This window comes from Glycine soja, chromosome 15, assembly GCF_004193775.1.
Source record: "Glycine soja cultivar W05 chromosome 15, ASM419377v2, whole genome shotgun sequence".
Lineage (NCBI taxonomy): Eukaryota > Viridiplantae > Streptophyta > Magnoliopsida > Fabales > Fabaceae > Glycine > Glycine soja.
The window spans coordinates 10,149,366-10,221,259 of record NC_041016.1 but is presented as its reverse complement, the minus strand read 5'-3'; the positions used below and the strand labels follow the sequence as shown (position 1 = coordinate 10,221,259).

Genomic DNA, 71,894 nt, shown 5'->3' with positions numbered 1-71,894 from the left:
GATATGATTTTTGCATAGGAACGTAAATATGATAGGATATAATTTTTGTATAAGAACGTAATTGGATATGATAAGATATGATTTGTATAGGAACGTAATATGATAATAGGATATGATAGGATATGATTTTTATTTGCTCTAGAATACACCTTGTAATTAAAGTTTTACTTAATTATAGGAATGAAATCTGCTAGTTTAAAAAAAAATATTAATTATACCCAAAAAATAATATATATATATATATATATAGGCCGGCCTATCAGGCTTATAAGGCTTTTTAATAAGCCTAAGTCTGACCTATTTAATTAAATAGGCTTTTAAAAAAGCCTGAGCCTAGCCTTTTAATTAAATAAGTCAATCCAAGTCAGGCTTTATGTAGGCCAGGTCGTAGACCCCTGTAAGCCGACCTGACCTATTCCCACCCCTACTTCCAATCCTCAACATAGCGTTGCAGAACTACTTAAATCAAGTTTTTATTTATTTATGTTTAGGTCGCCATCTATTACTGACTACTTTTCTTAAGGAACTAATAAACATGCATAATCATGAACAGAAAGCGACCAAAGCAAATACCTCCCTTTAAGTATGTCAGCATTGAATTTTAAAAATTATCAATCACAAAGTAGTTTACGTGTAAGAAAAATTAGTTTTCATAATAGTGGAATAAAAAAAGGACTTATTTTGGGTCTAAAGTATATTCCTATAAATTAAAGTACTTTAATTATGAAAATTCTATTTAATTTAATTTGTATCTACACCGAAATCAATCTCTACTCTCAACTCCTTGATGAGTGAAACTCTAAAGAGTAAACTCTTTACTTTAAATAAATTATTTTCTTTTGCAAAGATTAAAATACTTATTTGTGTGTGATCTCGTAAGTTTAATATTAAATCAGTAGTAAATTAATCATGATTAATTTACTAATTAAGGTAGGTGTCTAGTAATATTCCTTAATATCCGGATAGTATGAAGTAACATCTTTTACCTTCAAGAACGTAATAAGAACATAATGTAATATTTCTTTACATCATTTACAACTTAAGATTAACTCTATGTTATAGTATTATGGTCAAACTTTAATAAGCTAACACATTTAATCAATGAATGACTTAAGAAACTCTTTTCTTCTTTCATTCAATATTGCCCTGGCCAAGACCTTAATTATCATAGAGCTCAAAATCATTACCAAGAGTTAATAAATTTCTTCTTAATTAATCATTAATTCTACAAGTATTTAATCATATCCAATATTCATTCAATTAGTACCCTAAGGCATTAGATGTTTGAAATTAAAACATAATAAATAACTTGTTAATTACTATGATAATCTGAAGTCAAAGAAAATTATTATATTTCTTCTTGCGAATTTTCTATTGACATATCAAAGTAATATCAACGGTTAAAAATTCTCAATTGAATCAGTTCAATGATGACACTCACATGTACATTATCTATATATGTAATTTGATAAATGAAATTTACTAATCTTTATCCAATAAAGACCATTACATATATATTGATTTATCCGGATTATCAATATCCTATTCACAATAATCCTACAATTAAAAATAATTAAAATTATAAAAGACTTATTTCTCATTTTCATAATCACTATTATGATAATAAATTTTTAATTTTAATCAAAGACCTTATCCAGTTAACTATTTTATCAAACAATATAAAAATGATAAAAAAATAACAATACTTTATTATTAGAATTAGAATTGATTACGTACATAATCTATTTATTGAATCTTAACCATACATTATTATTCTCAACATCACGTGAAAGCTGAAGAAACAAGTAATACTCGAATATTTTGCTTCAAAATTATGTTCTAGAGGAACACACAACCTACGCTAATGGAGGTGCAACAGACAAGATTCATATATAAACAAATATGTGTGTGTTTTATGTGGGATAAAAAGCCAGGTTAAATATGGTTTAAATAGTCTCACATGTCGGATGGTTCAGCATAAGATGCAAAAATGGGAATACTATATATAATTCATCATAACCATACCCATGGCATTATTGCGTTGCACCGATCTTATCTTGCACACATCTTTTACGGAACAAAATGTATTGAATATTAAATGACATTGTACACACAAATATCTTCTAGCTAGATATGAATAAAAAATTACACGTGTGAAGAGGAGAAAGGGAAAAAAAGACATGATTCCCAGAAAGACCAAAATAGGGAAGGTGACATTCTTGGACTCAAGAACCTTTCACAACCAGTACACAACATGTATACATAAAATATAAAATAAGGTTCGGTTATTTTTAATTTATTTTTCAATTTTAGATATTTTGATATTAGTGCATAGTATCTATCAATTAATATAAATTTTGCGTATCAAAAAAATTAACATTTACATGACTTGAACTTAAATATTATTTAAAGAATTAGAATCTAGTTTCACTCAAACAAAACCACAACATCCTACATTTATAATTTAAAAAAGTTGTTGTCATTTTCTATTGCTGTGTAGTTTGGTTGGGGGCCAACAAAAATGTAAGGCTGAGATGCATGTACCACAGGTATAGGGTATAGAATGCGGGCCACCAGAAAGGCAAGGGTCTGGTGGGAGATTCCTTACCGACACTTTCACTAATGGGGCTGGCATGGGATGGGAGAGATACCATGGTAATGCAAATATTGCTAGCTATGTGGTGGGCTGGTGAATCTTGCTGCAGATTACGTTGCATTGAAGGGGAAACTTCAACGAAATCTGATAGTGAATTTTTAAAAAGGAAAGGACTAGGATCTGTTTCTTTTCCTTTTTCTCCCCAAGTTGACATATATAATAATTTGGGATGTGTTGTCTGCTTATAAACAGTGGATAATATTTTCATAACTGTACATGATCATGACAAGTGTTGCCATTATATAAAATGAATCATAATTCATCATAAAAACATATTTGTATGAGTTATATAAGATAATATATAGTTATCCTTTTTTATTTTAATTTATTTTGATTCGTGCACATAAATTATGTGGAAACTTTTGTTTAATAGTTAAATTAAGTATAAAAAAAACTAATTAACTTTCCTATCCATATATAATGCTATTTAATTTCAGTAGAATTGTCTTCTTATATAGTCTTGTAAAAGGAAAGTAAAATTCCTAAAAAAAAATGGAAAGTAATAGTTTAATCATAACAACAATTTCATAACAAAAATGGAAAGTAAAATTTTGATCAGTACATGGTGTGCAATGATAATATAAATTCAATTACAAATTGTTACGTGTATGATAAATTAATTTCTTTTTACAATAATTATTCTAAAATATTTTTTAAAAATCTAACTAGTTATTATAAAATGACATTGCATATGTAAAAATTAAACTCAATGAATTTTAATTAATAGTTACCGGTAAAATAAAGTTTTAGTAGTATTTATTTATTGTTTGGGGACGAGTGGGAGGAGGATTTGATCATTGAGCTGATAATATCCTTCAACACAGAAAAGCCTGTATAAGAAACGTACTTGATTGTGAATTTGTGATCAGAAACAATCATATATATTTGTAAGTTTCAGCCAAAACTTTTTTTCTTCCCCACATTTTATCATTTGTAGCTAGAAACCTTGAACCCCAAAATAAATTTAACAGCTCTGCATGTTTGGTTGGGCATTTACACCGTGAACGTGCATTCAATCTGATCCTAGAAATGCTTCTCCTTCGTCAATTTGAAGATTTAGATGTGGATTTGCATGAAAGCGTGCATCCTAAATGCAGATTCAAACACACTAGTAGCTACAACTGACATAGTGTGTGTTTGGAATCAATTTTTTATAACAAAAGTCACTGTTCTTTCTTCTCGTACGTTGAATTACTAAAATACGTTAAAATTATTATTTGTTACTTCTGATGAATACAGATCTTATTAAATCCAAGGCAAAATCAAACACAGACATATATATATATATATATATATATATATATATATATATATATATATATATATATATATACTTCGTCTAACAATAGCCTTTTCCACACACATAATCAAGAATTAAATCCCTAAAAATATACTTAAGAAATTTAGCTATTTACTAACTTGTGTTGAACCTTAATAATTAATAGCAAAGTCTAAGAAAAAAATGCAAGATTTAACCTATATAACTGATTAAAAAATAAATAAAATCAAGATGCCAAAGTCAGAGAACACATTCCCAATTAAACATCTAAGGACTGCTTATTGACATACTTATATGGATTAAGAGTTAGAGGTAATATCAAAGTGAATCAATCAAGGTAAGTGTCTAATAACACTTTAACGCCAACATAACATGAAATAACATTTTTTATCTTTAAGAACTAATAGAAGAGTATGTAATATTTCTTTCTATCATTTACAATTCAAGATTTACTGTTAAACTCTAATAAGTTAATATATTCTATTTAATTAATGAATGACTTAAGAAATTTTTTTCTTCTTTCCTCCAATCATTCTGACTAAGGTCTTAATTTTATCATTGAACTCAAACTCATTATCTAGAGTTGATGAATTTCTTCTTTATTAATTATTAATTTTACAAGTATTTAATCATATCTAATATTGATTCAATTAGTGTCCTAAAGTATTAGGTGTCCGAAATTAAAATATAACAAACAACTTGTTAATTATTATGATAATCTCAAGTCAAAGAAAACTAATATATTTTTTCTTAAGAACTTCTTATTGACATATTAAGGTAATATTAACTATTAGGAATTCTCAATTAAGTCATTTCAGTGATGACACCCATATATACATAGTTTATATATATAATTTAATAAATGAAATCTATTAATCTTTATCCAATAAAAATTATTATATATACATTGATCTATTCAGATTATTGATGTTCTATTCACAATAATCTTACGATGATGAACACTTTAGATTAAAAGTATAAAAAACTTGTTTTTCATTATCATAATCTCTATCATGATAATAAGTCTCTAATTTTAATTAAGGACTTGTCAAATTAACAATTTAATAAAATAATAAATATAATAATAAAATAAAAAATAATTCTTTACTAAAATTGATAACATAAAGGATTTGATCTTGAGTATACACATTTATCCCCAACAATCTCCCACTTGCACTAGAGCCAATCACTCATGTATTCCATTAGTAATTTCAACTTATGCTCATCAAACTACTTTAGTTTTTAATTTTGAGTCTTCATAAATGAGGTGCAATCTTTAGTTCTTCTTAAGTATTTAAGAATGGTCTTACCTACTTTCAATATTCCCCCAAAACTTTCTTGATATCAACTTGTTACACCTAGTGCATAAATGATATTAGAACATGCAAAAATCATGTTATATACAATGTATACAATCGCTCCCACTATGCTAGCATATGATACTCTAATTATGTATTCTCTCTCTTTATAAGTTTTAGGACAATCCTTCTTACTAAGAGTAACTCCAATTCCTATTGACAAATAATCACTTTTGAAGTTTTCATGTCATACTTCTTTAAGATGTTATCAATGTACTTAGATAGAAAGAGTCAAAGCAACCTTTTAGATCTATCTCTATAAACCATTATTCGTAGAATATAGGTTACACAAAATATTTATAATGAGACAAATATTAAGTAGTCAAAATGAATATATAAAACATACAAAAGGTTATATAATAAAGAAAATATTTATAATTTGGGTAAAGATAATAACTTTTCACAATAAGGTTAATATTTACTTTCTCAGTAGAATATATAAATTGACAAAACTATTTAAGAAAAAAAAGTAATCTATCAATTTATTAGCAATAAAAAAATCTTTTATATGAAAAAGTAATAATAAAGTCAAATGATAGATGCACAATTCTTACAAAAGGCTGAAACACTACACTGCCCAAATTGTCATTTAGCAAAAAAAAAATCACAATTAGAGTTAAAAAATATAAAAAGGTAGTATCACCAAAGAAACTAACACAGATGGAAATTGTTTCTCTAATATTCTCTAGTACTTTTCGGAATATTCAAGTTTGCTTCTCACTCTAACAAAGATGATCGACGCAATTAAGGTTTCATTTGGATTTTCAATAACAAGCTGTAGAAAATGAAACCTGATCCTTCTAAAATTGCAAAGATGAAAAGAAAGATCATTCTCCTACAAAATTTCAGAAAAAAAGACTACTCATATTGCATACAGTGTTTCGATTTTTTTATTATTTCATTGCGGTTTAATACCAGTATTACCATGTTCTTAATCTAAGACTGTTATAATACAGATGAGAATGAAAATATTGAATAATTTCAAATGGTTCACTACACTTACCAAATGGGAAACCATTAGCAAATTTGTGTTCGGGGTAAGGCTAGCTATAACTCTATAAATTTGATGAACCTTTCTATTTTAATTTTGTATATAATGCTGTATATTAATAATTTCCTTTAAAGCATCAAACATTTCATCAAAACAAAATTTAACCAAAATAAATTCTAAGATCCACGAATTCATAAAAAAGAAGTTCACTCAAAATGTCGAACATCAAAACGACGAAAATCCAATGAAGAAATCATGTGAGAGATAATGCAAGAGAATAAGAGGCGTTATCTAGAAGAGCCTTGGTATAAGCATTTGGTAGGAAGTAGTCTCACCTCTAATGATGGGAGAAATTTCAACCTTCATATCCCAAAATTTAATCATTTCTTTTTCTTTGGTGTAATTTTGTTGGAACGAACTGATTCTTTTTTCATAACTATTGAAAGTTATAATTTTATTTTGTTATGTTGTGTCATATGATTTGTTATTTATTCTTAAATTTAAATTTTTAATTAAATAAAAAATTAAATGCATAAAACATAAAAGAATTATATTATCACAAGAAAAAAAAACAAAATAATTAAAATTGAGAAAGTGCTTGTCCGTGCATTATGTGATTTTTTGACTTTTCAGCACACAATCAAACACGGGCTTAATTTCCGGACTCTTGACGTAGCCATGCGAGTTATACACCAAAATATGTGGAAAGCAAATCTAGAAAAGAATCAAATTCCCATGCATATTGCAGATACTGGGTGTGAAAGTCAAATACAGATCCCTACATAACTAAAACCCGTTCAAAATCTATCCCAAAAATGAAGCTACACCCCAAACCCTCTATTCTCAGTATATTTCAGTCTAGAAGGCCGATTTCCATGCACAAACCCCTCTCACTTCAAATACCCCCCAAACCTCTCTCATTCCAACCCAGCGCCTCTCTCTCTATCTTTTTCTTTTCCTTCTCCTAGCCCTCTTCCCTATAGGAGAAGGAATAACAAAAACAAAAATACACAATGGCTTTCACTTTCACCAGAATCCTAATTCTCTTTGTCTCCCTCTCCTCTCTCATCCTCGACACCCACGCAGCCCGTGCGCCCCGCACCATCCAGACCCGCCTCTACAGCCTCTGCAAGCCCACCACCAACATGGACCTGTGCTACAAGACCATCCTTCCGGAGGTGGTGGGCCTGTCCCGCTTCAGCAACTACAAGGCCCTCGAGGTGGAGATCCTTGCCACCCAGAAACAGGTCGTAATTTTGTGTATTTGAATCCGTGCTCATAAGAAACAGGTCGACAGTGGTGGATCTACACTTATTTCAAGGGTGCACTTGCACCAGCTTACTTTTAACGGAACTTCCGAACTCATGGGAAAAAGATAGATTATATTTGATGACGTGTTAGATTGATTTAATCACATAAAACATAAAATAAAATTTTCAACTAATATAATTATCTCATAATAATATTAGTTGAAATATAAAATTCTAACAATTACAACTATCTTTAATATGTATATTTTGCTCTCCTAATTTAATTTTATATATTTGAACCGTTCTCATAATTTTTCAGTCCTTTTAGGGTTATAATTATTAAGTAAATAAATTGAACAGCGAAACTTAGGATCCTAGATTGGTGAATGCAGGTGGAGACAACCTCGAAGCTCATAACCTCGCTCCTGGCGAAGCCTGGCAACTCGAAAGACCTGACAGAATCGCTCCAGATTTGCAAAGAGCAGTACGGCAACATCCTGGACTCGATCGAGGAGTCAAAAAATCAAGTGGCTCAGCGCAACGTGATAGAGGCGCGCTTCAAGTTCAGCGCCGCGATTTCGCTCCAGGTAAGTTGCAATGACTCGTTCACCGCCGGGACATCGCCGATAGTGAAGGAGGCCCAGGACGTGTTCGACCTCGCCGGCAACTGCTTGGACATCATGAAAGCCATTGAAGATAGAGAGAGTCGTCGCCGTCGAGGTGGGAGCCCGGTTACAAGCCCATCAGTACCTAGCCCCTGCCAGGGACAAGTTGGGCTTTGCAGTTAGTTAGGCCCAATAATATATTCAAGGCCCGTGATCTTGTTTATCAAGACGGAACTTTTTTTTTCCTTCTCTAATATTTGTTGTATCCGTCGTCTCGGTGCTTAGGTGTGGGTTTGGAGATGCAATGTTATATGTGAATAATGTGATACTAATCCTCATGGAGAAACAAGGAAACAAAGAGATTTGATTTATTTCTTTCTTTATTATTCCGTGGATTTTTTTGTTCTTATGGTTTCACATAATCACGTATGTGTTGATTACAAAAACATTATAGTTATAACTTTTTGGCAATGCATAATTATTTTTTTTTACTGAGAAATAACATAATTATTAATATATTAGAACAACAAACATGAAGGGTTATATTAAATAACGATACAATAATTAATTTCATTTAGGAATAATCTAAGTAATAGCAAGAATTGCATAAAAAAAAGTAGTAGCAAGAACAAATTATAGACTAGCTAGCTAGATAGAGATGAATACAACAATAATTATAATGTTATTATTGGGAGATACTATCTTCATTTTTAAATGTAAGACTCTTTTAACAAATTCACATTCTTTAAGAAAATTGATCAATATAATTAATATTAATAAATTGATTAATCATATGTATTATTTTTCCAAAATTACCCTTAAAAGTATTGTGACTTGTCATTTATTTTTCCACTTAATTATTCTCTACTACTTAATTAATTAATGTGTACTGATCTTCTCCAATCATTATAAGAGAAAAAAAATATATTTATCCTTTTAATTATTAAAGTAATTAAAGATATTTTAATTTTAAAGAATAATCTTAAAAAAGACTTATAAAAAGAGAACATACAGTTTTTTTTAAACTTATATTTAAGAATAGAGGTGGGACAAGAATAAAAAAAAAAGTTTCATCACTACTCACTAATAACAATATTATAGAAAGCAATTTACACGATGGACCTGTTTTCTTAAGTCACTATCCAAAATTTTCAATGAATTTAAGAAAAAAAAGAATTAGCAGAGTGCAATAAAATTATTTGTTGTAGAATGATGAAGTAGATGATATATATCGAGTAATTCAAATAATTTATAGAATTTACTATAAAGCAACTAAGATAATTATAACTATAAAACTTCTATAAATTAAAATTAGAATATAATATATTTTTTGTCCTTAAAAATATTTTACATTCATTTTTATGAAATTTTCAATACATTTGTTCTCATAAAATTAAAATGTATAATTATTATTTTTTGTTCGAAACATTTGATTTACATGCATTATTATTTTTTATATCTATTACATATATAACTACTGATATAAAATATGTTACATTTTATATCATTTATACAAATAAATTTTGAACATTTATATATATATATATATATATATATATATATATATATATATATATATATATATATATATATTTGAGGATGAAAAAACATATTAAAAATTTAGATGAATACCTAAGTAAGCCTCTTCCTCGTCTTAAACTCTAAAAATTAATATACCAATGGAACTAAATCGATAAAATGATGGCAAATCTAATAAAATGAAAGTATTCATGATAGACAGTATATATACAATGATCTGAAACGTATTTTCAAACCGTAATCCCTGGTATATTTGAAATAATATACATTAATTCTCATAATATACAATTAAATAATTTAAATCCTCATAATAATAATAGTCAAATAGTAATTAATTAAAATTCACGATTTATTAAAAAATAATTCACCAAAGACAGTAACATTTTAGAGGGGAGGAGGAATTAATCTCCATTATTCTCCTCTACACCAAAACTTTCATTTTACTAAAAATAAAAATCACACAATACTGCACTTACAATTCCATCATCGACGATCATTCACGGTCGGTTAAACCAACACGTAAAAGAAATGATCCGTCACCAATTAATCTCTATATATTTATCAATTTATGGTTCCGATGACGTTGCTAAATGCAGAAGGAGTTTGTTGCACTGGTGGCATTTTCTGAGGACCCGCAGCTTTCTCCATGTCAGCGATAATATCCAAGCAATTCCCTCCGAGGTTGTAAACCGCGTCAGAGTCTTCAGAGAACGGGATTTTCCCACTCTCAAACGCGTCCTTGCACGCCCCTTGGTACGACAACACAGCACTAAACTTGAACTTAGCGGTGATGATGTCTTTCTTAGCAATCGCGGCTTTTGTTTCCTTGATGGCGTCGAGCATGCTGCCGTACTGGTCCTTGCACGTGTCGAACGAGTCCTTGATTGATTTGGTGATGCCCTTTTTGGATTCTAGGGTTTGGATGTCGATTAGGGTTTTTTTGGCAGAGGCCAGTGTGGCATCAACTTCGACGTCGAGTGCCTTTAAGGGGTCGAGGTTGTTTTTGAGGAAGTGGGGTTGGATGGTCTGGGCGCAGACGGCGGGGTTGGTGGTTTTCTTGCAGAATTCGGTGATGTCGGAGTGGATGTCGGGACGGCCGATGTGGATGTTGCGCGTGGCGGTTGCGAGGAAGAGGAGGGAGGAGAGGGATATGAAAAGAATGAGAGAGGTTTTGGAAGTGGAATGATGATCCATTTTGTCTCTTCTCTGGAGAAGGTGTTGGAAGATCAGAGACAAATGGAGAGAGAGAAAGGTGACGTACGTAGCCTTGTGTTGGAATGAGGGGAGGGAGGTGGGGTTTTATTTGAAGTGCATGGCTAGCTTAGGGCATGGAAACCGGGTTTCCATCCAAAATTTAGAAACAGAGGCTAGTTATAGGGTTTGATCAATATTTGATATATAGTGACGTAGGCTATAATTTGTGTGGTTCTATTTTGAACGGTTGGTGTGTACCTAAAAATTTGGTGTTTGCTATGACACTGGTGGAATGAGGACAGGAAGCATGCATCAAGAGACTTGAAAAGGAAATGGACGACAATGAATTGAAATGCTAACTAAGAATAACGAGAGAGAATGATGGGTTATTAATCAATTGCATTCCCCCCATGTAGATATATATATTCCACAACATTAACAAATTGAAAGGTTAAAAATCTTGGAAGTACTACCAAAAGCATATTTTAGTAAAGAAAATAAGGAGATAAATGAAAAAGGGAAACTATTTGACTTATTTTACATATTCATTGTTATATATGTATTTATGTATTTATTTTACACAACATTTATTGGTAAATGTGGTATATTCTTCAAAAATATGAAAAAAAAGAAAACAAGTTATGCACAAATAATGAAAAATATTTTTTCAATGTCATTTATTTACAATCTATCTTATACAATAATTTTATGAATTTTTATTATAATAACTTTAAAAATCATATTAATTGTGATTTTATGATTAAATAATAATGTAAAATTATTTCTACATGATTATTAAATTCTAGAAAAAAAATACTATAAACTTTATAATGATTTATGAATAAGAGTGAATATAGTTTTGTAATTACTCAATTTTCCAACATCTCCCTTAAATTTGATTTTTCTTACTTGCTGACTTTAATCCATGTAATGTTTCAAAAATTTCAGATTTGAGTGGCTTAATGAAAATATTAGGAACTTAGTTTTGAGTTTATCGTCAATAATAACTAATTTTAGTTCTAAAAACAAAATATTCTCACCCTGTTCTTTTCTGGAAGCACAACAGATCCAGGACTTAGGAACAATCCCTAGCTTCACTTGAAGAAAAATTTTAGATGGGAGAAGGGTATTAGTATACCAATCAATATTCAGATGAAGAAGATGAAATTTTTAATTTGTTAGTATCACTGTCACCAGAAGGTGTTTTCTATGTGAAAACAGTGTATTAAATTACAAATGGAGTGGAGATTTCATCACCGAACAGAAGTGTCTACTTCGGCAAGTGCCACACAGAGGTATGTGGAAGTACCTGGGGAAGCTGAAGATTCCATAAAAATAAAAACATTTTGGTGGAAAGTTCTTCATAACTTTCTACCTACCAAAGGAAATTTGTTGCATAAGAAGGTAATTAATATCTATCCTTTTTCTTATGGAGAAATTATAAGGTGATTCGGAACTTTACACAGTTCCCACTAATTGGTGTATTTGCCATTTGGTATACATGGTAGGAACTGTACGTTTTCTCAAAATAGGCTTAATGAGATTGAGCTAGTTGTAGCAATGAAAGAATTAATTGGGGTCATAGCTGGAAATGAATTTGGTGAAGTATTGAATTATAGCTTTATACGCTGTCCTCTTTCGCAACCCCCTTTCACATGCAGGAAGCAAATTCAATTATTGTAGGGATATAAAATTGGCTTGAGCTAAAGCATGGTGACATGCTGTAAAGTTATTATTGAGAGCGATTGCAGAGCCTTCTCGTCTTCATTTCATATGCTATTCAGTTTTAAACTTCAATGAAACTTCAGTTTTAAGGCTCTTCAAAAATTGATAATTCAGTTTTGAGTTAAATAAATAAAGAAAAACCACAAACTTTCCTAGTTAATTAGTTTTGGGCTCCTTTTGTACAATTTCGGTCCAGAAAAATTTTTGGTCCCTAATTTATCAACTTAATTTATACTATTGTTTATAAATTTTTAAATGATAAAAATTATAAAACTAAAACATACAAACCCGTATACGGGACTGCTGTCTGCATCTAGTTTATTAAATCAATTGTTAAATGTCCAAGTATGTCACTGTGAACATAATGGTCCCAATTATTAAATGTAGGATAGCTAAAGCAGAAATGTACCTACTGATTATATGAAATTATTCATATTTTATTTTTAAAATATTTGTTTATATGAAATTATAAAACTATTCATATTTTACTTTTACGTACTTAATTAGAAGCATTTTATATCATGAAGTCACTAATTTGAGTGAAATTGGGTTATGATTCTTTAAGTAAGTGTCAAATTAATCATAAATAAAACTGGTATAATATGTCTTACAAAATTTTATTAGTTAATAAGACATATTATACTCTTTAATTAATAATTTTATTAGTTAGTAAGATACTATAGAAAATATTTTATTTTATTTTTTACAGTCAACAACTTTGAAACAAGAAAAAGTCATTAAAATTGAATTCAAAATGAAAATGAATATACCACTCAATATTTACCAAGCAATGCCACCTCTGCGAGGGGTCTAGTGGTTGAGAAGAGGTGTTCACCACCTCTAAAGTTAGAAATGCGTTTCTATCAATCATCACTCTGTTTTTATCATTAGACATTTAGTGATCTTGAACATAATTTCTTCTATTTAACACTTAGAAAGAAAAAGGAAGAAAAGAAAGAAAAGTGTAGGTATAATAAATAATATATAACCTAATAAAAGAAAAATAATAATAATAAAAAGTATTAGGTACAGATGGAATATATGGGAATAATATCAATTTAAATGACCAGATGGACTGCGAATGGAGATGTCACTCTTCAAGCATAATTTAGAATAAGTCGATTGGCAGATAAATGTAACATGTGTATTATGGCTTTGCAATATGAAAACATATAATTTGACATTTAGTTAGAAACTTGATATGAAGGAAAACAATAACAATAAACAAGTGCAATTAATCTGCAAGATAAAAACAATAGACAAAGAATATTTGCGCTCAACTGACCAAGAAAACACTTTGAAAGCAAATTTAATTTTCCAACCACTGTATTAAACAATAAAAGACAGAGAATACTAATGCTGATCAACTGACCATGAAAACACTTTGAAAACAAATTTAATTTTGCAACCACGGTAACCAATACAGTTTCTGAACAATTGGACTCTACTGATAAAAAAAATAAAAAGATAAAGAAAAACTCATTTTTTTCTGTCAAATTCAGATTTAACTTAATGATTTAGAATTGCATCTGCATGTTCCTGAACCACCTTCCAGGCCATGATTACATGCGTTTTCTCAGTTAAAGTTGCTCCTATGGCACACCTAATCACGAAAACCCCTCCAACATTTGCATGAGTCATGTACACTAATCCTGAACCATTGATGGAATCCAGCAATTTGCGGTTGATTTCATTTGCAACACCCTCAGTTGTAACATCTCCATTTTGGACCCTGCCATTACCAATCCTTGCAACTGCAGAAGGTAAAAGCCTGAAGCAAACCACAGCAAGATTCCTAGGCACAAAAATCTCAAACCTCTTGTCCTTTCTCACCAACTCTTCAAAACTCTTGGCCATTTCAACGTGGCTTCTGAGGAAGTTTCTTAGATTAGCAACACCATAGCTTCTCAGAACAAGCCAAACTTTGAGTGCACGAAATCTTCTGCTCAAGGTTATCTGCCAGTCCTTGTAGTCCACCACTTGATTTGAATCAGAAGCACTGTTGTCTAAGTACACTGAATTTGTTGATAGGGACTCAATCACAGAAGCTGGATCCTTCAGCCAAAGACAGCAACAATCTAAGTTAGTGAGAAACCACTTGTGAGCATTGAGGCTAAAAGAGTTTGCACCCTCAACTCCATCAATCAAGTGTCTGAACTCAGGACAAATGCATGCACTTCCAGCATAAGCAGCATCAACATGGACCCACATGCCATATTCTTTTGCCACCTTGCACAGTGGTCCTAATGGATCAACTGCAGTGGTTGAAGTTGTACCCACAGTGGCACAAAGATAGCAAGGAACCAACCCGTTTTGAACATCTGTGTGAATGGCAGATAACAGTGACTCTGGCAGCAAAGTGAATGAAGTTGACTTCATAGTCTTGACAGCCCTAATATTTTTGTGGTGAATTCCTATTATGTGAGCTGCTTTCTGAACAGCACAATGTGTTTGATCAGAGACATAAACAACCAGCTTGCAAATATTTTCTCTACCAATTTGGCCAAGTACTTTATCCCTAGCAGCAACTAGTGTGACCAAAATGGCCTCACAAGTTGTACCTAACAACACACCTCCACCACTACCTGAAAAGAGAAAAGCCTTTGGGAGCTTCAGAACCTGACCTAGCCAGTCCATGACAGTGCTTTCTAGCTCAGTTGCAGCTGGTGAAGACACCCAATTGAACCCTACCAAGTTGAACCCTGTGCTCAGCATCTCACCTAGAAACCCTGCTGTGCTACCACTGGAGGGAAAGTATGCAAAGTAATTAGGGCTTTGCCAGTGAGTAATGCCAGGGACTATGTGTTGCTGCAAATCTTGAAGGATGGTTTCAATTGGTTCAGGGTTGAGAGGGGCAAAATATGGCATGAGTTCTCTAAGATAACCAGGTTCTACTTGACTCAACACTGGATAGTTGGCTATATTCTGGTAATAATCAGCAAGGAAGTCAATGATCATGTGCCCTTGCCTCCTAAATTCTTGGGGATCCAAAGGGTTCATGATGAAATAAGTGAGATTGGCTTGCAGCTTGAAAATAATATTGAAAGAGATATAGATGTAGAATATATAGAGAAACAGGAGTGCACTATGTACTATGTAGTCAATCTTTTTATTTTTGGTTTCAGACTATAATACTTTAATTTTGTCCATACAACCTTTTTTGTATAGAAGAATAAAATTATCTTTTATATATTTCTACACTCATTATTAATTTAATTTCAAGTCTTTTTAGCGTCATACATTAACTTTTCTGTTCATACTGATATCAATATGCAATTTGTTTTCACTGGATTTTCATGCAATTTATAAGCACTAAGCACATATACATATCAAAATAAACATGTTCCTCATATTTTCTACTTTCAAATTAAAAATCATGCAAGAAGACAACAATACTTCAGTAAGTTCTATCCTGGTATATATATGTTGATCATGTAGCTTGAGTTAAAATTCTAAGCAGCTGAGCTTCCTAACGTTGTTTTGCTTTCAGTGTGTCACAGTCAGAGACCTACTCAAGTAACTTCACGCATTACGCGTGGATGAAAATATCTTACACCACGTAATAATTAGACGTCATGATTTTTCCAACCAATTAGATCACTTTCGAGACGTCAATTAAATCGTGTAGTTGGGTGGAAGAATTAAATGATGCTATAGAATCGTTCGGGTCACGGTATGTTGAAAACTTCTATAGCTATTTGTAAAGCTCTAGCAATGCATTTAAATTTATGCTTACCAAGACTTTAAATCGTACCTATACCAATTAAATCTTTCCTGCAAGGATGATTTTGTAATACTCAGTCTATAAAAATAACCGTAAGGGGTTAAAAATAAAAAGGGTTGTTAGAGTTTAAGTGGGTCCCATTACTATCACTTGTATAAATAGCATTATCCTATTGTAATATGATTGATTCAGAAAAATTAATAACACTCAATCCCTTGAGAATGTTCTTCCTCGTGTGAGTTCCACGAGTGAGTTTTCCTTCTTCTTCTGTATTCTGAGGTCTTGTGTGAGGTCTTGGTTCTATGCTCTGAGAGTTAGTAAGGAATCATAGGTTAATAATCTTCAACCTAACAATTGGTATCAGTTGACGGGTAACGATAGGAGGCAATACAACCAATAAGGATTTGGAGCATCGGATTGAAGGTCTGGAAAAGATCTTGGAGAATTCACAGCGAGACAACTACAAGATTCATCAAGAAACTCAAGCAGTCATTGTAGAATCAGAAAAAAAAAACCATCAGTTGGCGAAGGATTCTATGAATTCCATGATGGAGAAACTCTTCAAACAAGTTTAGTTGATGGGTGCCAAATCAAATTCAGAAGAAGAAGAAGAAGAGGTGGGCAGCGAGGCAGGTTCCGACAAGATTTTGGACAGAGCATAGATTCGTTCCCTACTTTTGATGGCATGAATTATCGCGAATGGAGAGTCAAAGCTGAATAGTTCTTTGAATTGGAGAATACGCCACAAGCTTAACGAGGAAAGCTTTTGTTATTGTCAATGGAAGGGAAAGCATTTGTTTGGAAAAGGCATTACATGGCTCATAACAACAATAAGATGAAATCTTGATAGTAGATTCTTCAGGATATGGCTTCAAGATTTGACATGGGGAATTATGATGATCCTATATCAGAATTATCTAAACTACTCCAAGAAGGTACCTTGCTTGATTATTTTGAAAAGTTTGATCAATTATTAGCTGGAGTAGATGTTACTGAAGAAATGGCTATCAACTTTTTCTTGGGAGGATTACATGCTTCATTAGAAAAATTAGTTTGTATTCATAACCATAGGTCTCTACAAGATGCAATGTGATTAGCTAGATTGCAAGATGAGGGTCCTACAAGAATTAGAAAGAAAATTGGCAGGTACAACAGTCAACTCAAGACCATCACCAATCACCAATGCACAAAGTCCATTAGCTCAGTCTTCTACAAATCCATCTACAAAGAAAATGTCTACAACAAAACCTTCTTCAAACAGCAGAAGAGAAATGAGTGCAAGGATAACAAAAGGTCTTTGCAGGTTTTGTGGTGAGCTATGGGATAAGAATCACAGAGAAAAATGTGTCGTTTGGGGGAAATTAAGTGCCATATTTGTTGCTCAAGGTGAGACATCAGAAGAATCTAAAGAGGAGGAAGAACAAGAAAACATTATAGCCTTATGAACTATTAGCCACTGGTGCAGTTCAAATTTCACTAAATGCCTTTAAAGGGATAGCTAGTGGCCAGACCTTATAGTTGATAGGAATTATTAATAATACAGAGTTACCATTCTTAATGGACATTGGAAGTACACATAATTTTGTGAGTGATAGATGGATGAAGAAATTGGGATTAACAATTCAGTGTATCAAAGAATTTCCTGTGGTGGTAGCCAGTGATAAACCAATAATTATAGACAAGAAGTGTGAGCAATTGAGTTGGAAATTTAAAGACCATGAATTTGTGGGGGATTTTTTGGTGTTACCTGGATCTCACTTTGGGGTAATTCTTGGAATGCAGTGGCTGAAAACACTTGGAGAAATAAGGTGAAACTGCAAATCTCTTACTATGGAATTTGAACATGCTGGGAAAACAGTGAAGCTCGTGGGAGAACAACAATGTCGATAGCACCAAGGAGCGTCTACAACTATGAATTGCATTTTACCCGAAGCTATGTTGTTATCTATTTCGATTCTCGAGACCCAACAAGAGACTTCACATCAGGAAACAACGCTAATAGAACAACAACAGCAAGACTTAACTGAAATATTATTGCAATTTGAAGATCTGTTCAGAATTCCTACTCAGTTGCCTCCTCAGAGGAAATATGATCATCAGATTCATTTGACAACCAATACCCCTTTATCTTCTAAATCATATAGATATCCACATGCCCAAAATACATAAATTGAAAAGATGGTGCAAGAGCTGCTACAAACAGGATTTATCAGAGAAAGTGGGGGTGCATTTGCATCACTAGTGGTGCTCATCAAGAAGAAGGATGGAGGGTGGAGACTTTGCATTGACTACAGGAAGTTAAATTCAATCACAATTAAAAATAAATTTCATATTCCATTGATTGAAGACTTGCTGGATGAGTTGGAAGGTGCCACTTATTTTTCTAGGTTGGATTTGAGGAGTGGTTATAATCAAATTCGAATGTGGGAGCCTGACATTCCTAAAACTGCATTTAGGACTCATAGTGGACATTATGAGTGGGTGGTTCTTCCATTTGGATTAACCAATGCACCAGCTACCTTCCAGAATTTGATGAATGATGTTTTTCGGCCTCATTTAAGGAATTTCATCTTAGTCTTCTTTGATGATATTTTGATTTATTCAAAAACTTGGAGGGAGCACATGGAGCATCTTTGCTTGGCCTTGAAACTCTTAAGAGATAACACATTGGTTCTGAACAAAAAAAAATGTAGCTTCGCTAAACGTCAAGTTGAATACTTGGGCCATGTAATTTCCAAGTTAGGAGTAGCTCCTCATGCAGATGTTAGTCGTTATTTATGACTAACTTTTGTATTGAATAATTACATAAAATTAGCATCCTTCCTCCAATTTATGGTTCTTTGTACATATTTTCATGTTTAGTTTGATTTTATAGAGTAGATACTCCCATTTTGTGAATTAATGTTGAAACCACTTCAATTTCAGGTTAAAAGAGAGAAGGTTTAAGCAGCTGATGTCTCGCTAAGTGAGGCATATGCGCTTAGCGAGTGACATCCGCTAAGTGAGACATGCAGCTCGCTTAGCGTGTTGGGAAATCCTAGAAGAGGATCAGTCAGAGATGTGCTCGCCCAACGCGTCACAAGCTCGCCTAGCGAATCGTTTGTCTCTTCTCACGCTCAGCGCACCCAGCTCGCTAAGCCAAATTTCACTTACTCTCGCTTAATGAGTCAATCTCGCTAAGCGAGCCTTCAGAAGTTGAAACATCCAAGTAGCCTTTAAAACACTGAAATTGGCGAAAACAAAAAAAGAGAGGAGTCGAAAAACAAAGCCAAGGGAAAAGCTAAAGCGACAGAATTGAGCCACCAAGAGAGTTTAGGTTAGAGGAGTGAGATTAGGGTTCTAGAGGTTGAAGGAGACATCCTCAACCCTTCTTAGCCATTTTCCTTCACTCAAAATTTGTTCTTCTCTGTATTGAAAGCTCATTACTTGTAATGGAAGGCTAAACTTCTTGGTTGGGAAGTTCTGTTGAACCCTTGATGTAACATTCTTTCACTATCTATTTAATGTTGTTTTTATGTATTCATTGCTTGTGGCTTGATCACCCATTTGTATGTATAGTTAGGATTTTTAGCATTGGGAAGTGCTTTAAAGCCTTAGAACTTGGTAGAGCAAGCTAGAAAACTGTATGTATAGGAATGGAATGCAGTGATCTAGTCCATATTATGCTGTAGACTCAATGACACTCTTTTAGACTGAGTTTGTTGAGGAATCAAGGACGAGGTTTGAAGAGAGTTAGGCCCATTCACTAGAGGGATCTTGGTTTGAGTAATTTCTCAGCATAAGAACACTAGGATAACATTAAATAGAGAAAAATACATAACAACATCAAGGAAAATTCAGTAGAATGACCCAACACTTTTTACTTGACAGTTTTTACTTCTCAATCTTTAGATATTTAGTTTGTATTTAACTAGATTTTAGAACAAAAACTCAACTTAATATTTACCTTGCCTTTAGTTGTATACAAATGTTTGCATACTGAATGTACGATGTCTTAGTGAAACAAATTCTCTGAGGATACGATACTCGGTCTTACTATTTTATATTACTTGTGCGAATCGGTACACTTGTCGAACTAGCAGCTCGAACAACAGACAAGATAGAAGCAGTCCAGAAGTGGCCAAGACCGACAACAATCAAACAGCTAGGAGGATTTTCTGGTCTATTGGAATATTATAGAAGGTTTATCATGAATTATGGTAAGCTGACACAACCTCTAACATCACTTCTTAAGAAGGAAGCAGCATTTCAGTGGAATGAAGCAGTTGAGGAAGCATTTACTACATTAAAGATGGCATTAACAAGGGCTCCAGTGCTAGCTCTACCTAATTTTGCAGAACAGTTTGTAATTGAAACTAATGCTTCAGGTTCAGGTATAGGGGTAGTTTTGATACAAAGAGGTCATCCTATCGCGTATATAAGCAAGGCAATGGGGAGGAAATATCAGATGTTATCCGCTTATGAAAAGGATTTTTATGCTATTTTATTTGCAGTATGGAAGTGGCAGCACTATTTTCTAGGCAATCATTTTATCATCAAGACATATTAGAAGGCTGTAAAGCATATATTGAAACAACCACCAACATCCTTGATGCAAAATTGGGGCTTAGAAAAACATATGGGGCTGCAATTCACAACTGAATATAAGAAAGGCAGAGAGAACACAGTTGCAGATGTGTTGTCAAGGAAGTGTACAGATGGAAGTGTTGCTGCAATTTACCAGATAGGATCAGATTTACTGCAAACAGTGAAAAACACTTACAGTAAAGATACTAAAATACAAAAAATAATTGATAAGATCTGACTGTTACAACAACCCTATAAGCAGTATGAGTGGCAAGGAGAGGTGTTGAAGAGGAAAGAAAGAATAGTAGTAGGGCAACAACAAGAGGTGAAAAACAAGTTGCTTGCTTATTTCCATGAATTTGTCCTTGGTGGTCACTCAGGAGCATCACATACATATAAGAGGTTGAAGAAAATTTTCTATTGGAAAAGGATGCAACAAGAGGTTATGGATTAGGTGCACAAGTGTACAATTTGCCAAAGGAATAAACCTTTTTTTTGACTAAGCTAGCTGGTTTGTTACAACCACTTCCTATCCCTACTCAGGCTTGGCAGTGCTTAGCCATAGATTTTATTATGGGCTTGCCAAAATCTAATGGGAAGACAATCATTTTGGTGGTAATTGATAGGTACACCAAATATGCTTATTTTGTAGCATTACGACATCCAATCAATGCTGCTAAGATCGCTTAGGTGTTCATTGATACAATAGTGAAGTTGCATGGATGGCCTAGTGAGATAGTGTCAAATAAGGACCCAATTTTTATGAGTAAATTCTAGTCAAAACTCTTCAAGTTGCATGGAGTCAAATTGCTAAAGTCCACTGCATTCCATCCACAAACTGATGGGTAGTCAGAGGCTTTAAACAAAGTATTAAAAGGATATCTTAGGTGTGCAACAGGAGAGATGCCCTCTAAGTGGAGTGAATTCTTAAGTTATGCTGAATTTTGGTACAACACTAAGTTTCATTCAGCAACTGAAATGACCCCGTTTGAAGCTTTATATGGTTACAAATCAATCAGCAACAATCCCTTGATGGTAGGTGATACAACAATTGAAGTAGTAGACTACACCATCAGGACTCGAGAGGAAATTGCAACAATTTTACACAAGAATCTCAGGAAAGCACAGGAGAGGATGCAGTTGTATGCTAACAAGAATATGATAGACAAAGAATTTGTAGTGGGAGATTGGGTATATTTGAAGTTACAACCATTTAAACAACAATCAATACCTAACTTAGTGTTTCACAAATTAGCCAATTGACATTTTAGCTAGAAGAATAAAGAAAAGAGGCAACGGGCTGGTTACAGAAGTGCTAATACATTGGCAACATACCACACCAGAAGAAGCTACATGGCATAAGGTGCACAAGCTGAAGCAACAGTTTCCTCAAGTGGATTGGGACTCTTTATTAACAAGCCCAGTGGATGAAAGGGCCTTGGGGGCAAGGCCTTCAGATGGCAGGGAACTTGTAATACTCATTTTATAAAAATAATCGTAAGGGGTTAAAAATAAAAAGGATTGTTAGAGTTTAAGCGGGTTCCGTTGCTTTCACTTGTATAAATAGTAGTATATTATTGTAATATGATTGATTCAGAAAAATTAATAACACTCAGTCCCTTGAGATTGCTCTTCCTCGTGTGAGTTCCACAAGTGAGTGTCCCTACTTCCTCTGTATTCCGAGTTCTTGTGTGAGATCTTGGTTCTATGCTCTGAGAGTTAGTAAGGAATTATAAATTGATAATCTTCAACCTAATAGATTTATTTTTATTTTTTTATACTCATTGGTACATCACATGCACTTTAATATTTACAATTTAAACTTGTGATTGTGAACTTATGATCACACGTAAAGTCGGAAATAATAAACGGACACCCAAGATGGGGTGGTTGAAAAAGGAAAAAATTATGAAAAAAAAGTATTAGACTTAATAAGTGATACAATAAAAAAGAATAGAGAAGAATAAATACAATAGAAGAAAAAATAAATTTGTTTATAATTAATTACTCAATAAAGTATTTGTCCACAAGAGCATATCAAGTGATGAGCATTTGCATAAAGAGTGAGATGAGAAAATCTACACCACACTCATACATAAATAGTTAAAATTAAATCATAAAATCAATCACATGAATTTTTTAAGTACATGTAATAATTATAAACATTTCCCTCACATAATGCACCCCACCCGTACGTAGATAAATGTGACAGTTTTACATAGGAACCGGTTGTTGCAAATTAAAGTCTAAAATTATGTGCAGACCCACTATCACCCTCTATAAATATTCTCCAAAAAAAATGTCCACCCTATGTAGAACGCTTTATATAGATGTTATTATGTATGTAATATCAAGTTACTTATTGGTATGTGGAACTTCATACTTAGTACGTATGGAATATAACAATTTGAGAAATTCTTAAAAATTCAACATACGATTCAGCAGTGGTATTTAAATTCATGTAAGATTTAAAAATGTTCTGACACAATGAGATATAAACACACTCAACAGCAGCCTAGATGCTATTTGACTTAAGAAAAAGCCTAATACACAAAGAATTCAAAAGATTCCGGAAGGGGAAACCTAACAGTGCACCTCTCCCATTACCTTGGACGAGGAAAGTCTTGGAGTTGCGAAGCTTAAGCATCTGGCCAAGAAGCCAAACCAAAACATGAATTAAGAATTGGTTTGTACACATGCAAAAAAAATTAAACACTTTTGTAAACACATTCTTATGCAATTCAACTATTACGCACACTTAATAAAATGTTCACGTTTGTAGGATTTTCGACTGTCGAAATAAAAAGTTTAGGTACACACCACAGTCTACACAGTAGTAGTACAAAATTTTTCTTTGTGCTTATGATGAATTAGATTCTGCACCTGCTGACCTTCTTGGTGTTAATTTGCTTTGAATGTCACAGTTGTTACAGGCCTACTAAATTTAGAACTTCAGCTAAAAACAGTACGTACATATATACGAATTAAACGAGTATTTAAGTTGGTCAACATTTTTAATTAATATTGGCAAGAAAGGTGATAAATATCTCAATATATCATAATAATTAGAGGTCACATTTTTGCCAACAATATAACTACAAACAGCCAATGTTCCAACGCTAATTTCTAAGCCTCATTAAACTCAGACAGTACTAGTATTAGATGAAAGAATTTACGATGCTATTTATGGACAGCTCCAACCACGATGTGTAGTTCTCGTAGCTGCGAGTAACGTTCTAGAAAAACGACTTTGAAAAGAAAATAGCAATAGGACATATGTATCATATCCATTAGATAGCAGGTAAATTATCAAAGGAAAGTGTTTTTTTCTACTGCACCAAAGAAAAGTGTTAAACCACCTAAAGCACATTTTTGTTATCCATGTCCTTATATCATATCTAAAGGCTTTGATGTTTTCTCTAAATTTTTAGATCTTCCACACTTTAGTATTTGATATGCTCACTGGGGTCAAGAATATCTTGTGCTATTGAAGATAACCAACCAAATCTTTTGTACTTTGCATTATTGGTATATCATTTTCAATGAGTGATATGTCATCCACATATAACACTAAAAAAATAATTACACTTCCATTAACCTTTTGGTACAGGCAGATCTAGGTTTGTGGGGTTGAGGCTGGCGACGCACAGTTGTGGTGGTGGTTCCATGGGTCTAAATTGTGGGGTCAAGGGTAGTGACGCTTGGTTGTGGTGGTGTTTGGGTGGTGGGTGGTTGCGTAGGTCTGATTCATGGTGTCACGACGGGTGGTGACACATGGCATGTGGTGGTGTTTGGTTGTATGGTGGTTGTGAGGTGGAAGATGATGAAAAAAGAAGATGAGTAAAATAAAAATAATGACAGCTTTTAATTGTTATTATTTTAAATTAATTATTTTTAAATTTAAAAATCAGTAAAAATATTAACGTTGCTAAAAAATACTAAAAAAATGAGTAATATAAAACTTTTTGACATATATATTTTGTTATATTAAATTTTAAAAATCTTATTTTGAATCTTTATGTTGTCAAAAAGTTTTATATTACTCATTTTTTTTGGTGTATATATATATATATATATATATATATATATATATATATATATATATATATATATATAACCTTAAGGAACAAAGACATTTATCCTAAACAAAACTATTCATTTTCTGTTCGGCGGGATTTCCATAAACAACTTATAAAATACAAGAATTAATTTTCTTGAGAAACAACGATACACTGTGGTACTCTGCTTTAGCCCATGCTGCAATATTAATTTCCAAGTAGTACAAACTAAACCGCCTTCGAATAAGATCACTGCTATTTGGTACGAATTGTTTGGTACAAAAGTACATAGTAACGAAAATGCAAGAGTGAAAACATGATGACCATGGCATAAATGAAAGTTTAAAAATAAATAATGATTGGAAAGATAAGTCACTTCATTCAATTCTTTTTTATACAAACATTTGTATCCCTGGGATATGACAGTGTATTGAGGAACTTTTGGTGGTGATTTATTTGTCTTGGTCATGGCATATTAATGGCTCCATTATTAATATTGAGTAACCTTGTTCCATTAGCCATCCTTGTATATGATTTGGCAGCCATCGTGCCATTATATATGAATATATTTTGCTGACTTAAAAGAGAAAAAAAAAACACTGAATATATGAGAGAAAATTTGAATTTAATTAATTCTTTTACAATAACACATCTTTAAGGAAAAACCATGAGCTATAAATGTGTCATGAAGCTTGAGAGTTGATCTCATGCATACTTAAGAATCATGAAGGAATCATATTCTCGCATGAAAAAAATTATTTGTTACCAAACACTTTCTATACCTAAACATTGGTCTTTATTTTTTTTTATTGACAAATGCTGGCATTAATCTCCACTTGTAGTCATAAAAGAATAAGATAAAAAATGTGTAAGCAAAACCAAATTAAGATCACACAAGACGATAATCGCACCACATGAGAGTTCTCACTCTGATCCGGCGAAGAGTACAAGTCCTTTATGCTTGCAACATCATCCACAGTAAGTTTCCTCTTATTCACTCCAGCATGCACATACGCATCGGGCTATGACCAAGCCCAAGAAGGTGACCAATCTCATGCATCGCCACCCACACCAAATCATAATACCCCCTCTGTATCGAAACTTCATTATTCCGCGGCTTATCCGCATCAACATGCAACCTTCCATCAGGTGGTTGAAAAGCATGCGCCGAAACGGGTCCAAACATGTCAAACGGAAACCCATCTCCGCTCGGTGGTCTCCACTGAAGAACCCAATCTGAGATAAAAAAAGAGTTATAAAGTTAACTTGATGGTTAAAAAAAAAGTGGGAGGAAGAGGTTAAGGGGTTTGAATCCCTTGTAGCATTTTAACAAAATTAAACTAATATAAAAAGAAAAAGAGATCCAAACTTGAAAGACTTTTAAAATTGAGTTATTGGTTAAAGGGAGAAAGAAAAAATTATTGGATTTGAATGTTCCTCATTAACATTTTAACAAAAATTAACAATTAACATTTGTGAATAAAAAAGAAAAAGAAATCTAAACCTGAAAGACTTATAAGATTGAGTTATTGGTTAAAGGGAAAAAGAAAAGATTATTGGATTCCAAATTTCCATCCTTAGCATTTTAATAAAAACTCAGAAGTAACATTTGTCAATCAAAAAAGAAAAAGAAATCAAAACCTGAAAGAGTTATAAGATTAACTCTTAGTTAAAAAGAGAAAAAAAGAAGGAAGAGGATATTGAATTTGAATCTCTCCCACTAATGTTTTAACAAAAATTAACAGTTAATATTTGTCATAAAAAAAGGAAAAAGAACTCCGAACCTGTGATTCCGCTCCGAGCCTCCTCGAACGTGAACGAAGACGTGCACGACCATTGCCGAAATGCCTCTCTGAAAACCCTCCGGAGAAGCCCTAACGGTGCACCCCCCTCCACACCTGATTCGAACACGTACGTGAGGTGTCGCTTGGAGCTTGGCCATTGAGGTTTCCCTTGGATGAATGCAAACCTCGTACTCGCGGTGAGTTTTGGGCTGCCAACGACATTAGTTTCATGGTCTCTGAATCCAGTTTTCCCGACACGTTTAGGTTGTAATATTCCTGGAACTTTTTTATATATTGAGGTTTTCAAATCTTCTTAGATTTTTAAATCACGTGTGTTGCTAGTGTCGGTGTTGTTGAGATTGGGTTTTTTGTCTTCTTGGTATCCGAATGCCTTGAGATATTTTCTGGCACTTGTGATTTGACCCTTTTGAGTGTTCTCGGGGTTTAATTTTGAAGGTAGTGTGTAGCTGATATAAGGGTTCTGGAGTGAACACTCAAAGGTTGCGCCACGAGAAAGAGAAGGAAAATACTGAAGAAAGTTTTGAACATATATGGCTTCCAAGAAAAGTAACGCGGGAACAATATAATACGTGATTTTAGTAGAGTAATGTCATGGTGTAACAAACTTATATATAAAATGATTTCTACATTCATTTTTTTATTTCTTTTCTCTCATGCATGTCGCTTAATTATCTTAACTTACATTTTTCCTCCTCTTCTTATTTTTTCTATCCTATTTTATCTTATATTATCTCACGTAGGCAATAAATACGGTCAATATAATAACAGTGGTGATATCCATTCATTCATCCGATTTTAGGATAGATTAAGGTGAAAATAAGAAGAAAAAAATAGAAAGGAAAAGAAAAAAGATAGAAATTAAGAGAAAATAATTAAGGGAAAGAATTTTCTACAGTCACTTTATCACTGTATGAAATCTTGGTCATTAAAAAATTCATAGCATGCATAATATATTTTTATTTTAAAACTGAGTTTTAAAAGAACAAATGATGAGATTATATCACTCGAGAGGATTCAAATTCTTTTTCTACATAAGAAGATATGTTCCCAATGATAAAAGTAATAAAAGTGACTGGTAATATGATAAAAAAATGGATAAAAATAAGATAGAGCAGAAAAATGAATGTATAATGAGTAGTATTTTAATAAAGATAATCAACATCATCAAATTAAATTTAAATTTAATAAATATATATTTGAAAGAGAAAAAAAAACTCAATGTTAAATACATCGAATAGGATGAGTCATAATGAGAATGAAAATAAAAACTCTCAATTAAAGATAAATATTCAGATTAAAAAAAAACAAATCGGAGGAGAGAACATATAGCCATAATATATAGTACTTAAGTTATCCACTGCAATACTGAATATTCCAACAATAGAAAGAAGCATCCTTGCCTATCAAAATCCATGTAAAAGCCACTTGGTTCATCCATGATGTTGGAAAAGGCCAAGTCATAATACTCCTAATAAACACAACAACAGAATATCCATGGCTCCCTTTCACATTTGCCATAAAGAGTCCAAATACTATCACGCCATAAACTTGTCCTTCATACAAAGTAACAATAACATTTACATCTAACCTTCAATGAGAAACTCTTTCCCAAAAACCAAAATTAAATTAATTAAGCGGGCGAACGCCTCCACCACAGCTCCTCCACCACCACAGTACCCCGGCCACTGCCGGCAGCACCGCTCCAACACTCACCAAGTGGAAGTGTAGGCCAAATTGCTTTTTTTTTTTCTTCCTATGCTCCACTAATAGATATACTAACTAGAGTACAAATAATTGTATTAGCATATAAGTCATGACATTAATAAAAAAAAAAAGTAATAAAAAAAACAAAGAGTCATGACCACATTGAAGCACCATAGCGAACCTGGTCCACCATGTCTATGTCAAAAATAGGCTTAGCATGTGAGTCCAAGGTCTTGGATGATGGAAAACCACTAGTGGTTGGGCTAGTTGGCCTAAGCCCATGATGGGAAAAGCATCTGTTTTGTCTCGCCCGAAGATGGGCCACCTCAGCCTGGGCCAGGGCCAATTGCGTCTGTAGCACATCAATCTGTTGCTGAAGTGAAGAGATGGCCCCAACGCACCCGTAAACAGGGTCTCGGACTCTGGCATTGGCCTCATACACCATGCTACTCACTGCATCCCCTCGTTGATGCATTGGTAGGTCCTGACAAATTCATGGTTTTTACGCTTTCATCAAAATAAAAATACAAGGAAATTAGGGCTTTTATTATGACTAAATAGATTATGCATTTACCGTATCAAGTAATTTATAATATCATTTCATTCCAAATCTTCATACATATAAGTTATATTAATGATAATTTTTAACTAATTAACATTATAATTTTTCTTTTAAATTAATAGTGGATTGTCATTAAATCATTTTTATTCATCTTAAAATTAGTATGAAATTGTTTTGGTTGAAAACAATAATAAATGTTCGTATGAAATTGTAAATGTACACTAAGTGAATTTTTAATACGATCCATTTCATATTCAATCATGAATCAAAATTCAAACCCTTAATCAATTAGCTAAGATACATAAATTACTATTACTTGACCCTTAATCAATTAACTAAGATACATAAATTACTATTACTTGGTTGTTTCTGTTGTATTTTTAAACCATTTTATTAGTCACTTATTACTGTTCACTTCATCTGATTAAAATAAATTAATTTCAAAAGACAGGTTCACGTGGTTCGGAAGCATAACGTTAACATAAATATATTTTTATTCTGATGTGGAAATTGAAGGTCGTGTGCAACGGGTTTGCAATATCCTATTCTAAAGTGTGGTTTACCAAAAAGTTATATTATTTATATAATTTTTTTGTTATTTCTTTATCATCAATCATGTTACTAAAACATTTTTTTATATTTCCTTTTTTATTGTATGAAATATATATTTAAGTAGTAAAACTATAATTTCTGTTTTACAAATGCGCGTTGCTGGTTATATAGCATGTCAACGCTACTACAATTTGTGCTTGGCCTTGACTTTTGGGTGCCAACATCACGTTTCCAAGCTCCCATTGGCTCCCCCGAATAGCCAAAGGTTAATTTTTAAAATAATTAAACAAGATAATCTGCTTTAAAATTTAAAAACTAAGCAGTCACTAACTCACTATACACCTTTACACGTATGACTCTACTTCAGTTTTTAAAAATAAAGAAAGAAAAATGAAAGAGTACTCAAGCAAATAAAACTGTTAATCATTCACCACAAAATAATCAATATAATAATAAATTTGTTTCAAAGATTAACTTGGATTAAATGTTAATATATAAATATATTTTAGATTATTATTGTTGATGAAGAATTTGGAAGACATATTATATTTACTTTATGAATATGTTAGATTTATTTATACTTATCTTTTAATATACTTATAAAACATTTTACAATCGAATGATGCAATATTCTACAACATTATTAATATTGGAAAATAAAAACACTTATACGGTGGGGTTTTTGCGTGTAGGACTTTTTGCTAAAGATGTGGTGGTGGGGGTTTAACTTTAAACTTTAAAGCACTTATGATACTTTTATTTTTTGATTAATTGAAAATTACAATTTACACACATGTGAACTTTGAGCGGCAGAGCGCATTGTCATTATTGAGATATGAAAAATAAATACAAGACAAAGAGATGATGATGAAAGATAATGCATCCAATCTTCTTGGTCTTTTCCTAAACTTTCAAAGGGTTGCTAAGAAAAAGCCACGTTGCTGTGGAAGTGATTAACTTGAAAAATATTTGCTTAGTTTTTATAATGAAAATATCGATATTATGATCCATCCTTCTTTTGTTTAGATAAATTAATATATTGATTTCTTTAAGAGATATTTAAATTGCAGTATTTTTATTTTTGTTTTTAAGAATTATAGCTCTTTGAAGAAATAACAAATATGATGCATTTTAATTATTTTAATATAAACAAAAGAATTGATAATAAATAATAATTATGAAAAGGTCTTTTAATCATATTTTTGTCTCTACTATTCTTCAAAACTAACTGTCAACTTGATTTGAGATCATACACAAATAATCCTAAAAGGCTCCCTAATGTTAAAATAAGTTAACTATAAAATATTTTATTTTTAAAAATTATATAAAATATTTTATTATTTTATTTTTTAAAAATATATAAAAAATTTAAAATAAATGAAAAGACAATGTAATTTAAACATTTGTTGAGATAAAAGTTTAAATTAACTTTATTATATGTATCAATGAAATTACCTTTTCTTTATCTTACAGACTATTTTAATATTTAAAATTACTTATTAAAAGCCTCATAAAAGAAATAGCACCATTCCTTCTTATATGTATAGTATATGGTTCAAAATTATTAGCACTCACTTAACAAAAAAAAAAAATTAGCATCCAATTCCATTTCTTAATTGATGAAAAAATGAATATCTGTCTTGATCGAACATTTATCTTAAAAACGACATCTAGGTTTAAAAAAATAGTTCAAAAGACCAATTAATTATGTTTGGATAGTGTTTAATCCGAATAATTTGAAGATCCCCTTAATTTGACGTGCCCCAAGAATTTAGTAGAGGTGTCTTTCCATGATGCTCAAAAGAGTGAAAAGTTTTCAACGTCCTAACGCCAAGTAGAAGGGGCGAAAGATTGAAATTAACTTATAAACAATTTCACATAAATCTATGTCTTAAATTGAATCAAAATTTCAAGTTACATTAGGAAAATTTTTGTTTTATCTGGAGGAAGGAATAACATTACGCCCGCACTTTATATATATATACCGAACACATGTATTAGAAATTAATCATGAGAATCCAAAACTCGAAATCATATCGGGGAGACAAAATTTTTAATTACGGTGGTTAAAAAAAATTAAAAGAGAATCTAAAACTCTCTTAATGTTTGTAAATCTTGAAAACTCTGTTGACAAGTGTAAAAAAATCTTACAACTTGAAAAATAAGATTAATTATGGTTGTAAAAAAAAATTAGAATTCAAAAACTCTAAAGATTTTAAGATATTTGTAAAGGAAAGTTCTATGCTTATGACAAAGCCTATATATAGACACAAGGTGTATAGTACTCATGTATATTCTAACTCTAATAATACACTAAAAACCACTTCAATATTTGCACAAATTAACCCCCACCCCCAAAAATGTAGTGGTATATTGTTTGGCCGAAGTATTTGGAGAGGAATAAATAATTAAAGTGAGTATTTTATTGTTGAATTTATGATGTTTGAAGATTTTCATTTTAATTGCTGAAATTATATTACAAAAAATAGTAGTATTAATATAATTAATAAATCTTCTGAGTTACTCCACCGTAATTAAAGTCTATCAGGGGGAGAACTATATTGACTATACATTTAGTGATTTTCAAGTGTTGATTTTTTTTTTAATTTAGTCAGTTTTAATTTTGACATATGTAAAATAAATGTTACTAAATAAAATTTGTGTTAAATGTTTTACTTTTAGTAACAAAAGTAAAATTTTTAACTTGTTAGAATCATTATATAATCTGATTAAATTAATTAGGTAGATTTTGACCGTTAGTTTAAATCTTATATCACAAGAAAAATGTTTCTATTAATAGATCGATCGTGACATATATGCCTTCATGCATCTTAAAATCGAATAAACTCTACTTTTACTTTAAAAATTAAAAATCTCAAATAAAGAAGCTGTCAAGTTCTACTTTAACAAAAATTTAAGGAATAAATAAGACAGTAGCATAGTATATTTTTATTTTGTTAAAAATTCATGGTATATCTAACATAAAACATCTGATATTTTTTAAGCTTCCTTGTTTGTAGGCTTTGTGTTCATAAATTTAAACTCTTATGTGAAAGATAATGCTAGGATATGTGTATGCATTCTTAGGGAAATGAGGAAAAAAAAGTCCAACGAAAAACTATTTATAAATATTGACAACCAAAAGTTGCCTAAGCTAGACGTGCATGTGGAGTAGTGATCTATATCAAGTGAAATTAGGGAAGAAATAAAACAAGAGAAATAGTTGGAATAAATTAATAATAATTAAAAAGGTGAACCTGAAGCATCTTGTTGACATTGCTAGCACCAAACACCTTGTGCACGTTTGCAAACTTTTGGGGTTCATCTGCTGGGAAATATGGAGCAAAAACACAATCCTGAGCACACCTTCTCCTCAGAAGCTTGCATGCAGCACAAGGTGAGGCTGCACCTTGCTTTCTACCACCACCTTCCTTCATCAATTCTAAGCTGCTACAAGAATGTACAACACTAACCCTTTTCTTTTTTAGCCCTCTCTTTAAAACAAAATATAAAGAGAGGGAAAAGGAGTGTCGGTACAAAAGAATATGGCTAATAAGACATGACAAATATATATACCCAGTTAGTGAGGCAACGGGAAATTAATGCTGAATGGATGAAAATTACTTTGGAAAGTTAACAAAAGTGAGAAGCATGTGGGAGAGAGGAGTGGCAAGCATTATATAATTGTTATTGTTATTATTATAAGGTAAGGCCAAAACGTCAAAGGGAAAAAAGTGGAGGGCCACCACTACGTCACAATAGAGTAATGCTTTTTAACCCATGAAAGTTGTATATTGTTTTTACACTTTTTAATTATAAAAAATTACACATTAACTGTGACGAATTAATCAATGATCAATTATTACATGTAGGTCAGAGATTTATAATCAGATGCAGGGCTCACCTGAAATTTAAGTCGAAGAGTTTTTTTTTTATACAGGGGAAAAGAATTTGAAGAGATTAAATCAAAATCTAAATAAATTAAAGATTAAATATGTTTTTAATTAATTAGTTCTCCAAATAAAATAATATATATTTTTAGTTTATAAAAAATAAACTCTCTTTTGTAATCCTTTACTTACAAAACGTATCATATATTAAATATGTGTCATTTCAAGGGATTTATTTCTCCACTCTATAAAAAAAATTAAGTATATGCTAGGTTTTAATTAGTATTTGTTGATAAGTAGTAATTGCTTGATATAATTATTTTAAATATTAAATTTTTTTATAAACTATTTTAAATGTAGAATAAAGTAATTCAAATACATACTTGGTTGTCCACTTCACCAGAAAAATACACACTAATTAGTTACGACAAAAAAAGTAACATGTCACCGTATGTGTTCGATCGTACGTCGCAATATATTATAGAGAGGATGCATACTTTCTTAATTAAAGGAATAGTTATACCTTTAATTAGTGTTTCTGCAATCACTCCCATCTTGCTTGTAGGGTTAAAAGGATTATATTTCCTTTATTATTCTTCAAAAATAACTAGCGCATGCAGTATGATGATGCCAAAGCCACACTTAATTTCAATAGCTCCAACATCATAGTTTTTTTTATACATAAAACATCATAGTTGATGACACCATTCTTTTATTATTAGTTTCATTATTTTAATAACGAGCATTGTTAATTTTCTTTTCTTATATTATTGGTAATAAAATTAAATATACGAAACTAAATTCAATTATATGAATGAATTCCACTATGAATTTTATACATTTATATATTGAATGCAGAAATTTTAAACTCTTTGCTACACGCCTATGCCTGCCATCACAAATTGAAGCACATGATAATGATATGCTCATTGTTAAGATCTTTGAGTTTGTGAACCCGAATAATTATTTTCAGTCAACTCTGGGGTCTACTGGTAGTTAGTCAATGACTATGCTTTAGGGGCACTGATGACCTAGGTTTCCACTGTTTTAAAGGGACATAAACCCTAAAAGGAGACAGCAATAGCTAAGAGAAGACAATGATACTCAAACGAATTCAATACGTTTTTTTTAAAAAAAAAATTGTTAATTCTCATTGACATATAGTATGTTTGTGTTACATTTCTAACCTTCCACCTTGAAAAAAGTGACAAGTGACAAAAAAATCACTATAAGATGGTCTCTGTTACTCTGTAAGGTAGATTAAATGATGATAAATGGTACAAAAAACACCTTCTAAATTCTGCTTTGAGAATCAAGTTTGGCCCCAAAAGCTATTCCCAACCAGTCATTTTACTATATGATAATCGAAATAAAACAAATGGGTGAGAATAGTTTAGAGAGAGGAAATTTATCTTGTTCTAATGAGAGGACATGTCTTAAGCATAAGCTAAAACTTATCAATTCAAAATGTTTGTGTCATTTTAATGTCATAAGAAATGGCTAAAACTTATTGAAAGAAATCCATCCTTAATTTAAGTGGAGTACTTCAATTCAAATAACAGTGAATGTTTTCTTTTTACTTCCTTACTTTGTACACTTTGATAGTGTTAGTTTTGAGTATACATATGCACACTATATGCATTTAGAGAAACATGGGAAGACGTCTTGTAATTCGATGATGGACATAAAAGTTTAGATGAAATTTGGTCCTGTAACTGTTTTTTTTTTTGTGTGTACCTAGAATATTTCTCTTCGAAAGTTAAAGAATAATCCCTTAGGTATGTAGATATGTTTATAAAACTTTCTCTCTAAATATTTTCTATATACACGAATTGATTGTCCTTATAGCATTCTATCTAGAAATAATCCACATTGACCAATATGTTTTTGTTGACCAGTTCTATAGAAAGCTAATAATGCTAGTCCTAAATATGTTGTGAACGTTGAAATTGAAGTTAGTAGTGTAACCATCGGATAATGAAAGCATAGAAATATGCTAGTGGGAAGAAGACCATAAAGGAAAAATGAAATTATTAATTTCTCCTTTTAAGACATGAATAAAATTCAAAGAGCAATATTTTATTGCAAAATAATTAAGAGAATAATGCAAGGTGTTTGTTCAAAGCAGAGGAGGTTGGGCTACTTTTTGAAGCAACCTACCATCAATTTTTGAAGAATGAAATGATTGCAGGCCTTTGAGCTTTAGAGGGAGCAAAAGAAACTCATAGGCATTAGGCAGGTGAGTTAGGTGAAGCAATGATTTTCCATTTTCCTTTTTCTCTCAAGGATCAACTATTGACAAACAAACTCCATGTTGTGTATAGTACAATGGGAACAAAACAATAGTAGATGCATATGCAACAACTCTTCATGCATGATCTCTTCTATGCTCAGAAACTAGAAAGTGTGTGTCCTATTTGATGGTCAAAATGAAGAGGAGTGCTTCGACCATTGGAGAAAAAAACAGCTTTCTCTTTCGGTTATTTTGACTTGAGACTTGATAAAAGCTAAAGTTTGAAATCAAAGAAGGCATGCATGTATCAAATTCAAAGTGAGGGGGGCCCATTTTGGACAATTTGTGAACCTTTTGTCCCCAACATATACCTTGATTACCTTCCACTATACTGAATGCTTGATTTGGTTTCTCCCACTTTAGTTCCATGTGTGAAAATGAGGGGTGCATTAATTGTGTTAGCATGTAAGTAAGAGAGCAATTGCATAAATGTTATGCCATATCTTGTTCTTTTTCACCTTTCATGATTTCTTTGAAGTGTTGTCACATATATGTTCCATTGATATTGATAACCAAATTAATCATAATGGCGCTAATCCATTCTCTTTTCCTTTTTTCCCCCTCTCTTCTGGTCACTATGACTGCTTTTGAAGACCATGAAACCTTTCTTTTAAACATAGGATGTCTAAAATATAATTTCTTTTTATAAAATAAAAAATAAAGTAAATAATTGACTGAAAGTATCCTGACTATAAATAGAGACATATTAAGTTAGTTTTTATAATTACAATACGTCTCTATGCTCTTATTTCCTACCAAATTCGTTCTCCCTTCCTCTCCCAACACTCTTTTTTTTTCCGGCATACACTCAAATCTGTCCAAGTAAAATTATGATCCCGGATTCATTAACCGTGGGATCATTTTGAAATTTGGACACCACATTTAGAATTCATTTTCACACATTCCCACCATTGGGATTTCCGAAATAATTTTTGTAGAGAGAGAAATATCTCTCGCACGGAGACAGTAAAATTGTGGCTCTAATTCTTTCTCCTTCTCTCTAATGCTTGGAAACCCATATATTGCGGCTCAATATAATCTACTTAGTAAACATCTATATCTATCTACCTATAACAACCAAAGAAAAAGCTTGAGGAATCTTAGGAAATTGCTAGAAACGTCGTTATCGTTGTTGGATTACACACGTGAGCCTGCTTAGAGGTAATGAATGAGTTATTCACGCTTAGAGATTAGAATGAACATGTGTAGGAATCCTTAAAGGATTAATTTTGGGTTATTTTATAAAATTCAATTTTTTTTGCATGCTTTTGATCGCAAATTGAATGCGTTTGATGGACCATTTGATGTACCAATGCAAAATTGTTGTGAAATTGATATGTTCTTGTATTGAGTGTGAACCCTAGAAATTTGATTTTTTTTTTCTTCTAATTAACATGAATTGATGAAATTAAGTAAGGAAGGATTTATCGTAAGAGGAAATGAGATATTGATTTTGTATTTTTTCCTTTTCGTGTTTCTTAATTTTTTTTATATAGTTTGGAATTAATATTTAGTATGAGTTTATATACTGTTTTATATTGTTGTTCATTAAAATTGGCAAAAGTCTATTTAACTATAAGGTTCTTCAAAAATTTTAGTGAATTCTTGGTGCAGTTTTGTTTAATTATATTTCACTTTGTAAATTCATTATTAGAATATTTGTTTGTTTAGTTATTTGTATATTGTGTACGTCTATATATGTAATACTATTTGTATATTATAAAATTGTGATTGAGATTGAGTATAAGTGACAAGTTGAGCATGGTTAATTTGTAAGATACACGAAAACATGTGATAATAGATTGTGACGTTGTGAGATGTTAAAATTGTGAACATGAGATATGATTGTCAATAAGTGTGTGGTTAATACTTGATGTGATATTACTTATGTTGTGAGTTGTGAATTATACAATAACTCATCTGGTATTTACGTTGAGAAAAGTGTTTATGCGCAAGGTGTTAAAAGGAAAGTGTAGGGTTCCAAGTTAGGAATCTGAGGTGTTAAATTGAAGTGCATTGTGTTAAACGTGTTTGAAATAAGTGTGAGGTCGTGATATTGTATAATTCATGAGCAGTGTCTTCATGCAAAAGTTGTTTTAGGGGTTGGACCTGAATCAGGAAGGTGAGACCCTAACGGATTCTCCGGAGTCTAGGCCTTAGGGGTAAATACACTCGGTTTAAATATTCCCCTAAGTTTATGTTGATCGCATATGGTTGAAACATTATTGCAAAACAGAGTAATCCTGACTGGTCATCTTATTATTTCACTTAGTGAGAGTATGACCTGACATACCCATTGTGTGGTGTGTCTGTACTCCTAGGCGTCCTAGTGTTGTTTTTCATTGATATAGTATCATATTACATATAGGGTGTATCTGTTACATAGCATTTGTGTAATCATCATTGCGACTTGTTACATGATGGTGAGTAATGAATTGTGTAAGTGTGAGATGTTGTATTGTACTAGAGATGTGTTGTTCTGAACATGTGATTAATGTAAAGGTGTGGAATGTAATTTTGTGATTAAATCCTTGAGACAAGTGATGTTATGCAATGAATGGTAAAATGATGTGAATTATGTTAAGTTGAACTTGTGATACTTATATTATATATATGTGTTTTCATTTATCTTTACTTATTTAGGAATATGATAATTCACTCTTCATTGTTTGTGTTTGAATCTTGTGATGATCTCAAATATTATGTTAAGAGTAAATGATCATGTGAATTACTTTAAACAACCTTCATTCATATGTGATATTTATAAGCTATATGATTATATCTATAATCTATGACTTCATTTAATTTTTTTTCATATTTTTTATGTCCATTTTATATTAATAACTGACTGTCCAAGACTAAAAAAAACAACTAGTACCCACAAAATATATGAAACTAATTTCCTTGTAGCTCATTTTAAACGATATGGAATATGTAAAGCGGTAATTGGTTATATCCTCTAATTATTACAGTGCATTTTAAATTGAATTTCTTTAGTTAAAAAATATGGATTGTTTCTGTCTTTCCACTGGTATATGGTAATGGGGGATATTTGCGAAAGTTGATACTTTCATTGGCTTTTTTGCTGCCTGGATGAGACAGCTCATGTTTCACTGAACTAATAAGGTTCATATAAACATAATGAAATGCTAACAATAATTAACGTTAGTATCTTGTTGTTTAAGGAAATCTTTATATGGGTCCAGTTTCCATGATTCTCTAAGTAAGCCATTAGGGAGTTTTTTAAATAATCTACTTTAACCACCATCAACTAATATAATCTTTAGCATTTTTATACCGTATCTAAAAATTTCTAAAGACATAATTTAGAGTATTTTTCGTCATGACTCTCTCTAATCATATTTTTGTAAGCACACTCGGCTATTATCTTTCTTTACGGATATGTTGATAGTGGGAACATGAATTTGACTTTGGGAAATCTCTATGACTTAGTGGTCCCTTTAAAAAGCACAAAATCTAAGTGCATTAGATCGCTTTGGTAATTTTAAACACAAGCAGATCTAAATTAATTAGTTTTGTGTAATTACATAAATAAATTTATATTATATCTTAACCCAAAATCTTAATATTCAAATTTATGGATATTATTGATATTTAATATTTTCATTCCTACCAGATGTGAAACTTCATGCAACACTTATATTTCAAAAATTCTTTTTTCAAGTGAGTTTTTTTCATATGATCGTTTCTCTCTCAAGCAAAAATCATTTTCAATCCATGAGTATTTCATGGTGGCTTTTAAAGCTTAATTGTGATTGTCCCGCCCTGACTAGTCATTGTCATCAACATGTTCTAATACCTCCTTGCACCGTTGCAATACCTGCAGAACTCGTTGTCTGGTCTCCATGCATGAACTCACCTGTTATGTAGACTTTAGATACGAGAAATCTTTATGTCTATGAATGCATCACCTCCATTTTACTCGTTTGAGCCGATTACCAAGTCGAACTCTAATACCAATTATTAGCCGGAATTCTAAAGGGATTAGAGAAATCACATTCGTACACACAAACACAAGAGAGTTAACGAGGTGCAAGTGTGCCTACATCCTTAGGAGTGTAACATCCCATTTTTCGTAAACTAATTTATAAATAATTGTTATTTATAAATAAATAGAGTTTTAGAAAAATGATCATGTTTTTATAAATAAATAAATAGTGAGAAATAATGGTTTGAAGAAAAAAAAATTGATTTATTCATTTGATAGGGAATAAAATAAAGTTCTTTTTTATAAAATATTAAAAATAAATAAATAGAGTAATAATAAGTTGTGTGCATCCTAGGTATAAATAGGGATGTTAGCTCAGTTTTTAGATTGACGATGTCTCTTCTTCCCCTCATTTTCGTTTTCCCTCTCCTCCTCCCCAAATCATTTCTTTTCCTGCAGCCCACAAAACCTATATCAGAAAAACGACGATCTCGAACTCATTTATCGTTGGATCGTCGCAAAATTTTAGGAGCACGTTCGAAACCCAATTATGAGAAATCTCACCGTTGGGAATTGCAAAAACATGTTGGAGCTAAGAGAAATACCCTTCGCACCGTAGCTTTCTCTTTTCCCGCATAAACCCAAAACAGTCTCAGTAAAACTAAGATTTCGGTTTCGTTAACCGTTGGATTTTCATGAAATTTGTATATGTTGTTTGAAATTCAATTTCACACACTTTTACCGTTGAGATTTGCGAGATAATATTCGTGGAGAGAGATAAAGGAATCGCATGAAGACAGTACAAGTGGAGGCTTCAATCCCTTCTTTGTCTCTCTAACGTTTGGAAACTCTATCGGAGCAGTCAGAGGAAAAATTGGAGGAATCTCAGGGAACCGATAGAGATGCTGCTATCGCTGTCGGAAGACACGTGAGTCCGCTTAGAAGTGAGTCCGCTTAGAGGAAAGGGATGAGTTATTCACAATTGGGGGCTAGTAAGAACATGTGTAGGGATCCTTAGAGGATTAAATTGGGTTTTATTTTGGGATGTTTATTAAATTACGATTTTTCCTTTATGATTATAAATAAAATATTGATGTTCTGATGATAATTGCTTGATAAATTGTGCTCTTGATATTTGTATATTTTGACCTATGATTTTGATATAATTGTGTAATATTATTTGAAGGGTTTAGTCCCCAGGTTGTGATAGTCTTTTGTATAAATTGTTATATTGAGGATATGAAATGATGATTCAAATTGTGAATATGTGGTGAATTGAACATGTGATGAATGATGGAATACATGTATATTGAGATGTGTATTGTGTTGTGAGCTATGAATTGTGCAATCACACAATTGTAAGACCTTTTAAGGGCGACGAGTATTGTGATGAAATCCACTATAGGAACCCGACGAGTTAAAATGATTTTGAAAACAATTGAATAGTTGTGTGTATTGCATGGTTCATAGGTAAAGTGTATGTGACTCACGAAGTGTGATGACATGTTAGATTGAGATTATACCATTGTGATTAAGATCGAGTGTATGTGATAAATTGAGTATGTACGTGATTGTAACGTTGTTTGCATTGAGTTATGAATTATGAATTGTACAATCACGCGATTTTAAGACCCTTAAAGGGCGGTGAGTTAATTATAAGATCCTTTAAGGGCGGTGAGTTAATTATAAGACCCTTTAAGGGCGATGAGTTAATTATAAGACCCTTTAAGGACGACGAGTTAATGTTAAGTCCCTTTAAGGGCGACGAGTTAATGCTAAGACCCTTTAATGACGACGAATTAATGCTAAGACCCTTAAAGAGCGACGAGTTAAAAATATTTGAGAACAATTGAGGAGTTGTGTGTTTTGTAAAGTTCATAGATAGAGTCTGTGTGCTAAAATGTTTTCTGGGTTGGATCTGAATCAGGAGGGAGAGGCCCTGACGGACTCTTCGGAGTGTAGGCATTGGGGGTCACCCAGTTTGAGTGCTCCTTTAATCCTATGTTGATCCCATATGGTTGGAGCATTCTCGCAAAACACTGTGATCTTGACTGGTCTCCCTATGATATTACCTAGTGAGAGTGACTTGACTTGATAGTGTGTGGTTTGTCTTGTCATGTACTCCTAGGCGCCCGATGAAGTTTTTCACTGACATGATACCATATTGCATATAGAATTGAGTCTTGGTGTATCTGCTGCATAACGTTTGTGTATTGTTCTATATTGATTGATTTGATTATATTGTGTTTTGACTATTGAGTATGCGAATGTTGTGAAAACGAATGAGACGTGTGGTGAAATAATTTGAGTTATGCTCAAGTAAATTGTATTTTGTTATATAATATTTATACCTATATATTATTTTATTTTCCTCTATTAGTTAGGAATGTGATAACCCACTCCCTGTGTGTTGTTTGTGTTTGGATCCTGTGATGATCTTGAACCTTGTGTTCGGGGGAGCAGATGACTAGGTGAAGTGCTTTAAGGAACCTTATGCTGAAGGACGTCGGGACACAATGCTCTGATAGGATGTGACAGTGTGGCATAAATTTTATATTAATTGCATGATGTTAGTCTATTTTATTTAATCTCACTAATTTAACAAAATATTTTTGTAAATTTTGACGGCCTTATTTTGAGCCGAATATGCTTTAATAAGTTTTAATTGATAATAGTGAAGTGAATGTGAACCTTTTACCCGTATGAATTTGGTTACCGATATTTTTATATATTTTATTTATTTATATATATGTCGGGGTAGAGGGTGTTACAGGGAGCAGAGCGCAAAGCGATGATTACTTATCTTAATCCTCGTATAATATTACGCGTTCCATAGAGACTTTGCATTGTAAAAATTTATAATTTAAAGTAGAAATGATAAATTTCTTGACACATAAAAGGAGCAAAATTGTGACAGTTCACAAAATTATACAAAGTGATATCTTCACTAGAACATGAGGGTCCCTATCATAACCTTTTTGCCATGCCCTTCACAGAGCAAACAAAGCATGGCTACCAAGGAAATCATGTCTTTCGACACAGGGAAGAAAAGGTGCAGATATGATTTAACATATCTTCCAACAAAGACAAATCATGCAATCACTTTTATCTACCTTGTCCCCCAAGGATCCCATAAGATCCAAGGCCCAAAATGGATAATGCAGGACAATATAATGTGGTACATCTTGATTACATAACATTCATAAGTGCTTCTTCTTTCTCTAGCAAAGTTTCCTTTTTCCTCTCATTCAAGCTTTTATAGATGAGTGTGCAAATAGTTGTATAATAAGCGAAAACTTGTGAAGGAAAGATCAAGTACAATAAACAAAGGATAAGTTGAGCTCGTCATCAAAATAATAACATCAGAAAATTTTATACTTGCAATATAATTTTGTAAACGACAAAGATTGTTTTGGAACTGCCAGAGCTGATTTAAATAATTGTCAATCCTCTTGTACAATTTTGATTTTTCACTCTAGAAATCCAAGGTGACACAAGTACTTCAAAAAAACTCAAAATTTGGTTTAATAGATAAAAGCATAGGTACAATACTCTCTGAATTCCGATGGTTTAATTATATGCTTACAAAAGCAGCTAGCCCCCAATTGCACACTCGCAATTCACCATATGATATATCCAAATATGCTTATAATAAAAAATATAGGACACAGTACTGTGTAAAAACCTTTAGAGCTGCATCTCACTCATCAGACAGTTATGTTTATGAACATTTTAAGGAAGGTCAAAATTGTTTAGTCAAAGCCTCGAAGGTGAACAAGTCAGGGTATTATAAATCCAAATTCTGCATAACCCACAAAAATAGTGAACAATAAGACAACCTTGTATCAAACCACAGCACTCCCTATGCCCACTTAAGTTACAGACCAGGCAAACATTAGCCTTATATCCCAACCGACTCGGATAAAGTTTTCAAAGACTTCACATTTGGCTTATAAGCTGCCATAATTAATTAATTATCTGTCTCAATAAATTTTGTTTTTGCATTCCATGCACCGTGAGTCACTTTAATTTGTAAGTTCACTGTTTGTAGAAGACCATCTAATTCTCCACAAAGAATAAATCCACGTAACACAGGTCAAAATCTAGTTAAAATAATCCTTTCATGTTGGACTAATGTCCTCCCACATTTGATCTATCTCCCAAGAAGCCTGTTGGAATCATGATGATGAGTGAGCCTCTCGAGTTGCAGTGACTGTAATGAGAACAAATATTGTAGTGTAGGAGCAAAATAATGAGTTTCACTGACTATAGACAATGCACAAGAAAAAGCCCAACTTGAATTGAGCCAAACATTTTATTACATTAGAAGTGAACAGCAATGGTCAAACTATATCAAAGAGGCTCTATCAAAATTTTGAGAACCTGAGTCATTCCAAATGCTTAAGCCATGCATAGCCACGGGAATGAAAAAAAAAAAAAGGCACAAGTGACGGAACATTCTGCAACTGAAGTCATATCACAAACACCAAGATAAAACAGCAAAGAATTGGCCATGAAGCTACCAAACTCCTAACTCAATCCATTTGGCTATTGAGTAATAATGCAAAAGATGGTCCATTTGTCTAGAATTATTAAGATCACATGCCTTGGTATCATTAATAGTTTACTATGAGTAGGTGGTCCATTAAATTCTGAAATGTAGTGAGATAATAGTGCAACTAACCAATACAAAATAAAAGCACATTAGAAGATGAAGCTCTACTTGATCAAAAACAACCTCTGTACGTCACAATTTGGTTTGCTAAGCCAGAAATAACCTTCCATAGTTTGTCCATAAACTTATCATTACAATAAGGAGCTTCTTACTTTCCTCAATCTATTCAAAGCACTAATGGTATCAGAAGTTTCATTCCTCTGCTCATTCATCATAACAGCAGCAAATTTGGCGAAAGTCACACAAGAAGAAAATGGATACTTCCGTTAAAAAATATTACCGAAAAAAAGAAGCATTTCAGATTATACAACAGAGTTGGATAGAAAGCACTAAGAACTGAAATTACAAATGGAAGAACCTCAGTTATGCTCCCATTCCCACTGGATTATTGAATAAAAAAAACTATTATGAAATGAATGAGAATGACTATAAAAATATTTATCAAATTGCTAACAATTAATAAATGATTCAAGTTTTTTTTTTTTGGCACTAGAATTCCTAAAGGTATGTCTAATAATGTATTCTCTACATGGTAGTAGATACAATTCAATGAAAAGTGAACGACAGTTAAAATTATTTGAAAAAAAAACTATTATATGTACTGATGTGTTTTATTTGTTTTGCAACAAAGGATTTGGAAATTGGTAAAAATGCATGTGTGCCAAAGAATCTTCCCTAGCAAAACAAAAGCACCTGCAAGTTTTTTATTCATGAGCGAGACAAACATGACAAGCAAACTGACATTCAGAGAAAGTTTCTGAATCGTGGTGAAGCCCCCAAATCAGAGGCCTGTGAAGTACATATATCGAGTCCAAGTGTCTTCTTTAAGTAGACAAATGAGAAAAACAGATCAGCAAATAAGAGGCTGGCAAACACCAACAAACGCCTTCCCCCATCATCTTAACAGCATTATTTTTCATCCAATAGCATTGGTATACACAGAAAAAATAAGCATGAACACTTAAAATAGATAAGATTGAATAATAACACATCTAAAGTTTCAAATTATACGTAAAGTTTTGTTGATACAATTCATTCAATGTGACCATAACTTGTGTCACACTAATCACTTGTAGCATTACAGAGTCATTCAAATACATATGCTATTAAACAAAAAAAGAAATTAGTTAGAAACAAACATTAGAAGAGACAGTACAAGGCCTGCTTGGTTATTTCATTATGATCATTGTAAAAGATCAAACAAAACTTTCCTGTTCATACAAATTTCATAAAGAGCGGTGCTAGCAAAGATTGCATAGCTACTATGAGCTATGTTTAGATTGCTAATCCCCTGCATGAAGTTCTGACAGTGGTGATGGATTATTAGCTTTATCGCTGGAAACATGTTGAGGTGGTGGTTGTAGTAGTAGCATATTTGGAGAATCACTGAGAGTAAGAAGTGGTGGTGGTTGTAGTAGTAGCAGCATATTTGTAGTAGTAGCATATTTTGAGAATCCCTGGAAACAAGTTGAGCTTGTTGTCTATGTGCATCTTGATGGATATTTTGCCAACTGCAGTTTCCATCACTTCTGAAAGTAAGAAGTGATGTAAATAGGAAGTTTCTTTGTAGGAACCTAAACGACAAACTGGATGTATTCTCTAGTGTTTGAGGAAATTATAAAATTTTGAAGTGCAGCTTTTGGTGGATGATCTTTTGCCTGTACTAATGTTGCCTGTCATTAGTCGTCATCAAAAGCTAGAAAAACTTGTGTAACTAGAAAGTGTCTTAACTAGTTTTGCTATTATAGGCCTCTAGCAATCATTTCACGAAGAAGCTTCTCTGCCATGTCGTTCTATCTTTTTCTGAGAGAGCACGGATAATTATCTCATAAGTTACAACACTAGGAATGAAACCAGCATCTTCCATTTTTGACACAAGGCTAAAGCTTCATCAAACAACCCCTCTTTACAAAGTCCATTGATCATAACGATATATGTCCAAACATGTAGATGATAGCCTTTAATCAAAAGATATTGAAAAACCTCTTGTGCATTCTTAAGTCTTCTACCTTCGTACAACCTATAACTGTTGTGTATGAGTACACATTTGGTCAAATTCCATGATCTTTAGTTTTCTTGAATAATGCAATTGCCCTATTTACATTGTTGTTTTTGCATAAACAGTCTAATAAAGAATTGTAAGGGAATATATTAGCATGTTGGCCTCTATCCTTCGTCTCCTCAACAAGCTCCCAAACACAAGACATCCTTCCTGCTTTGCACAAACCATAAATTAATCAAGAACCGTATTTTTGCAATGCATTTTCTTAAAAAGATTCATGGTTTCATCTACCATTTTAATCTTACATAATCCACAAATTAAGATAGCATAGCTCCAAAAAGTGGGATTCACTCCCTCATTAGATTTTGTTGAATATATCTTTGGCCCTATTTGCCTCACGAACTAAGCAATATCCTTTCGTTAAAGTATTATAAGTAACAACATCAGGTTTTACACCAGCTTTCATCATCACAGCCACACATGATTAACTTCTCTCATACTTCCTTCCTTACACAACCCATCAATCAATATATTGAAGGTATAAATATCCGGGTTGATGTTTTCCAATACCATTTTATTAAACAAATCAACTGCTTCCTTCATTTGACTCACAATGCACAAACCATGTATATTAAAGTAGTGTAAGTGACACACAGGAGAAAATTCCTTTAGCGATCATCTCGGAATATAAATCATCATTAGCCTCGGCAACAAGTTTATCTTTGCATAGGTGCTGTAGATCAACACACCAGGCTTGACTAATTGCCCTTCAATCCGTCTCAGTGACTGCACAGCAGTCCTGTTTCTCCTAGCTTACGCAACCCATCGAACAAGACAAAATAACCAACTTGATCCAAAACCCTTGAGCTACCACTTTGTCATGGAAGTGGAGTACTTTCTTAACCTCGCCATTAAGACACAGACCTTTGATAAGTATTGTGAAGGTTATGTCATTTGGCTGATAACCCAGCTTAAGAATCTTGCCAAGTACAGAAAATGCAGAGGACATTTGACGGAAGTGGCAGAAACAATCGATGAGGGTGTTCAAAGTAACAATGTTGGGCTTAATTCTCCTTAATTCCAAGTGTTTAGAAAGGGAAATTTTGGTGGGGCAGTGTTTCATCTTCACAAGGGATCGTAAAACGTGGTTAAACAGGGAGATGGATGGGGTGGGAAGTTCATGGATCATGCAGTTGAATAAGACAATAGCATCAATAGGATTGCGAATGCGTAGCAGTAGAGCATTCCTTAACCTTAACATTGAGTGCATGTTTGGAAACTTGTTGAAAATGAAGAAATTACGTTTGTTTAGGATGTAAAAACTTGGGTATGTCTGAGAAAGAGTTACCTTTGACGTAACCTACGTTCTCACTGAAGTAACAAGGGAGTTACTTTTCCGTTTATTGCTCTGGAACCAGCAAACTTCAGTTTAGAGAGGATTTGAAACGGAAATCTAAACACACAATATAACTATTTAGTTTCTAAAAATCACATCCAAGGTTTTAAATATCAGTCACGGTCGCATCGCATTTGTTGATATCCCGAATAAATGCATTGATGCGGTCCGATTGCAGTCATGGACAATTAAAAAACCTAGATATTGTAACTCAAATCATGGTCGTGTACCGTTTTTTAAAATCTTGATCACATCTAAGATGTGGACAATCACATTCGAAACAGGAAACAAGAAATCAAACATGCTGTGATATAGTTACTATATCAAATAACAGATGTAATTAAACTTAAACAGAGACTTCTAAGAAAAGAGACCTGTTGATTTTCCTGTAAATCTTTTATTATCAAAATCCTTTATACGAAAGCAGCATGTTTAATTCTATACGAAAGCCGATGAAAGCCATTACACCGAAAGCTTTTAGCTTTTAATCTTTTTTTTTTATATATGTAATAATAGTTAGATCATTTTATGTTTAAGAGAATGTCGTAGTTATTTTTATTCTTCATTTAATATCTTAGCTAATAACTTTCATTTTGTTTTGTTGTCCTCTTGAAACTAGTAAATGAAGTCTAAAAAAATTTTGGTAAAAAAAAGTCTAAAAAGATTGTAAGAAGGAATATTATTTGAGAATATAATTCAAATAATTGGTGAAAAATATATTCGAATTGTTTCTTACAAAATAGCTAGCGGACGTCTTAGTAAGTTTTGTTCATTTATTAAGAAATAAGCATAGTGTTGTTTGCATAAAAGAAAAAGCATAGTGTTGTTCGGATATATCTTTAAATTTTGTTGAATAGAATTTCTACACTTTCCAATATACAAACAAAAAGTTATGGGAGTGATGAATAGAGCTCAATGTAGCCATAATCCAAATACAACTGCAATTGTTATTGTTTTGAGGTGAATTAAGATAAATATAAAAGGTATATATAAAAAGCAAGAGAGATCACTTTTCTTTTCCTAACAACAACATCAACATCAATAATAAGAACAGTGATACATTTTTATATTTATGTGCATTTACTAAAATTGAATTTTTAATTCTTATATTTTCATATTAATAAAAAAATAACTTTTAAAAATTTATAATTTTAGTCACTTTTCACTAACTTTGTTAATGTTATTAAAAGGACAAAAAAATCACATGTTTTTTAAAAGGTAAAAGATTAATTTCATCAATTTTTGGACTAAAATCACATTTAACTAATTAAACACGACGTATAAGTTGTGAAACTTTAGATATTTATTTTCGATTCGCAGTTATGAAAGGAAAACAATGTAACTAAAAGCACCCAAAGTCCAAATCGTGAAGACATCTTTCTAAGTAATAATATAAAGACTTATATTTTTATAATCGTGTCAATTTAGTAATTTTTTGCATTAAAAAAATATTATTTATTTTTTATTTTATAACACTTTAAATAATATTTTTTATTATTTAAAATATTATATAAAATATCTAAAAAATCAAATATAATTTATAAGCACTAAAAAAATTAAATTAGATGGACTAAAATTATATTTAAACTTAATATAAATAATATAATTGGAAATAATCCATGTCTTTGTATGGGTACATACATTTATGGCTTGAAAATATCATTCTCCATTCCACTCCACTGCGAGCAACACTACCAAATCGCCATGGCAACACTCACACAGCGAACAGTGGCATCTTCCATTTTCCATTCCCACACACTCCCACGGAAACCATGCTTCTTCCTCCGCTTTCGCTTTCCCTCCACTTTCTGCAACTTCACATTTTCCCTTTCCAATTTCGCCGTGAAATCTTCTTCGCGCCTCGCCGTTATCTCCGCTTCATCCTCCTCCGAGTACCACCACAACTCCTCCTCATCTCCAGACATCGCCGTCCTTCTCGAAGTCGACGGGTGATTCTCCGATTACTCGCTCCAACAACCTTCTCTCTCACTGTGTTCCACGATTTTGTGTTCTTGTGCTGCTTCTCACACTCTTAAACTTAAACTTAAACCTCTTGTTTTGTTGTTTTAGGGTTCTTATGGACTCGCACCGCGTCGGAAATCGCCTCGCCTTCAATAAAGGTACGAACGATTCTGCATCCGTCGTTTAGGTGTTCGTGATTCTGTGCAATGCGGTGTAATTTTTCTTCCTGTGGCCGCAGCGTTCGAGAAGCTTGGGCTCGATTGCGCGAACTGGACTGAACCTGTCTATTCGGATCTTTCAAAGTGTGTTTGTTTTTGTTTATTTGTTAGATTAAATTGTTCTGTTGCTTATGCGTGTATTTATGTGTGATTGAATTAACTTTGCCACATTTGGCTTCGAGTAAATCAATGCATTGAATTTCTTTTTGAAGTCTCTTTTGGAGTGTTTTTACTAATGAGTGCTGCAAGTAATATCAGTGAATGTCTACGTTGCTTATAAACTGTTTTCTAAATGACTTTCCAGGAGAAGTGCTGGAGATGAGGAAAAAATGGTATTTCTGTATTTTAATCGCGTAAGTTGTTCATCTTTTGTCTGTGATATGATTTTTTTTAAGAAAAAGAGCAAGGTTACTGGTAACATTATTTAAGCCATATTCTGTTGTCATTGTCTCTAATAAGCAGATTGGGTGGCCTTCTTCGTTACCCACAAATGAGCAGGGACTTTTTGCGAAAAGAGTTTTACAGCAAAAGGTTTTGTCCTTTCCCTTAATCTTGCTGAATGGTATTTACTGCTGATAATTAGTGTGTGATAGCAATGCTACACCAGCAGCACCTAGCAGACCACAAAGGAACACCAAGTAGCCCATTTGGATTGCTTATTTTGGGACCAAAATAACTTTTGATCAAAAGATTAATGAGAGATTTTGACCAAAAAAAAACTGTTTTCCCAATGTAAGTTGTTCTCTGAATAGGATTGCTTTATCTTGTGTCTATGTGGTTTTGAGTCCATGGATGCTTTAAATGAGAATAATCAGATCCAGAGGATTATATGCTACTTTTTATGTTATTTTTTACATTTACGAGAATAACTTGTCCTTAGTTCTTCTACTCCAAAAACAAATGCAAAAAGAAAGTATAGATGGGAAAAAAAATTCCAATTGGAGGCAGGATATCTAATGGTTTGGCAAAAGATGCACTTTGATATTTAAGTCCTAAGGAATTAGATTCTATACTATACCCTAGTAAGCTAAAAATCCTTCCCCAAATGATTTTTCAATTTACTCATACTCTGAAGATGATGAGAATTTGTAAAGAATCGTATTCAACTCTTTATCATTGTTATCAGGAAAAGGCGTTAGAAGAGTTTGTGATGTCAAAAAGTCTACCTTTGCGGCCTGGTCTTGAACAGTGAGTTATCTCATTTTCTTTGAATATGATTGTATGTCTCATCTATGTATTTTATTTATGGGGAGCTATATTTTTTGGTACAGTGAGCTATATTTATGGGGAGCTACATTAGTTAAGGAGAGCAATCTCTTTAAACTTAAGTGCTTCTATTAAGTTATCATACCTAGGGATTCTTTCACATTGTAGGTCTGAGTCACTTAGTCATTCCAGTAGATTTTTACTGTAGATGCAATTTTGACACTTGGTTTTCTTTTGCTCTCTTGTCAATTTTTTCTTTATGATTCAAACATTAGCAGGGTTCAGGGAGTATTTTATTAATTGAAAGATTTGTTCAAGGCCCAAGAGTAAATAAGGATAATTTTCGTCTAGTTGTTTTCCTGTACAATTTAATTTGGTATCTACTGATTAGAGTTAATTTTGGTTTACAAAGGTACCATTTTAAAATGTTTTTCCTTGTTTCTTTGCCTCTTTATATTGAGCTGTACTCTGATTACTTATATTATAATTATCCTAAAGGTTAAAATGTTACCAGGATATTTCATAAATTTAGGGACTTGAATTATGGAACTTTAATTTGTTTACACTTTACATTCCTTAATTCCTTGACATATAGTAATGTCTCCATGGACAGGTTTATTGATGATGCATATAATGAAGGAGTTCCAGTGGTAATATTAACGGCCTACGGTAAAAGTGGTGATAATATTACCGGGTAATTTTATTTAGCTCCAAAATTTTGCAATGATACTAAGTTACTTAGTAGGATAATATTATGATTGTTGATGGAATATGATTTTGTGGTCTAGAGATGTTCTTGATCACTCAGAAGCTCAGCATACTGATTTGCTTACAAAATCTTTCTTTAGGTGCTGTAAGGGGTGGGGGTGGGGTGTGCTTGGTTATCTTTCTTTGGCACTAATTTAGAGCATGTCAGGTTTACACTCAAGCTTTAACTTTAAGAGCACTGTTAGATCCTCACGTGGTCCTATTTGGGGAATACTTAGGGAAAGTACGATAGTCTTTGTAAATACATATTGGTTATGGCCTAAAGCATGCAATTAGTACACCTTTCCATTCAATCGTTGTATTCTCTCTCTCTCTCTCTCTGTTTCTGTTTTTCCTTATAGAATTATAGAAAATAATCTTTATTTGAGGACTGAACTAAGTCCAGTGAAATTGCATGCTATATGACTGCAAATTCAGATGTGAATAATATGTAAATACATATTGGTTATGGCCTATGGCATGTAATTAGTACACCTTTCCATTCAATCATTGCATTCTCTCTCTCTGTTTCAGTTTTTCCTTATAGAACTATAGAAAATAATCTTTATTTGAAGACTGAACCAAGTCCAGTGAAGTTGCACGGTATATGACTGCAAATTCAGATGTGAATAATAGCATTCTGTTTTGATATAGTGGATATTCTTTTAGCTATATCTATACAAAAAATTCAATATTTGAGGGGCCATGTGGTTCACAATCTGCTAGCTCAATCCTTTCTCTTTGCTTGTGTAGCTTCCACTTTTTTATTCCCTGGATAATGTGAGTGCGCTAATATTTCCTCCCTTTGGCCTTGTGCTTATTAAACTTTTAGGTCCATAATGGAAAAGCTTGGTGATGATCGAAGCATAAAGGTCATTATTGTAGGGAATAAGGAGGTTGAACAAAGTTTATATGGACAACTAGTCTTGGGAAAGGTAATTGCTTCTGGTTTGGATGAAGAGCTTGCCAATGAAGCCAAAAGAGCTGGTATATACTTGAGTCGTTGATTATGTGCCCCCCATGCAAGCATTTGCAGTGCACAATGATCTTTGCTAAGGGCTTTCCGCTTCTGCCATTTTTGCCAGTTTCTGCTGAAAAACAAAGGTTAGCAAAGGAGGTAGCATCCATGCTAAAATTGAGTGTTGAGATTGATACCAGCTCATCTGAAAGGTTAGTTCATTTGTCTCCAGTAATTTTTGCCAAAAGTAAAATGAAATATCTTGGTCCTTTTGTATCACTTTTTGTTTGCACCATTAGGGTCTTAGGGATCTATACTTGGAGGATGAAGAAACTTAAAAATGTGTATGTCTCGGCTTTGTAGTTGTTAAGGATACAAAGGTTGTATGTATGTTTGTAGAGGGGAAGGGAAGACAAGAAATCAAAGGAAAAAGTGTGAGAAGGGATGGGAAGAGAATTGGGTGTTAAAGTAATGTTTTTCGAGTTATTTGGGCATTTTAAATCATTCAAAATTTGGGGAACCACCCAACAAGAGGGAGATTTGCCCAAAACCTTCCCTTCACCTCCTTTATTTTCCATCTAAACATTTCTTAAGGTGCCTAGTTTCCTAAAACCTAGACTTGTAGAGAAAGGAGCCAAATCCATTAGTATGGGACATTTTCTTCTTCAGGTGAAATCCCCTAGTACATGAAAGAGTGAAAAAGGGTTTTCGTTGTTGTGGAATAAGAAGCCTTCGTGTCTTCATGCATGCATTTAATTTATTCGGACCAAAAAAGTGCATGTTTATGTTGGTTTTTTTATGCAATCAAGAATTTAAATGTTGGGTTAAAAAATTGTTCTTAAACTTTGATGGCTTTGTGTGTATATTGAGATATCTTTTTCTGTCAACTCAATGCGATTCTGAAACAGTACATTTTTATCATTTCTGGAACATGGGCCGAACGATGATCACAAATTATCATTTGACACCTTAATCTTAGCAATAGCCCAATTAATGAATGATTTGGATTTTAATTGCATAGTTAAATAATATTTCAATTTTCATTAATTTGTTGATTGTCTGTCCAGTCTAGCTAAGATTGTGGCTGCACTACGTGCGGGAGCTGAATATGCAGGGATACCCGTCTGCAACTGTGTCCTTGTTGCAGGAAGCCAATCTGGCGTAGCTGGAGGTACACAGGTGGGCATGCCATGTGTTGTTTTACGAAGCAGGTGACTTGCTTTGCTCTTGGAAGTTCAACAAAACATTTAATGGATGAGTTCACACAATTGCACTATTGCATGCTTTCATAGGAAGTTCCTTACTATCAATAGAATTTTGATTGTTTTTAAGTTGGTGTATTCTTGGATTGTTTCTTACATTTGATTGTTTCCTGCAGTTTGACATCTAGAGCTGAGTTTCCATTAGCAAATGCTACAATGGATGGATTTGGAGGTGCAGATCTAACAATTTCAAAATTACGTAGTCTACGCCCCAAGAACAACCAAAGGACTGAATGGTAATTTTCTTAGCTTCAATTCCATTTTTATCAATAGAAAATGTCCGTATACATGAATAAAAGTTGTGATGATGCTAGCAAGTGTTCCATAATAATTTTCCTGTGCAGAGTTCTATATCAATTTACCTTACCCAAGAAATTAGCAAGAAACACAACATAATCACACTTGCTCTGGATTTGAAGCTTTTGTGCGGGCAAGCAAAGGGAGTTTAAAATAGGTAACTTCAGATGAAATGTTTTCTGGTATGATATTCCATCATTTCACGTTACAATTCTGCAAATATACCAATAGATACACTGATACTTGTGGTTTCTGCTTTCCTAATTGCATGATCAGTCATCGCTTTTCCAGCAGCGTGAGGAAAGATTATTCTTGTTTGGGATTGGCTGTGGATAACTATCATTGTAATATTTCTGGGTAATTATCATTGTAATATTTCTGATGTAAATTCCTATCTTAATGGAACTGAGATCTTTCTTGCAAAATGTAGTTACGAGATGATAATGTTTCTCTTTTCTTTAACACTTGTAAGAGGCACCTTGATGAGTTAGAAATGTCTCGTGGGGTGGGAATGGGATTGTTTTAGGAGTCGAGACTTTGGTAATTGATTGACATCTGTAACGGAGTTTGAATCCATCGTATATGTTTGGTTACATGTCTCAAAGGACTGAATCTACGTCAAATTGAAAGTCTTCTCTTTGGACGTGAAAATCCTAGGTTAGGTTAGGTGCCTTGAAAATGTTAAGGCCAAACACGCACAGGGAAGTAGCACTAGTTAATTGTGTTATTGGTCTTGAACTAGTAACCTAGCAACTATTAAACCTACTGAATATATATTAAAATTCCCATTTAATTTTACAATATTTTTTAGAACTAGCAATTTTATTGGTTTTGATCAGTGATCACAACTAGTGTATGTATGGTTTTCCGTATTAAAATTATGTGTGTTTGGATGGACATTGATAATATCGATTTTGAATAGAATTGATTTTGGTTATAATTAATTTTGAAGTGATGTGATTTATGTTTAAATGTTTTATTATAAAAGTTATGAGTAAAATGTACAAAATTTTGGATCCAATACAGAAATTATTCAAAATTATTTCAACTCAAAATCAATTTTGGATCCACAATCAACTGTGAATTCTTCTCCAACATGAAACTAAATGTTCCTGTCACAAATAGACTAGACACTTACTCTTTAGTCAAAGGGTCACTAGCTATGTCGAATGGTTCCTTTGTCGACAACTTGTGAGTGGATACTTGTAAAAGATATTGTGACACTCAAGTAAAGGTTTGGTTTAGAACTATCAATGATGTCAAGTGAATATTCAAATGAACTGTGGTCTCTACTTGGAAGACTCTTCCCTTTATATATTGACTTTATTGGGCTTTGGGTTTATATGTCTACATGTTTTGATTAGTAGTTAGGTAATACGTCTCTTAACTTAAGTATTTCTAACTAGATAATTATCTTTAAGCGAGTTCTTTAACCATAACCATCTTCGAATGGTAACCAAGTGTTGAAGGCCAAGACATATGGTAAGGATTGTGCGAACACATGACTGAAAGGATATTCGGTTTCATAAGACATGTTGTGTTAGGTGGTCAAGACATATGGTAAGGATTGTGCGAATAATGATTGAAAGGGTATTCGATTTCATAAGACATGTTGTGTTAGGTGTCCGTACAGGTGTCTTCTCGTCTTATCTAAATACTTATCTAGTATACTAAACATGTAAAAATGTATCCAAAATCAATTTTCCAATGACAAACTAAACATGCATTACTTTTGAGGCAAAAAGTCATTTGGCCAACAAACCAAAACTCTTACATTCATTTGATTTTTATCTTTTGGAGTTATATTAAAACGTTTACCATAGTATTTTTAATTATAAACCAAACATCCACTTAATCTTCATAAATTCAAAGTAAACATTTTCCTTAAACAAATATTTAATTGCATATAAATTAAAATCACTATTATATTTTTTAATATATAAATTAATATGAGAATATAAATTTGAAGGTAGCATTTATAATAACAACTAATTTAATTTTTTTTAAATAGTAATCGTTTTATTTTAAAGTAAAATATGATTTAATTAGAATATTAAAATCATAACAAAATAATTTAAATTTAAAAATCTGTAAAACTTTACGGATAATTAACTTTACTCTCATAAGTGAGTTAATTGAGATATTAGTCAGCTTAGTTTCGATTACAAAGTACATATTTAAATTTATAATATAAAAGTAGATCTATACAAGTGATTGAGGTAGGTGAAGGTTCAAATAGATGTGACAATTTCTAATACAACGGGATTGTAATAAACTTTTAAGAATAAATCTAACTAGTTCAATTTCTTTTGTACAATGAATTTTCAGCAACGACGATCGTCAATTTCATGTGATCATAAAGCGAAACTAGTTTATAATATTGTTATTCCGTCACTATTGGACTGAGATATGTTCTGTAGTTATAGAACCCAAATAGGGGTCCTTCATATACTCAGATAATTTACACGTTACGGTAAAGAAGAAAAGTAAAATATTGATGTAAAATATAGATAGGGAGTAATAATACAAAACTGATCTGGGAAGTCACCCTAACTGGTGCATGTCTAATCTGATGCCAACCGTCTTCAAATCAAATTGTCATGAATTTTGTCATGAAAATTCAGCTTCGGGAGCGTTTGTTCTTCGCCTCTGAGACAAGTTTGTGGTTGAGTATTCGTTATCATCAACAGACAAGCCAACACTCGATACATTGGAAATTGAGGTTGATACTGAATCTGGTTTGTGCACTTGATTTCTGAAGATCTGTGTCTGAGAAGCTGACCCTTGTGATTCTTGAGGGGTTTGATTCCCCTGAGCTTCTTCAGCAAGACGTTTAATAAGGTTCATAAATGTGGGAAGAAACTTTGATGAAATGGATAGTAGTCCAGGCAGCTGCAAATAGTATATCCATAACGTTAACAAAAATCAGACAAGGCTAGTCACTTTTGTAGCTGATATTCAATCATCCCTTTTATTTATCATTGCTTCTTTTACAGTAACATTCAACAAAACAAAGTCAACCTAGACAAATATAAAATTGTGAACTAGTAAATCCTACTCATTAAATTTATATTTAGTGAATAGCAGAAATCTTACGTCGTAGAATGTTGTGAATTTTTTAAAAAAAACAAATGTCAATGGGCCTAATTAGTGTGTGTATGTGTGCACATAGCATGATTGTAAGATCATTCACTTGGGCAGAAAAACCATCACAGAATCTTGACACAATCGGGAAAGGTAAAAGTCCACTCATACTCACAGTGCCATGTCGAAACTCTCCAGCTATGTCCATTTGTACCCAGATGGCCTTTCCGAGTAGATAGGCAACAAATATAAACATCAGGTAGAGAGGATTTCTGTTTCACATGTAAGTCAACAAATTTAATTATTAAACTGCTGGGAAAAAGTGTCCAATGAAACAATAATTAAATTCATAGAGTCTGCAGTTTAATAGTGTCCAATGAAACATTAAAAAAATCAAAGTTAAAAGATTTTAGAAAGTGATATTTACTTTAGTAGCAACATAAATTCATTAAAACCAAGTATGACCATTGCCATTATTGCCCATGGAGGAGGTAACCAATTGTTACTCCGCTTGTAGGCCTCCTGAATCCACACCAAAAAAGAAAATGAGATAGTACCTTTGTTAGTATGCCTGCAGTTAGATAAGTGTCAAGCAAAGATAAAGGACAAGAATGACATTTTCATAGGGTCTGCAGCTAGAGAAAACAAAGGACCAAAAAAAGACACAAGTAAACTTCACCTAAACCTTTGAGAACCGTCAGATTAAAATTTTAACTTCATAATAGTCATTGATCTAATTCAATTATGTAACCTTCATTTCAACATTTTTGAGTCATCGGATTGAAACTAGTAGTCGTTGTTATGATTCAATTTGATATAACATTAATGGAGGATTATTAATTTTTAAAACTTAATCTTTTATATATGTTTTTTTATAAAAGATAATTATGATTGAATGTATTTTGATTTACTATTTTTATTAAATAGAAATAGATAAAACTACTAAAATAAGAGCAAATGGGTGCAGAGAAGTTGTCAAGTAAAGGTTAAGGCATGCATATGGTTATTAATTATTGTATCTCAAACAGAATAAGTAGACAGGAATAATAATAATAATAATAATAATAATAATAATAATACCATATAGCATATGATATAATATAACATGATTTTAATGTCTATGCACTAATAGTGTAAAATAATTTTATACTGTCATCCAATCACAAATTACCGTTTGAATTACTTTAAGATAATTATTTTAAAAGTCAATAAATTTATCATACATGATGGGCTGTAATTAGATGATTGTGTAAAACTTTTTACACTGTCAGTGTATAAGTTTTTTTCTCGTAATATAATATGATATGATTTGATTTTACCTGAGCTGAAATAGCTTGAGTAACTGTATACTCAGTTTCTCCCTGAAATTGTCTCCACAAAGCTTTGCACTGCACTGGAGTGATAAGCACATCTTCTGGGGAAACCTACATTTTATATAGATTATCAAATATATTTTTTACAACATTAACAGAGTAAATCAGGAAACACAAATATCACTATATACTACCTCCTCCCATGTGCTTGAAGCCAATGGATCTACAGAAGCTTCCCTAGTTAGATATTGAGAAGATGTTGCAGCACTAGTTTTATCTATGAGAGATGAATGAAGTGCACTTTCAATGCGATCTGGCTTCTCATCCAAGCGTATAGCAGCCATATCTGATAGAAGCTTCAGCGACTGATACATGGCAGCAGAAGTTACTTTACATGGTGCTAAAAAAAAGGAGTAATTTCCAATATAATTTTATCTGTCAGTAAGCTAAAATTTTATCATTGAACTTGCTATCAATTACCGCAGAGCGAGCATCCCTTGTAATAGCTCTGACATCTTCCTTCCCAGTCCAAACTCTAGGTAGTGAATCATTATCATGATTGAAAACAGTAGAGAACCTGAAAAATATTACAGAAAGAAATCAGTAAGCCACCAAACTAATCCAAAAACTGAACATCTATCTGGAATAGTTCATTTTCTTTCATCATAACAGAATAAAATACAAATACAGTACATTGCATCCTCCAAAACAAAAAAAATGGAAACAACAACCAAGCCTTCTCCAGACAGGATCAGCAAACATGGAACAGTGTCATAATGTTCTATCGCAAATCATGTTTACAAACTATTGACCATTAAATCTTTCTTAATGGTTTGGCCTATAGTTTGTGACAGTCTCAGTCTCCCTTTACCTCAAGCAATTGAGCTACATTCCATCTGATTTACTCTGCTTATTGCGGCTTCTACAAGTCATCATTGCATATGCCCAAAACCACCTATAGTTAGTTTCTACCATTCCTCAACCATAGGTACAACCCCAACTTTTCTATAATATATTCATTATCAACCCTATCTTGTTTAAACATGTCCACTTATACAACATAACACTCATTTCTACTACATTGACTTTATTCTCATGTTGGCTTTTTACCGCCTAACATTCAGTTCCATATATGATAGAACATCACAGGTCTTATAGCTGTGCAATAAAATTTTCCTTTAAGCTTGAGTGATACCTTTTTGTCACAATTTCAAATATAACATCCCACTTGAACCCTATGAAAACAGCCAGCAACAACAATAATAATCAAGCCTTATCACATCTGATAGGATAAATTAGATGAATCAAAACCAAAATCTCAGTGAAGCCATTGAAAGCAAGGTCCTGTTTTAATGGTTTCACCTAAGGCTTTCTTATGTCTTTCACTATTTTTAATCAAATGAATGCAAAATTTCTGTCTCTCTGCATGTCTAATGAGGAAACACTTGCTACGTATAAAAGCTGAACATAATAAAATGCTGAAACAACTCAGTATTATGACTGTAACAGACAGAAACTTCTGTATTCAACTCTGGCACTGGCATTCTACCCTAACCAAAGACATCAATGAATGCAAAAAAATAAAAAAATAAAAAAAATAGAGTATCATGTTCATGTCTTGTTTCAATCAATCCAACTCCTGAGCTCCAAAACATCAATATTCAATAGTCAATCAACTTTTAAACACAGTTTACAATTCAAACCCAAATTTCACCAAATAAATGACGAGATATCTTTAAATGCAGTTACCTATCTTTCATGCGTATCAGAATCTTTCCAGCTTCATCTCTTGCTTTATTTTCCACCACTTTTCTTGCATAGTCCCTTAAGCTTTGTTGCATTCTTTCAACTGTTTCTTCATCCAGCTCAAAACCAGCAACAGAAGCAGAAAATTCTGATACAGCAATTTCAGTCTCACGTTTAAGTAGCTCTCTTATTGAAAGCCAGGTGTCCTTTCCACCTGCTTCAAAGAGAGACTCCACAGGCTCTGTCAACGCCTTGGCCAATTTTTTCTGCATAAGATACTTTTATTTTAGTGACTGATAGAAATAACAGGAATTAATAAAACATAACCCAGATCAACCAATTAATCACTTGCATAGCAACGACAACATTACCTCAAAATTAGCTGTTATCTCCGACAGTTTTGTACTGCGCATGGATGAAGTATGTGAATCAATATCACGGTGAAGTTTGTCTCGCACTTTTGAAGCACCCCAATTAGCTTGTCTTACAGCAGCATCTGGAAAGTGCAAATATTATTAAACAATCAACAAATAGGGGTGGGAGTTTAGTGATTCTAAAGCAAGTAAATACAAACTGCTGAATTTAAAGGGAGATAAAAAGAGAAAATAGAGAGAAAAAGAGATAGGATGGAATTGCTTAAGTGAAATTGATTATGTTGTCCTAGGTTATGCAAAACATCTATATATATAGACTCTTAATAGACTAAATGGGGACTATATCCTAGGCAATGAGTGCATGGGTTCTACTTTCCAAATACTAATTCCTATGAAAACTAAACACATTTAACGTGTTACTCAAACTGCACATTATTCTAACACTTCCCCACAAGTTAAAGCTTACTAATCTATTTTTTTTGGAAGGCAGAAAGTATATAATATTATTAATATGAAACATTAGTACCAGAAGTACTAAATAAAAATACAACAGCAGCTATGCTGCCAGCCTCCCAAAAAACATGGATAGACCCATCACAAAACCCCACCAACAGCTAAAGACCCAAGTTAACCAAAGGCCTCCATAAGGTTGGAAGACCAATGGTTAAAAGGAATATTAAAATCTTTATCCCTAGCTTTGTACCAGGACCAGGCTAAGAATAAGGCATCATCCATCACCTTGGAAGATACAAAAGGAATACCCTGAAAAATCAGTAAGTTCCTATGCTTCCAAATAGCAAAAGTTAGTGCAATCCACCACCCACACCATCTAGTGTGGTTTCTCCCTACAACAAAACCTTCACAAAATAACCTGAAATGACTTGCTGGAGAAATAGGGAAAGCTCCAATAGCCTGAATCCATCTCAAGGTTTCCCACCACAGAGCAATAGTTTGGGTGCAGTGAAAGAAAAGATGGCCTGCCTCCTCCTCCTCCTCATGGCAAAGAGGGCAAATAGATTCCTGCAGACCCACGTTTCTTCTTTGAAGATTAACTCTAGTAGGGAGCCTATCCTTAATAAGCCTCCAAGTGAAAATGGCAGCCTTTGGGGGAATTTTTAAACTCCAAATAATCTGAAAGTTCCTCCCATCTGAGACAGATGTATTCTGATTTGATAGGAGTCTATAAGCTGACCTGGTAGAGTATAATCCAGTAGGTTCAGCTTTCCACAGAACTGTATCTTTCAAGTGACACTGGATAGGATAAGCACTAATCTCATCCATGAAAGCCACAGCTACTCCCTCCTCATGTTCGAAAAGGTGTCTCCTCCACTTCAAATTCCATCTCCAAATATTCTGGTGGAAGCTACCCATGGTTGAGATAAGTTCATTCTGCTGCTTAGGGTTAGTTATAAATAAAAACTTTTTTAAATATTATGGGATCCACCAAACTTGGTTGAAAATGCTATATAGGGTTTTCTTAGAATGTGAGTTTGGGCCTAACTCAACCCCAAAAGCTAGCCCAAGGGATAAGGGTTGTCCCCTACTTATATATTCTATCTTGGCCTTATCTCTAGCTGATGTGGGACTTGGGTTTTTTCCAATATGATTAGTAAAACAGGACTACTGAACGAGGTAATTAGAGATTAACAAAGCTGGAGATTGACAGTCATTGAAAATTCACCAGAGGTGACAACTCACTAGAAGATTTAACTGGAAAGATTGCCAGAAAGTTTCTAGAAGGTGCTTAAAAAGTTATCTGTAAAGGTCATTGGCAATTGAAGGCAGCCCAGAGTTTGCCAGCAAGTCGCTGGAAGTTCATCAGAAAAATTTACCAGTGGATGATACCACTCTGATACTATGTTGAGTTTAGACAACGAAACATTGAATTAATATTAATTGAGCATTTGAGCTATACTGCAATGTAATCATGTCACGTTCATAAAATCTAGAACACAAACCCTTATTTATGCTAATCATAACCCTAACTAAATAAGGAAAAAAATCATGAGATATCAGGGTCAATGTAATTTATCTTTTACCACCAATTCAAACACAAATAGGATAAATCAACAAGAGACTCATAGTACTATGCATCCTTTGAGGGCTGATGCACTCACTTTTCTTCTTATAACTCAATCTAAGTCATATTTTAAATATGCTCTTGTGACATGTTTGTGAGATCATCCAAACTCAATAAATTCTCTCCATTAATTTAACAAACACGCAGCATCATAGCAATGTGTAATATCAGAAGCACTATTCTATTTTCCCCTTGATCTTCACCATATGAAGTCGCCCTTATATTTGTTAAGACTATGTACGGAAAGTAAGATTGCATATCATGTTCAATAGATTCGCATATTTCTTTCACACAAATACTTGGGAATTGGGATCATGTAAACCTTAGCAGAATAGGATCTAAATCCTACAAAATAGTAGTGATTCTCGTCAATTTTCTTCACTTTAAATATCCACATCCATGTAAGTCTTGAGTGGGAATGTAAAACAATCAAGGCCAAAATGACAAAATGACACCTAATACAAATTCATAAAGTAAATGGAAACTCAAGCTAGCATTGGCATTGGCACCTCAATTGTGAAGTAATTCTCAAGCATATGAAGTTACAACAGACAGTTACATGTTATGGAGAAGAATCATATCAGATTATTACCAGCAGATGCTTTGTCAAACTGAAGCATAGTAGACTGAGTCCAAGTGCGAACAGATGAAGCAAACCCTTCTCCATTGTTTAGTGATTGTTCCAGCTTAGTCTTAAAATCATCTAGAGCTTTAGAGCGTATATGCCCTAACAATGTTGTATAAGCAGGGTACACAAGCTGAAAAGTGGACACCAAGAAAAAGAATATAATTACAAGAATTTTATGTACACACTCTCTCTTTAGAAGTCCTTATCAGCAATACTTCAGTACTACAGTCCTTGGTGGTTTTTGGCTACTTATATTTTCTGATCATTAAGCAAGTGCACTTGAATAGAGTATTTCTGCATTATTTGATAGCCTTTTGGGAAATTTGGGCACAGAATCATTGCAGAGCAGTATAAATAAAAATATAGAGTATTTTCTATCCACCCAGCTGTACTTCACTTCCCCTCCTCCCCCCAAAGAAAAAACAGAAGAAAAAAAAAACACAAAATGGACTTCTTTCAGTTTGCTTGAGGTTTTCAGAGAGGATTAAGTTATTACAACAGCCCATGACTGCTCTATTAAAATTCAAAAATAAAATCATAAAGGGACAGCCAGCAGCCTTACATCCAAAGCCTTTGATTCCAATTGCTTTCGTTTTGCATTTCTCACAGCTTCATCAAAGAAGATTGCCTCCTCATCATATCTGTTGAAAGCAGATATTATCGGCATATAAAAAGAAAGATTGTCATGAAAACTCTTAATAGTTAATAATATTCTGTTTCAACAAACTTATGTCATGAAAACTCTGAATAGGATAAAGAAGTTTAGCAAAGCAATGAAGACCTCCCCGTGTAAACCAAAAATGAAAAATGCATCATAATTTAATTCGAAAAGTTATTATACTTCAACCACTCAAACATTTATAGGAATTATAGTGACAAGAAAAAAGTTGACTTAACTCAAATTAATCAGCAAACCAAGTAGTTACTGAACATAGATTTTTCTTCAACTTAAATAAAAGTTCACCAGCATCTGGAACTTACTGTGAAAGGCAGGCATCAATAATGGAGCTCAGCTTTTCCCCAAAACCTCGTACAGGACCCAATTCAATAGCTTCCTCCAATTCCAACCAACCCTAAGCCAAATTCACTCATGTGATGATTGATTCTAAGAATAACCAAAGCAACTGACAATAGAGAGGAAATGATGAGCACCTTGTCAGAGCGTAGTCGGTTAAGTTTTTCATTAGCAATCTCTTCACAACGCACTGTTGCAACCATTACCTGTTAAATAAAATAGCAAAATGGTAAGAAAACCAAACCATTGTTACATCCCATCCCAAAAATAAGGTAATAGAGAACCTTATGAGCTGGAAGATCGAGATCCTTGTTTTCCCGAATGACTTTCCATATTTGTTGTGCACTAATAGAAAAGGCAGAAGCAGGCACAACACCACGCCGATCACCAGCCAGACCTCCAGGCGCTATAGAATGGAAGAAACGCTGCCGTAATTGAGCAACCTGTGTGAATAAGTGCAACACTATGATCCACACCATATCCGAGATAAGGAAAGAACCCAAAATGGAAAAGTTTCAATACAAAAATTTCCAAAATTTCATTATTTGCATAAATACTCAGGGGGAAAACTATCAACCAGAAGAACCAGATCTGAAAGCAATAGAAATTAGAGATCACTCCAGAGCAAGGAAAAAGTATCCCAGCACAAACTTCTAAAAGCAATGCACTATCTCATGAATGGGTACCTCCTCTTTGAACTTGTCCTCCTTGTCCTCATAGCTTGACAAAGCAGTAACCTCCACCTTCATTTGAAGATTCATTAATCATATATCATAATATATACATAAACAGTTGGCACATGAAAAGGTGAGATAGATAGCTCTTACATTAAAAAATTCACTAAGAGGAGTATGTAGATGGGCTTGGGGTTTTCGAACGCCATCCCAAATCTGAGGAATTCATATCATGGTAAGAACTAATGATGAAGAAATACAAGAAACCACAATAAAGAAAAGAAAAGAAAAACTCAAATTTTATGGGAATCACACCTTCTGAATATCTTCTCTTAGAATAGGCTCCAAATTTTCAAGTGGGGTCTGCATAGACAGCCAGAAACATGACAAAAGATTGAATAGCATGAAATCACAAAAGTGTACATTCTCAAGAAAGGACCAGGATTCTAGACCTTTGTTTTATCACGTATAACAAAAAGCAATGTTGTTTTCCGGGGACTGAATAGACGCATCATGACCTAGAAATACAAGAAGGATCAAAGTGTGAAAACTCAAATATTGAATACCCAACCAGAGGGTAATCCATGGATATAAACTACCTGAAAAACTGTTTTTAAAAGAGGTTTATTTGCTGCTTGTTCTCGACCAATATCATGACACCACCTGTGAATAAAATAAAATCTTCAAATATTGTCCAAAATGGATTGAATGTTTGCATAAGTCTAATGTAAGCTCCCATAAACCATGAAATGGTGTTCTTATTATTTTCTGATTAAATCTGATTACTAATTTGACTCCAAAGAAAATATAGAATTTTTTTTTGAGAAAACACATCTACAGAAAACGAAAAAAGGTTATGCATATAATCTCCTTTTGCACCTCTCATTACAGAATATATTATATTCCATCCTACACTCACTGACATACAATGTCAGTGATCCTAATTACCAAGTGTTAGGTAGATGATAAACAAGATCATCTTAAAACACAAGTTACTAGAACAAACAGGCAATACACCAAGTTAGATGGAAAGATTTCCATTTCCAACTAGACTTCAGCTAAGCAATGTAGTTTCTAGGGACTGCACAAAAATGTAGGGTGTGAAGTTGTTAAGAAACTTTAAAATAGCCAAGCATAATGCCTTCAAGGATCGCCCCAGAATCTTATTCATCCAATCAATTATAAAGCAATAATCTAGACCTAAAAACTTACATGTTTATCAGAACAATATCTGATATTGCCAAAGCAAAAAGAGCACTCTGTTTCTCGAAAGCAGTGTCATCCTGAGAGTTATAATTAAAAAAGAAAAAGAAAGCAAGGCAATAGTGAGTTCTAATGTACATACAACAAAGAAAGAGAACAGGTGCATTTGTCGGTAAAAATGAAGCTAGAACCTGCTTTAAGGGGCACTGATAGCATACAATTCGAAATTTCAACTAAAGATATGGTCAGGGCATATTGATATTTATAATAGTGCAATGAAATTTTCATTTATAGAAAAAAAACAGTAAAGGGAAGCATCTTGCAAGACAATTGAAGGTAGCTTTGAATTTCCAACTAGGCTTGTCAAAAAAGAACCTTTGCCAGTTGGAGGAAAAAGAAACCACAAAGGAATTTGTAAGAAAACATTGCAGCAGAACCAAAGTCCAAACTCTCCTAAGATAATGGAAAACTAGTGCATAGAGTTGAATAAAATCAAGAAGGACTGCAACTAGTATCTCCATCAATGAAATTTTTATTGATTATAAATCCCAGTTGAAGTGAAGAGCTTGAGATGTTTTCTATAAAGGAGTTCTGTAAGGTAGAAAGGTTAAAAGCCCCAAGCAATTAGACATGCCCCAGTCAAACTAAGGGAAATGGAAACCAGTGGTGGAGGACTGGTGATCGGAGAGGGTGGCACACTGCTGAGTGAGAGAGATGGGAGTTTGAGTTTGAAAGAGATGACAAAGAGAAGGGAAAAAGAAAAAAAAGGATAGGGCAGTAAAAAACTCAATATCAAGTCTTATCCTGGCACTCATGAGATGATAGATAGTGTTATATTATTATAAGAGTTGATCAGATAAGACTATACTATCATGTGTAATCAGTCAAAACCCAGCACTTGTTAAGAAATTATATTATTTTCTTATACTATCAGGTCTTTCTTATTAGATGCTCTAAAGGAGGCTAAAATGACTAACAAATCACCAAACTGGTGTGAACATTACAGGTTTTATACATAGACAAAAATCACTTGTGTGAAAAATAAAACAAACAACAAAAGCCTTATCTCACTAGGTGACAGAAAATAACAGAAAATGAAAAAAACTTCTAATCCAGTATAGATTACCTCGCCTCTCTCTCTTCCATCAGTACCCTCTAAATCCATAGCAATTGTGCTTGGCTCAATCCCAACACACTTGGCTATCCAAATGCCCTTGGTCGTTTGCGATCTGCAACAACATGATACTCAATTACATGTTCAATAAACTAAAAGTCTAAAACATAACTGCCACCAAGAACGTCAAAAAGACATTCAGTTTTCTCTGCCCAAAACAACATCTCAATAATTTCAGAAACCGACCTTCCCCTGAAAGCATCCATCTCCCTGAAACTTGTGTGGAAAAGATGATTCATTAACGTGCTCTTCCCTGCTCACAAGAAAAAAATTAAAATATTAACTCACACAAGTCCATAAGAGAGAGCGAGAGAAAAAGAGAAGAAAGCTAACGAAACTTGATAACATATTAAAACTGTAAAATCAGAAACGGACATAGCAATAGCATCTCCAATTATAAGAGTTATTTATTTATTTTTACGCCATCACTCTATAGCTTATTCTCTTTCTCCTAATCCATGAATGCATCACAACTCAACTTCACTTTCAAGTTTCAAGACAACTAAATCTAAACCGAATCACTAACTAAAACACGCAACTTCAGAGCATACTTAAACTCGAAAAGCACACTTCAATTAATCGATCCAAGCTCAACAAACACAAAAGAATCACAGCACAAGTTCGAGGGAAGTAAATCAAGCAATCGGAATCGGCAAGAGTGGAAGATCGAAGGAGGAATGAACGCACCGCTACTCTGAGGTCCCATGATTGCGACGACGGCATAGGAGAGGCCGCAGGAGGCGAGATTGACGGTTCTGATAAAGTTGTCGAGGCCGGCGACGTTGAACTCGCCGTCGCCGTCGATGAGTTGCGTGGCGCAGCAATCGTCGTTGGCCATGGCTCGTGAAGCTGAAGTGGAAGTTGAGATCAGAGAGTTGGAGAACTGAGTTTGGATCTCTGATTCGCTTTGCTTCGAGTGGAAATTGTTCTTTGATTGTGGTGTGCGTTTGCTACTGCTGCCACCGAGGGAAAAGGAATGAAATGATGAGAAGAAACACGGGTCTTGTTGCCTTCTGTTTGATGTGCGTCCAACGACACGTGCCACTCAGCATCCAATCAAGCCACCTAATCCTTTTCCCTTTTTTATTTTATTTTTTTAAAATTAATCACATTCTATTTTTCGAAAGCTAGTTTAATTTAATCACATTCCCTCCTTTTAAAAATAGTAAATATAATTTTGGTCAGCTTAAAAGTAATATATAATTTTGTTCACCGAATTTTTTTGTTTCGGTTTAATTCTCTAAAATTTTTAGTAGAGGTTGAATTCTTGAAGATATGCATACAAAAGAGCTTTGTTAAGAAAGGTTGTATTTATTTACTAAAAAAAGTTGTATTTACTTTAATAAATTCTCCGTTCTTAAAATGATATCTTCTATTATGTCAAAACATACATTTTTTTTTTTGTTATAGTGAAAACATACAAACAATTCTGTAGAGAAGATGGTGGAAAATAGACTTAGGTGGTTTGGGCATGTAGAGAGAAGACCGGTACACACTCTGTAGTGAGGAGAGTAGACCAGATGGAGAGAAGACAAACAATTCGAGGGCAGAGGAAGACCCAAAAAGACTATAAGAGAGGTTATAAAAAAGGATCTCGAAATTAATGGTTTGAATAGAAGTATGGTACTTGATAGAACATTATGGCGGAAGTTGATCCATGTCGTCGACCCCACCTAGTGGGATAAGTTGTTGTTGTATAGTGAAAACATACACAAACTATATTTTAAACCCGTTGGACGAGTTTATTTAAAATATATGAACATAAATATATTTATCAGTTTGTGTGTAAAAGAAAATATAGGCATTTATTTTTAGTGTTCATCTTTTTATCATGTGTTTGTAATATATAATTATTTATTTTTTAAAAAACTTATTATTTTTTCTAGAATATTTTTGAGTGGGATTGAGCCAGTTTTTTTATGCAATCCGAAATCCCGTACCGACACGACTTCTTTTTTTTATATTAGGTAAATTCTGAAAATTGAGAAAAATTGGAAATTTTGGGCAAAAAAAGAAAAACAGAAAACAAATGAAATAGCACAAATGTTTGGAGAGTCTGAAAAAATAAGAAGAGGAAAGGGCAAGAAATGTTTGCGCAAACAAGATGTTAAAGTTAAAGTTTAATGGTTCAGAGGTTAGATTGATAATATAATAATTTTTTTGAGATTTTATTTATTTTTTAATCGAATTTAAATTAATCATAATTTTTTTATTAGAGAATTGGAGGATTAAAAAAAACACATATTAAAATTTTATGGAGTGTTAAATGGTTAGTGTCGTTTACCTGAAGGGAAAGGAGAAAATGCAACAGTGGTTTGTCGGTGGCTGTAGTTTGGTAGTAATGGTTGGAGGCTTGCCGTGATTTTTATTGGGTGGAGATGAAAGAAGGATCAACTGGGGGCAAATTCGAAAAGAAAACGAAAAAAAAAATCTAAGTCTTTGATTTCAAAATTATATAATCCAACTAATGAAAAACATTTATTCATGTTTTATTTGTAAATCTAATATGGGACAAGTTAGATTAATTAATTTTATTTTGTTTGAAATGATTTTTTATTAACTATTTATGTTAGTGTTAATATTGACTTTTAGAATAATATTAATTATTCGTGTTATTATTATTTTAAATAATTTTGATTATAAATGGATTATTAATAAATTTTGCAATAAAAAATTTTCAAGATAAGACAATATTTCAATAATTATGAATGTGTATGCAATTGCATGCTCAAAGTTCCTAACACATGGCATGGATACTTTTGTGTAGAAAAAAATATTTTTTTTGTAGGTTTTATATGTAGGATGGTTTTACGAGACACTAGAAAGTGCTTCTGTCTTCTTGCTAGTTCTACTTGAAGACGTATTGAATGATAATGGACTTGTTTACTAATTTGTTGTGTTAAGGACATATTTTATGATTTGTTAAATTGCATTTGGCATTAATACCTTGCATGTTTTTTGTAAGAGGAATTCTCAGCCAATATTAACAAAAGATGCAGGAATCCTCGGAGCCAAGACATGAATTTTGGGTGGGCCAATATTAGACATAAAATTAATTTAGTTAGTTACTATAAGTTATTTGAGTAAGTTAGTTGGTTACTCAAGTTATAGTTACTAGAAGTTATTTGAGTAAGTTAGTGTTGGTTACTCAAGTTAGTTATTTTCTATCTTTGTATAAATACATCAACTTTGTAATATTTTGATGAATGAATAAATTGAATGAATCCTAAAACTATTTTTTTATTTATCTTCCATTTCTTTCATTCCTAATATGGTATCAGAAGTTTTTGCTTTCGTGTCTCTTGCTTTCTATTGAATCTATTTCTGGTTCTACCTGGTGGTGTAGATAGTGTTGTTAGCCCTTGCTTTGTGGCGTTCAGCCTTGACTTGAGGAGGCGTGTTGCGAGTCCCATATCGGGTGGTTCACATTGATGATTAAGTTCTTATATAACAGGCCACCTCCTTATGAATCGTTTTTTAAGGGAATCTTGCGGATGTCTGGTTGGTTCTTTTTTTTTTTCTCTCATGGCCATGGATGTCATTGATGATTAAGTTCTTATATAATTGGGCAGGTCATCCCCTTATGAATCATTTTTTAAGGGGACCTTTCGGATGCCTGATTATTTTTTTTTTTCTCTCATAGCCATGGATGTCATTGATGATTAAGTTCTTATATAACGCCACCCCCTTATGAATCATTTTTTAAGGGGACCTTTTGGATGCCTAGTTGGTTCTTTTTTTTCTCTCATGGCCATGGATATCATTGATGATTAAGTTCTTATATAACTAGGTTGACCATCTTTTTTTAAGGGAACCTTTCGGATGTATGTCTGGTTGGTTCTTTTCTTCTCACATGGCCATGGCTGCCATTGATGATTCTAAACCCTTCATTCTTCATTCTTCTAACAATCTTGACATTGTCTTAGTTTCTCATCTTTTCATCGTGTTCTCGGCAAAGGCTTAGTTGCTGATGTGGTGTTGTAGATGAATTGGCGTGGAGCGGTTGCGGTGCTCGTTTATGCCACCGCATTGTGGTACCTCTTCGAGCGTGTCAGTTACAATTTCTTGTCCTTCGTCACCAAAGTTTTTGCCAACAAGCTTTGATGCTTGCTTTGGACTCTTGGAAACTATCGAAGTTGGTCGAAGATTTCTCAAAGTTTTTATTTTGACCAATATATTT

The 71,894-nt window shown here is 33.0% G+C and overlaps 7 protein-coding genes across 8 annotated transcripts; 2 read left to right on the top strand and 5 right to left on the bottom strand.

Annotated features, from left to right (window-relative positions):
* The first annotated feature begins 7,191 nt into the window (after nt 1–7,191).
* On the top strand, nt 7,192–8,525 carry LOC114387747. Its single transcript, XM_028347955.1, has 2 exons — nt 7,192–7,531; nt 7,927–8,525. Exons 1-2 carry the CDS (start codon nt 7,298–7,300, stop codon nt 8,320–8,322), a joined length of 630 nt encoding a protein of 209 aa, XP_028203756.1. The 5' UTR covers nt 7,192–7,297; the 3' UTR covers nt 8,323–8,525.
* A 1,380-nt stretch (nt 8,526–9,905) lies between these two features.
* On the bottom strand, nt 9,906–11,023 carry LOC114385758 (pectinesterase inhibitor 4-like). Its single transcript, XM_028345822.1, has one exon. The coding sequence runs from the start codon at nt 10,870–10,872 to the stop codon at nt 10,240–10,242; it is 633 nt and encodes a 210-aa protein (XP_028201623.1). The 5' UTR covers nt 10,873–11,023; the 3' UTR covers nt 9,906–10,239.
* A 2,855-nt stretch (nt 11,024–13,878) lies between these two features.
* On the bottom strand, nt 13,879–15,694 carry LOC114387038 (tyrosine/DOPA decarboxylase 2-like). The gene has a single exon (XM_028347139.1). The coding sequence runs from the start codon at nt 15,595–15,597 to the stop codon at nt 14,107–14,109; it is 1,491 nt and encodes a 496-aa protein (XP_028202940.1). The 5' UTR covers nt 15,598–15,694; the 3' UTR covers nt 13,879–14,106.
* Nucleotides 15,695–25,635: 9,941 nt separating this feature from the next.
* On the bottom strand, nt 25,636–27,535 carry LOC114388168 (metalloendoproteinase 5-MMP-like). Its single transcript, XM_028348502.1, has 3 exons — nt 27,502–27,535; nt 26,730–27,038; nt 25,636–26,181 (listed from the first exon to the last, which is right to left on the bottom strand). The coding sequence occupies exons 1-3, from the start codon at nt 27,533–27,535 to the stop codon at nt 25,940–25,942; spliced, it is 585 nt and encodes a 194-aa protein (XP_028204303.1). The 3' UTR covers nt 25,636–25,939.
* Nucleotides 27,536–28,087: 552 nt separating this feature from the next.
* LOC114387381 (LOB domain-containing protein 4-like) lies at nt 28,088–33,210 on the bottom strand. Its single transcript, XM_028347560.1, has 2 exons — nt 32,826–33,210; nt 28,088–28,938 (listed from the first exon to the last, which is right to left on the bottom strand). Exons 1-2 carry the CDS (start codon nt 33,003–33,005, stop codon nt 28,606–28,608), a joined length of 513 nt encoding a protein of 170 aa, XP_028203361.1. The 5' UTR covers nt 33,006–33,210; the 3' UTR covers nt 28,088–28,605.
* Nucleotides 33,211–49,409: 16,199 nt separating this feature from the next.
* On the top strand, nt 49,410–55,221 carry LOC114388568 (CBBY-like protein). Of its 2 annotated transcripts, XM_028349115.1 has the most exons (13): nt 49,410–49,722; nt 49,844–49,893; nt 49,974–50,037; nt 50,258–50,306; nt 50,416–50,484; nt 51,080–51,141; nt 51,773–51,853; nt 52,739–52,893; nt 52,992–53,076; nt 53,932–54,075; nt 54,243–54,362; nt 54,471–54,580; nt 54,700–55,221. In XM_028349115.1, coding segments are annotated over exons 1-12 (1,125 nt in total). In that variant the 5' UTR covers nt 49,410–49,477; the 3' UTR covers nt 54,472–54,580; nt 54,700–55,221. The 2 variants fall into 2 exon arrangements, with proteins under 2 accessions (XP_028204916.1, XP_028204917.1); XM_028349116.1 differs by lacking the exons at nt 54,471–54,580; nt 54,700–55,221 and having other exon boundaries at nt 53,932–54,111; nt 54,243–54,350.
* A 1,467-nt stretch (nt 55,222–56,688) lies between these two features.
* On the bottom strand, nt 56,689–68,711 carry LOC114388566 (protein ROOT HAIR DEFECTIVE 3 homolog 2-like). The gene is made up of 22 exons (XM_028349112.1): nt 68,402–68,711; nt 67,901–67,967; nt 67,667–67,769; nt 66,550–66,620; nt 65,937–66,000; nt 65,790–65,855; nt 65,653–65,700; nt 65,491–65,553; nt 65,350–65,406; nt 64,948–65,106; nt 64,801–64,869; nt 64,630–64,721; nt 64,211–64,289; nt 63,613–63,778; nt 60,938–61,062; nt 60,570–60,832; nt 59,301–59,397; nt 59,015–59,185; nt 58,827–58,931; nt 57,935–58,029; nt 57,683–57,779; nt 56,689–57,315 (listed from the first exon to the last, which is right to left on the bottom strand). The coding sequence occupies exons 1-22, from the start codon at nt 68,550–68,552 to the stop codon at nt 57,034–57,036; spliced, it is 2,490 nt and encodes an 829-aa protein (XP_028204913.1). The 5' UTR covers nt 68,553–68,711; the 3' UTR covers nt 56,689–57,033.
* Nucleotides 68,712–71,894: the final 3,183 nt, after the last annotated feature.

Coding starts and splice junctions, on each gene's coding strand:
- LOC114385758 (XM_028345822.1), bottom strand. CDS start 10,872: ATGGATCATCATTCCACTTCCAAAACCTCTCTCATTCTTTTCATATCC.
- LOC114388568 (XM_028349115.1), top strand. CDS start 49,478: ATGGCAACACTCACACAGCGAACAGTGGCATCTTCCATTTTCCATTCC. Junction 50,038..50,257: donor GTCTATTCGGATCTTTCAAA/GTGTGTTTGTTT, acceptor ATGACTTTCCAG/GAGAAGTGCTGGAGATGAGG. Junction 51,142..51,772: donor TTGCGGCCTGGTCTTGAACA/GTGAGTTATCTC, acceptor CTCCATGGACAG/GTTTATTGATGATGCATATA.
- LOC114388566 (XM_028349112.1), bottom strand. CDS start 68,552: ATGGCCAACGACGATTGCTGCGCCACGCAACTCATCGACGGCGACGGC. Junction 65,554..65,652: donor TAAGAGAAGATATTCAGAAG/GTGTGATTCCCA, acceptor TGAATTCCTCAG/ATTTGGGATGGCGTTCGAAA. Junction 57,316..57,682: donor GAGAGTTTCGACATGGCACT/GTGAGTATGAGT, acceptor TACTATTTGCAG/CTGCCTGGACTACTATCCAT.
- LOC114387038 (XM_028347139.1), bottom strand. CDS start 15,597: ATGAACCCTTTGGATCCCCAAGAATTTAGGAGGCAAGGGCACATGATC.
- LOC114387747 (XM_028347955.1), top strand. CDS start 7,298: ATGGCTTTCACTTTCACCAGAATCCTAATTCTCTTTGTCTCCCTCTCC. Junction 7,532..7,926: donor TCCTTGCCACCCAGAAACAG/GTCGTAATTTTG, acceptor TGGTGAATGCAG/GTGGAGACAACCTCGAAGCT.
- LOC114387381 (XM_028347560.1), bottom strand. CDS start 33,005: ATGAAGGAAGGTGGTGGTAGAAAGCAAGGTGCAGCCTCACCTTGTGCT. Junction 28,939..32,825: donor ATGTCAACAAGATGCTTCAG/GTTCACCTTTTT, acceptor TGAATTTGTCAG/GACCTACCAATGCATCAACG.
- LOC114388168 (XM_028348502.1), bottom strand. CDS start 27,535: ATGAATGGATATCACCACTGTTATTATATTGACC. Junction 27,039..27,501: donor CCACTGTTATTATATTGACC/GTATTTATTGCC, acceptor AAATCTAAGAAG/ATTTGAAAACCTCAATATAT. Junction 26,182..26,729: donor GGCTCGGAGCGGAATCACAG/GTTCGGAGTTCT, acceptor TTTTTATCTCAG/ATTGGGTTCTTCAGTGGAGA.